Source organism: Pyrus communis, chromosome 10 (genome assembly GCF_041283825.1).
Source record: "Pyrus communis isolate YQ-2024b chromosome 10, ASM4128382v1, whole genome shotgun sequence".
Taxonomy (NCBI): Eukaryota; Viridiplantae; Streptophyta; class Magnoliopsida; order Rosales; family Rosaceae; genus Pyrus; species Pyrus communis.
The window spans coordinates 12,233,318-12,305,406 of NC_142574.1; the positions used below are offsets into that span (position 1 = coordinate 12,233,318).

The following is a 72,089-nucleotide window of genomic DNA, read 5'->3' on the forward strand; positions in this document are numbered from 1 at the left end:
GTCATAGTCACAAGTGCTTTGTCAATGCTTATAGTTTTCATTGAACGTAATGATCTTTGATTGTATCTTTATTATGATGTCATGTAAGGAACTTTTGAAGAATACTTTGGGTTGTCGTATGATGTCATCCAATTCAATAACACAAGGAAAACTTGAGAATTAACTAGTGATGTCACGGTTAATTTGGGGCATTGTCATTCATAATTCTATGAAGGAATAACTGGAAATCGAGTCATTTGCATACTTGTCATGTGTGGAGAAAGAACCCCTAACTAGTCCATCATCCATTAAAAACCCCAAAAACGTTTCAAAATCAGTTTTACTTTGCAATCTGTTTTCTCAACTTTAATTTCGTCCAAATCAAATCCCCCTTTACTTTGAAGTCTCAATTTAGTTAGAAATTGTTTTGGTTCATGTTTTTAAGTGTTTTGAGTCAAGTTTTCAACCAATTTCGTCCAAATTAGTGTAGGTGCTCAAAACTGCCCAGAAAGTGGTTTTTAGGCAGTTTTGAGTCTTCTAGTTGCTGTTTTGAGTTTTTGTTTTGTTTTAGTGTTTTAACTTTGGTTTTTCATTCTTTGAGTCCAAATTGGTGTTTTTAACTTTGTTTTGGAGTTCTTAGGTCAGTTTTCAAGAGTTTAGCAATCCCTCCTAATCCCCGGTTTTGAACGATCCCTACTTACATACTTTGCTACAATTGTCAGAAGAGGGTTTAATTTGTGTGCTTAATATATTTTGCATCAAGAGTGCATTCTAGTAAGGAATTGAGGAAATTCTCTAAGGCATATTACTGATAGGAGCATATTCATGTGACTTAAATGGCTTGTTCTCGTGCATTTACGTATGTTTCTTTAGTTATTTTAGTACTTTAAGCTATTTTCGTGTGTTTGTAGGTCCAAAGGGCTAAAGGAGCAAAAAGATGCATTTTGGAGACTTTTGGAGCACTTTTGGGCTAAGGATGGATAGCTTATGCTTGGAGCCAAAGTGTTGGACGAAATTGAAGACCTAATTGAAGACCAAAGTGTTGGAACCTTGTTCCCTTTAGTTTTAGGACATTTAAACCTTTCCCAATCCCATTCATCAACACATGCATCCACATGCATTCACCCTTTAAACCATTAAATCCACATGCTTTCCTATTCAATTAAATCAGCCACATGCATTCATCATCATAACCTAGCTGTCATTCCACTTCATTGCACATGCATCTTCAAATAAATCAGCCATTCCACATGCATATTCAACCTAGCTGTCATTGCACATGCATTCACTTCATCATTTCCAACCCACATGTCCCTTTAATCATTCAAACACACACCCATTCACCACCAGAAATCATCCTTGCCGTGAGTTCCCATCAGATTTCCATCATATTCACATGCATTCCATCCTTTAAAACATTGCACATGCACTACCTTTAATTAATTAAGCCACATGCACTCCCATCCATTTCATCATTGCAGCCAACACATGCTTTCAGATGCATTTTCAGATTGTCCCCTTGCACATGCAGCCACATATTCAGTGCACATGCAATTCCAACCCACATGCATCCTTTAATCATTCAAACATGCAGCCACATTCCCTCCTAGCTGTCATGTTCCCCCCATTTCACCTATAAATAAGCATCCATTGAATTCATTCTCATTCACTCTTCCATATTCCAGAAATTCGTCAAAACCTCTCCACACCCTTGCAGCAGCCACCAAAACACTTTTCTCCTCCATTGCAGCCACTTGATGCGGGATTTTATACGCGCACAAATTAAACCCTCTTTTTGTCAAATTGTAGTATAGGTGCAAGTAGGGATCGTTCTGGACCGGGGATTAGGAGGGATTGTTAATCGCTTGGATTTGACTTAAAAACGTAAAAACATAATATAAAACACTAAACTAGACTCAAAGAATGTAAAACTAAACTTTAAAACACTAAAACAAATCAAAAGACTCAAAATGCTTTTAAAAACACAAACTAAAATGCTATACTAAACTCGAAGAATTCAAAACTAAAAATAAGAAAGATTAAGACTAAGACTTAAACGAAATATGGGGGGATTGATTTTGGACGAATTTAAACTAAAATGGATAGATTGTAAAGAAAACAAATTGTAAATATGAAATTGACGGAAATGAATGGATGGTATGGCTAGCTAAGGGGTTCATCTCCATACATGTTACACTTGCATAATAAAATGATTTCCAATTGCACTTCAATAAACCATGAATTCTCAACACCCCGGGTTAATTAGGTCCGCTTAAATTAACCGTCAAGTTTTCCTTAAGTTAATGAATTGGATGATTGCATACGACAACCCAAAGCATTCCTCACAAGTTCCCTACATGAATTGCATAATAGAGAAACAAGCAAGAATCATTAAGCATCATGAAAACTATAAGTGTTGACGAGGCATTCGTTACTATGATTGCATGAAACTTATGCCAAGAATTCGTTTAACGCGATTGTTTATAAGCAACCTCCACTACTTGTGAATATAAGTTCATAACGATTAGGTGAAACTCACTTATATTCTAGCGTCATATTCATGCATGAAAATTAAGCGCGCATTCTTAATAAACATACATAAATAAGTTATCAATCAAACGGTTAAACAAATTGAATCCACAACTTATGAAACGCAATTAGAAGTAATCAAATCAAAATGCAAGCATAAACATATATTTCGAATCCCCCCCTAGCTAAAGGGGGGTTTAGTTCCTCATACAAAACAAAGAGAATTGAAATTAAACATTGAAATCAAAGAAACGCCTAAACATTCCAACAACTCAAACTTGAATTGTATGAACGTTTAGGCCCTCTTCTCTTCCTCTTTATTGTAGCATAAGGTCTAAGGATAGTTGGTTTGGGGGAATGGAAGTGTGGAATGAAGTGAGGAGTGATGGAAATGGAAAGATGGTTTTTGGATTCTAAGGGAGACTCAAGGCTAAGAGAGAAAGGGATGTGTTTGTGGTGAGTTGTGTATGAAAATGAGATGTTTTTGAATGAATGAATGCAAGGGTATTTATAGGAGTAGTGGAGGGAACATATGACTATGTCATTTGTAGGTGAAGTAGGTGGATGTTGTAGGTGAAGTAGGTGGATGTTGTAGGTGAAGTGGGTGGATGTTGTAGGTGAAGTGGGTGGATGTTGTAGGTGAAGTAGGTGGATGTTGTAGGTGAAGTAGGTGGATGATATGTTAAGTGATAAGTGATAAGTGATATGATATGTGGTTATGATATGATAAGTGGTTAAGTGGTGATGATAAGTGATAAGTGATTAAGTGATATGATATGTGGTGATGATAAGTGATAAGTGCATGTGGGTTAACTAATGAAGGAAATGCATGTGCAATGACAATGTGTTAGAATGGATGTGTGTTATGCATGGCATGATTGGGATTAGGAAAGGTTTAAATGTCCTAAAACTAAAGAGAACAAGGTTCCAACACTTTGGCTCCAATTAGGTCTTCAATTTCGTCCAACACTTTGGCTTCAAGCATAAGCTATCCGTCCTTAGCCCAAAAGTGCTCCAAAAGTCTCCAAAATGCATCTTTTTGCTCCTTTAGCCCTTTGGACCTACAAACACACGAAAATAGCTTAAAGTACTAAAATAACTAAAGAAACATAACGTAAATGTACGAGAACAAGCCATTTAAGTCGCATAAATATGCTCCTATCAAATACCCCCACACTTAGCTTTTGCTAGTCCTCGAGCAAAACAGAAAAACAAAACAAAAAGAACAAAACACAACCTACACCTTCCAACAATCGTATCAGGGACTTCCAATGCACATGACAAGTTAAAAATCATTATTCTCACAGATTTGAGCCATCTTTACACTTAAGTACATTCTTAATCATAGTCACCACATACTAGTTCACAATTAAGCAATTAAAACACATTTCAAATGTAGTAACATGCCTTTAGAGAATTCCCTCAATTTCTTACTAGATGTACTCTCGTTTTTCACACAGATTTTCTGACTACACACCCTACACTAGGTATATGTGAGAAGATTGATGTAAACATGTAGACGAACACTCACATATGTTATAATAAGGAAAGCATTTTCTGGAGTTAATAAGCATGTTTAGATATGATCTCATGAATGGAATGCTACTACTTAGACGCGAGAACCAGTGATACCATATGCTCATACCAAGTTCAAACTCCACAAATTGAAATACACAACACTGAAGATAGAAGTCAAGGGTTGTAACGGGGCTTGGGGTATGTGGAAGACAAAGAAGGGATATGGTAAACAAAGGTTTTTAAAGAAATAGTGAGCAAAGCATTTGAATCAACTTAGAATTCACTTTTGAATGAAAACTCAACTTTTGAACAAAAAGGGAGAATTTAGACAATTTACGCCCAGAATTGGTGTTTTGGAACCTTTCTTCAATCACTTATTCTTTCATTTTTTTTTTTTTTTTTTTTTCAAGCTCTTTTTTTTTTTTCTTTCTTTCTTTCTTTTCTCTTTTTTTTTTCTTTTCTTTTGAATCTCAAAACATCAACACTTAAACATTCTCTCCCCCACACTTATTTTCTTTCATAATGTAACTCAAAAGGAATTCAATTAAGTCATGCTCACTATCTTTTAAGAACAAGGGTGGGGATTGTCCTAAACTAGGCTAGGTGAGGAAAATGTGGGTAAACAAAGAATAAAGGCTAAACAAGGCTCAACGGGGTTAAAACTTACAACATATATGAAGTATGGGAAGTAAGGCTATTTGGCTATGGTGGTGGTCACTACACAACTTCTTCTTGAATATGTGTTATGCAAATCAATAACATGCTTTGAATGAAATGGGCATGAGTTCTAGCATTTAGTTCTATCATGATACAATTGCATTCTAAGTAGCAACCAAGCAAGGAATAATGAGATCATGCAACAACTTTAGAAAATAAAGAATCACAGAAAATAACTCTCCAAAGAAAGTAATGGCTCGAGTCTCACAGGGATGTAGCGTTTGTTTGAGTTTCTTCCTTCAAGCATGTTACAAAAACGAATTTTTTTTTCTTTTATGATTGCATGTGAAGTCATACATTATAACCATAACCAAGCATATACCAAGAGTAAATCAAACTTTTCTCTATGTTTATAACTCTTTCTAACCGTCATGCAATTATAAACCAAATCCTTATCGTTGTGTTGGAAGGTACCCTAAGACACAAACACACACACAAAAACAACTTTAAAACAACTCTTTTTGGGTTTTTCAAAACAATTTTTCAAATTTTTATGGGATTTTCGAATTATAAAACAAAACACACTAAAACACTCTAAAACAACTTAAAAACACCTTAAAATAGCAAGGAACAACATTAGAAGTTATGGTGGATAAAACCCTACGAATTTGCATCAAAACACTTTAGTTACCCCCCCACACTTAAATCAAACATTGTCCTCAATGTTTTAAGCATAGATTCACACAAAACATAAGTAAACACACAAAAAGCAACTAAACATATTAAACATGGCATAATGTAATTAACAAAGAGAAGAGTTTAGGGACGCAAATCTGGTTATGGAGTGTAAATTCCCTCTTCTCCTTGGTGATTGCATTGAGGCTTTGATCTTTGTGATTCCACAGGCTTACTCTTGAACTGGTTTCTGCCCATCGTTGATTTTCCTTTGTGCTACTTCTTGAACTGGGCAGCAGGATGGTTCTTTTGGTTTCCCCCGAAGGTCCGAGCTTCCTCCTGTTATCTGTTTCTTTGTTCAATCTTTGCAGAAGTGGTCCCTTCTCTGGAAGTGTAACAACCGTTGAAGATGACTACTCGAGAGCAACGCTAGGTAAGCAATCAGGAATAGATTCCAGGCAGTTGGCTCCAGATCGGTAGACTGACTCCAAGTGCCGGGTGATTGCTTCTTTTACTTTGCCATGCAAGTAAGAACAAGGACAAAGAAAAAGACAGGGAAAGAGCATGATATGAGATATTTTTGCTTTTGACCTTGATGATATGAGATACCTTTGCTTTGAAGAAGCGGTGAATGAATCAGCACATGCTTCAATCCGCCGTTTCCTCCTGGGTCATATGTACTCCAGGCATCTGGTATCATCTTTGGGGAAGAAGAAAGAATTGAGTATTTCGAAAGGCTTTGCTGGGAGTGCGCCCTCAGAGGTGAGAGAGAGTTGGGCATTTTCTTCAGGTTTGCCCTGCCATAAAAGACGAAGGTCGACATATATAGAGATAATATCAAGTGGTGGTACCTTTTACCCTTGTCGACAAACGTTTTGATCCCGCAAATCCGGCTTTTTGAAATAGTGGCGCCTCTTCGATCTTTGAATACGCCTCTTCGATTTCTGAGCAGGCTCCCCTTCGATTTCTGAACGACGCCCCTTCGCTTTCTGAACGACACGTGGTAGTGCAGATGCGGCTCCTTTTGACAAAGCTGCACACGTCTTCTGAAAAGCAGAGAAAGCGTCGCCGAACTTTGCGCTTTGTCGGCTAAAGATGTGTAGTTGCGATGATGGCCTCCACGTGTTTTCAGCTTTGTCAGAAATCTTTTGACAAAGTTGAACGTGTCTTCTGAAAAGCAGAGAACGCGTCGCCTAAATTACGCCGGAAATTCCGGCTTTTCGAATTGGTGGACGCGTCGCCTTGGCTTCTTATAGAGCTATCGATCACCACAACAAACACACTCTGAAGAATTCCCATTCTTGAAAATCGACTCCGGCCCTTTGAGAATTAACTCCATCCACCCCATCTCTTTGAACACTTTTGAAAAATGGCAAACCCATCGAACCTTAGCTTAGAATTGAGTCTCAGCAGCGATACGGCCGCGCCGCGTCAAGGTAACGTATGGCGCCCTTCTTTCTTATCTTCTAACGGTCCTCTCACAGGTGAAGACTCCGTGATGCAGGACGCCACAACAGCTACAATAGTAGCTAGGAACCTCCTCACTCCAAAAGATAGTAGGCTGCTGTCAGGACGGTCCGATAAGTTGGCCGTTCAAGAGTCCCTCGCACTTAGTGTTCAGTGTGCGAGTTCTGTGTCCAACATGGGCCAACGCCTGCTTGCCCGCTCCCGTCAGGTGGAATCATTGATGGCAGAGGTGGAAAGTCTTAAACAGGAGATCAAACTGCTTAAGCATGAGAATAGAAGTTTGCACGTGCTTGCCAACAACTATTCGACGGGCATGAAGAGGAAGCTTGATGAACTGCAAGAGTCTGAAGGTCGGATTCAAAGTGACCGTCAAAGGTTTTCGTCTTTCCTCCAGAGGCACCTTTTTCCTGGATCATCCAGCGTTTGGCCAAGTATTGAGGCCTCGAATGCTCTATCTTCGATGCCTCTATCTCCGATGCCTTCCGCTCCTATGTCTTCTGCCCCGATGCCTTCCGTCTCGATGCCTTCCGCTTCAAGAGTTTTGCCACGTAGTGGGTCTTTAAGTAAACAACCTTTGTGAAGCCTCGCCACTTTTATTATTATTATTATTTTTTTTTTTTTTTTTTTAACATAAATAAAATCAAACGGCATGGAATTGGTCCTTGAATGGAAGGTGATACTTGAAGTGAACCGGCATTGGTTTGAATTCTAATGTAGGTGCCTGATTCATAAAAAACAACAAGTTAGTATAAAATGTAATGGAATTTGAAAAAAATGACTTACTTGTTTTGTCTGACAAGAACTCAATGACAAACACCACTCCTTTGAAAGTTTCAGGGATATTGGACTTGGCCAGATTGCATGTGATGGTTATGACTTGTCCAATGTCATCAAATTCAACTTCTTTGGGCATTGTTGTCTCAAGTATATCCCCTTTGATGAATTCATGAAATTCCCTACTTTGCACCTTTGGAAGGTCTTCCAAGATGTCTTTTTCACTTTCTTCTTCCTTGGAATTCATGAACCTGCAAGGAATAGGGATATTAGGTGGAATGGGGTTAGAACTAATTGGAACAACCTTACTTGAATTAGATGGCGTAGGAGCAATAAGTGCTTCCGGCAAAGGTGCTTCAAATCCTCCCTTCGGATTTACAATGGCGTAGGAGCAATAAGTGTCCCCGGCAACGGCGCCAAAATTTGATGCGGGATTTTATACGCGCACAAATTAAACCCTCTTTTTGTCAAATTGTAGTATAGGTGCAAGTAGGGATCGTTCTGGACCGGGGATTAGGAGGGATTGTTAATCGCTTGGATTTGACTTAAAAACGTAAAAACATAATATAAAACACTAAACTAGACTCAAAGAATGTAAAACTAAACTTTAAAACACTAAAACAAATCAAAAGACTCAAAATGCTTTTAAAAACACAAACTAAAATGCTATACTAAACTCGAAGAATTCAAAACTAAAAATAAGAAAGATTAAGACTAAGACTTAAACGAAATATGGGGGGATTGATTTTGGACGAATTTAAACTAAAATGGATAGATTGTAAAGAAAACAAATTGTAAATATGAAATTGACGGAAATGAATGGATGGTATGGCTAGCTAAGGGGTTCATCTCCATACATGTTACACTTGCATAATAAAATGATTTCCAATTGCACTTCAATAAACCATGAATTCTCAACACCCCGGGTTAATTAGGTCCGCTTAAATTAACCGTCAAGTTTTCCTTAAGTTAATGAATTGGATGATTGCATACGACAACCCAAAGCATTCCTCACAAGTTCCCTACATGAATTGCATAATAGAGAAACAAGCAAGAATCATTAAGCATCATGAAAACTATAAGTGTTGACGAGGCATTCGTTACTATGATTGCATGAAACTTATGCCAAGAATTCGTTTAACGCGATTGTTTATAAGCAACCTCCACTACTTGTGAATATAAGTTCATAACGATTAGGTGAAACTCACTTATATTCTAGCGTCATATTCATGCATGAAAATTAAGCGCGCATTCTTAATAAACATACATAAATAAGTTATCAATCAAACGGTTAAACAAATTGAATCCACAACTTATGAAACGCAATTAGAAGTAATCAAATCAAAATGCAAGCATAAACATATATTTCGAATCCCCCCCTAGCTAAAGGGGGGTTTAGTTCCTCATACAAAACAAAGAGAATTGAAATTAAACATTGAAATCAAAGAAACGCCTAAACATTCCAACAACTCAAACTTGAATTGTATGAACGTTTAGGCCCTCTTCTCTTCCTCTTTATTGTAGCATAAGGTCTAAGGATAGTTGGTTTGGGGGAATGGAAGTGTGGAATGAAGTGAGGAGTGATGGAAATGGAAAGATGGTTTTTGGATTCTAAGGGAGACTCAAGGCTAAGAGAGAAAGGGATGTGTTTGTGGTGAGTTGTGTATGAAAATGAGATGTTTTTGAATGAATGAATGCAAGGGTATTTATAGGAGTAGTGGAGGGAACATATGACTATGTCATTTGTAGGTGAAGTAGGTGGATGTTGTAGGTGAAGTAGGTGGATGTTGTAGGTGAAGTAGGTGGATGTTGTAGGTGAAGTGGGTGGATGTTGTAGGTGAAGTGGGTGGATGTTGTAGGTGAAGTAGGTGGATGTTGTAGGTGAAGTAGGTGGATGATATGTTAAGTGATAAGTGATAAGTGATATGATATGTGGTTATGATATGATAAGTGGTTAAGTGGTGATGATAAGTGATAAGTGATTAAGTGATATGATATGTGGTGATGATAAGTGATAAGTGCATGTGGGTTAACTAATGAAGGAAATGCATGTGCAATGACAATGTGTTAGAATGGATGTGTGTTATGCATGGCATGATTGGGATTAGGAAAGGTTTAAATGTCCTAAAACTAAAGAGAACAAGGTTCCAACACTTTGGCTCCAATTAGGTCTTCAATTTCGTCCAACACTTTGGCTTCAAGCATAAGCTATCTGTCCTTAGCCCAAAAGTGCTCCAAAAGTCTCCAAAATGCATCTTTTTGCTCCTTTAGCCCTTTGGACCTACAAACACACGAAAATAGCTTAAAGTACTAAAATAACTAAAGAAACATAACGTAAATGTACGAGAACAAGCCATTTAAGTCGCATAAATATGCTCCTATCACCACTCCAACCACTCCCCAAACCATTCACACCATCAAACTATCCTTAGACCTTGTGCTACAACGAAGAGGAAGATAAGAGGGCCTAAACGTTCATACAATTCAAGTTTGAGTTGTTGGAATGTTTAGGTGTTTCTTTGATTTCAATGTTTAATTTCAATACTCTTTGTTTTGTACGAATGAGGAATGGAAGAGAAGAGGGCCTTGATAGGAGCATATTTATGCGACTTAAATGGCTTGTTCTCGTACATTTACGTTTTGTTTCTTTAGTTATTTTAGTACTTTAAGCTATTTTCGTGTGTTTGTAGGTCCAAAGGGCTAAAGGAGCAAAAAGATGCATTTTGGAGACTTTTGGAGCACTTTTGGGCTAAGGACGGATAGCTTATGCTTGAAGCCAAAGTGTTGGACGAAATTGAAGACCTAATTGGAGCCAAAGTGTTGGAACCTTGTTCTCTTTAGTTTTAGGACATTTAAACCTTTCCTAATCCCAATCATGCCATGCATAACACACATCCATTCTAACACATTGTCATTGCACATGCATTTCCTTCATTAGTTAACCCACATGCACTTATCACTTATCATCACCACATATCATATCACTTAATCACTTATCACTTATCATTACCACTTAACCACTTATCATATCATAACCACATATCATATCACTTATCACTTATCACTTAACATAACATCCACCTACTTCACCTACAACATCCACTTCACCTACAACATCCACCTACTTCACCTACAACATCCACCCACTTCACCTACAACATCCACCTACTTCACCTACAACATCCACTTCACCTACAACATCCACCTACTTCACCTACAACATCCACCTACTTCACCTACAACATCCACTTCACCTACAACATCCACCTACTTCACCTACAACATCCACCTACTTCACCTACAAATGACATAGCCATATGTTCCCTCCACTACTCCTATAAATACCCGTGCATTCATTCATTCATGGACATCTCATTTCATACACAACACACCACAAACACTTCCATTCCTTCTCTTTGCCGTGAGTTCCCTTGTAATCCAAACACCATTTTTCCATTTCCCTATTAATCCAAACACCACTCCCCAAACCATTCACACCATCAAACTATCCTTAGACCTTGTGCTACAACAACGAGGAAGAGAAGAGTGCCTAAACGTTCATACAATTCAAGTTTGAGTTGTTGGAATGTTTAGGTGTTTCTTTGATTTCAATGTTTAAATTCAATTCTCTTTGTTTGTACGTATGAGGAATGGAAGAGAAGAGTGCCTAAACGTTCATACAATTCAAGTTTGAGTTGTTGGAATGTTTAGGTATTTCTTTGATTTCAAAGTTATAATAAACTAAACCCCCTTTAGCTAGGGGGTGATTCGAAATATATGTTTATGCTTGCATTTTGATTTGATTAATTCTAATTGCGTTTCATAAGTTGTGGTTCAATTTGTTTAACCGTTTGATTGATAACTTATTTATGAATGTTTATTAAGAATGCGCGCTTAATTTTCATGCATCAATATGACGCTAGAATATAAGTGAGTTTCACCTAATAGTTACGAACTTATATTCACAAGTAGTGGAGGTTGCTTATAAACAATCGCGTTAAATAAATTCTTGGCATAAGTTTCATGCGTAGTCCATAGTAACGAATGCCTCGTCAACACTTAAAGTTTTCATGATGCTTAATGATCTTTGATTGTATCTTTATTGTGCTTTTCACGTAAAGGACTTTTGGAGAATGTTGTGAATTGCGTTGCGCTAACCCATCCAATTCATTAACTTAAGGAAAACTTGACGGTTAATTTAAGCGGACCTAATTGACCCGGGGCGTTGAGAATTAATGATTTGTTGAAATGCAATTGGAAATCGTTTTATTATGCAAGTATAACATATGTGGAGATGAACCCCGTAGCTAACTTTCCATCTATTTGTTCTTTCTTTTCTTGTTTCTGTTTTCATGTTTAATTTAACTTGTTATTCAATTATGTTAAACATGTGAAACTAATTTCTTTTTAGTTAGAGGCGAATTTGAAGCCATGGACATATGTTGGTTATGATTTGATTTACTCCAGTTATGAATTCATGAACTTTAGATGTGGGTTACTTTTCTGTTTTGATTAAGAACTTGTTTATATATGTGGGTTGAGGGTCGACACTTAATTTGCATGCCTAAGACTTGATGCTAGGATATAAGGGAATTTCACCTAATCGTTATGAACTTATATTCATGAGTAGTAAAAATCGCTAGTCACGATTGTGTTTAGTAAACCCTAGGCTGGATTAACATGCGTATTCCATAGTTATGAATGCCTAGTCAATGTTTATGATTTCCGTTGAACTTAATGATCTTTGTTGAATGTCTCTATCATGCGTATTCCATGTGAGAGACTTTGATTAGGAATAATTTGGTTGTAATGCGTATCCCATTCAATCCAATGAATCTAGGGAAATCTGAAGGTTAATTTAAGCGGACCTAATTAACTTGGAGCATTGTCATTCATCGTTTGTTGAAGTCATAACTGGGAGTCAAATTATATGCTTATGTTCATGTGTGGATAAGGAACCCTCTAACTAGTTTTTCTTCATTCTATTCCATCAATTTCGTTTGTACAATCTGTTTTGTTTCCAAGTTTCTATTTTAGTTTAATTTCGTCCAAAACCAATCCCCCATTTATTTTAAAGTGTTAGATTAGTTAGAAATACATTTATTTTGTGTTTTTACGTTTTTTTTGAGTCAAATCCAAGTGATTAACAATCCCTCCTAATCCCCGGTCCAGAACGATCCCTACTTGCACATATACTACAATTTGACAAAAAGAGGGTTTAATTTCTGTGCGTATAAATCACGCATCAAATTTTGGCGCCGTTGCCGGGGATTAGAAAATTTGCTAATCCCTTGGATTGTTTTATTTTCGTTTGTTTTTATTTTATTCCAGATTCTTATGTTATTTTGTTTCTTGTTCTAGGTACTAGTTTATGACTCGGAGTTCTCATCCGATTCGTGAACGTATCCTGGAGTGATTGGGTTCTTCGTCCGGCTACAAGACGTAAAAGAAAGCGCTACTTGGGAGGCAACCCAATGCATTTAAAAAAAAAAAAAAAAAAAAAAAAAAAAAAAAAAAAACATGGCAGAACGATGGAGGCTTTACAAAGGTTGTTTACTTAAAGACCCACTACGTGGCAAAACTCTTGAAGCGGAAGGCATCGAGACGGAAGGCATCGGGGCAGAAGACATCGGAGCGGAAGGCATCGGAACTGGAGGCATCGAAGATAGAGCATTCGAGGCCTCAATACTTGGCCAAACGCTGGATGATCCAGGAAAAAGGTGCCTCTGGAGGAAAGACGAAAACCTTTGACGGTCACTTTGAATCCGACCTTCAGACTCTTGCAGTTCATCAAGCTTCCTCTTCATGCCCGTCGAATAGTTGTTGGCAAGCACGTGCAAACTTCTATTCTCATGCTTAAGCAGTTTGATCTCCTGCTTAAGACTTTCCACCTCTGCCATCAATGATTCCACCTGACGGGAGCGGGCAAGCAGGCGTTGGCCCATGTTGGACACAGAACTCGCACACTGAACACTAAGTGCGAGGGACTCTTGAACGGCCAACTCATCGGACCGTCCTGACAGCAGCCTACTATCTTTTGGAGTGAGGAGGTTCCTAGCTACTATTGTAGCTGTTGTGGCGTCCTGCATCACGGAGTCTTCACCTGTGAGAGGACCGTTAGAAGATAAGAAAGAAGGGCGCCATACGTTACCTTGACGCGGCGCGCCCGTATCACTGCTAAGGCTCAATTCCAAGCTAAGGTTCGATGGGTTTGCCATTTTTCAAAAGTGTTCAAAGAGAGGGGCGGATGGAGTTAATTCTCAAAGGGCCGGAGTCGATTTTCAAGAATGGGAATTCTTCAGAGTGTGTTTATTGTGGTGATCGATAGCTCTATAAAAGCCAAGGCGACGCGTCCACCAATTCAAGAAGCCGGAATTTCCGGCGTAATTTAGGCGACGCGTTCTCGGCTTTTCAGAAGACGCGTTCAACTTTGTCAAAAGATTTCTGACAAAGCTGAAAACACGTGGAGGCCATCACCGCAACTACACATCTTTAGCCGACAAGCGCAAAGTTCGGCGACGCTTTCTCTGCTTTTCAGAAGACGTGTGCAGCTTTGTCAAAAGGAGCCGCATCTGCACTACCACGTGTCGTTCAGAAAGCGAAGGGACGTCGTTCAGAAATCGAAGGGGCGCCTGCTCAGAAATCGAAGAGGCGTATTCAAAGATCGAAGAGGCGCCACTATTTCAAAAAGCCGGATTTGCAGGATCAAAACGTTTGTCGACAAGGGTAAAAAATACCACCACTTGATATTATCTCTATATATGTCGACCTTCGTCTTTTATGGCAGGGCAAACCTGAAGAAAATGCCCAACTCTCCCTCACCTCTGAGGGCGCACTCCCAGCAAAGCCTTTCGAAATACTCAATTCTTTCTTCTTCCCCAAAGATGATACCAGATGCCTGGAGTACATATGACCCAGGAGAAAACGGCGGATTGAAGCATGTGCTGATTCATTCACCGCTTCTTCAAAGCAAAGGTATCTCATATCATCAAGGTCAAAAGCAAAAATATCTCATATCATGCTCTTTCCCTGTCTTTTTCTTTGTTCTTGTTCTTACTTGCATGGCAAAGTAAAAGAAGCAATCAGCCGGCACTTGGAGTCAGTCTACCGATCTGGAGCCAACTGCCTGGAATCTATTCCTGATTGCTTACCTAGCGTTGCTCTCGAGTAGTCATCTTCAACGGTTGATACACTTCCAGAGAAAGGACCACTCCTGCAAAGATTGAACAAAGAAACAGATAGCAGGAGGAAGCTCAGACCTTCGGGGGAGACACTAAAGGGAATCCTGCTGCCCAGTTCAAGAGTAGCACAAAGGAAAATCAATGATGGGCGGAAACCAGTTCAAGAGTAAGCCTGTGGAATCACCAAGATCATGCCTCAATACAATCACCAAGGAGAAGAGGGAATTTACACTCCATAACCAGATTTGCGTCCCTAAACTCTTCTCTTTGTTAATTACATTCTGCCATGTTTAGTATGTTTAGTTGCTTTTTGTGTGTTTACTTATGTTTTGTGTGAACCATATGCTTAAAACATTGAGGACAATGTTTGATTTAAGTATGGGGGGGTAACTAAGTTTATTTAATGCAAATTCGTGGGATTTTTTCACCCATAACTTCAAATGTTGTTCCTTGCTGTTTTAAGGTGTTTTTAAGTTGTTTTAGAGTGTTTTAGTGTGTTTTGTTTTATAACTCCGAAAATCACATAAAAATTTGAAAAACTTGTATTAAAAACCCTAAAAAGAGTGTTTTGAGTCGTTTTTGTGTGTTTGTGTCTTAGGGTACCTTCCAACACAATGATAAGGATTTGGTTTATAATTGCATGACGGTTAGAAAGAGTTATAAACATAGAGAAAAGTTTGATTTACTCTTGGTATATGCTTGGTTATGGTTATAATGTATGACTTCACATGCAATCATAAAAGAAAAATTCGTTTTTGTAACATGCTTGAAGGAAGGAACTCAAACAAACGCTACAACCCTGAGAGACTTGAGCCTATAACGTTCGTTGGAGAGTATAATCTGTGATTTCTTGTTTTCTAAAGTCGTTGCATGATCTCATTATTCTTTGCTTGGTTACTACTTAGAAGGCGTTTTATCATATAGTTCCAAATGCTAGAACTCATGCCCATTTCATTCAAAGCATGTTATTGATTTGCATAACACATATTCAAGAAGAAGTTGTGTAGTGACCACCACCATAGCCAAATAGCCTTACTTCCCATACTTCGTATATGTTGTAAGTTTTAACCCCGTTGAGCCTTGTTTAGCCTTTATTCTTTGTTTACCCACATTTTCCTCACCTAGCCTAGTTTAGGACAATCCCCACCCTTGTTCTTAAAAGATAGTGAGCATGACTTAATTGAATTCCTTTTGAGTTACATTATGAAAGAAAATAAGTGTGGGGGAGAGAATGTTTAAGTGTTGATGTTTTGAGATTCAAAAGAAAAGAAAAAAAAAAAAAAAAAAAAAAAAAAAAAAAAAAAAAAGAAAAGAAAAAAATGAAAGAATAAGTGATTGAAGAAAGGGTCCAAAAAGTTGAATATGGCCCTAAGTTTTGTGTGATTTTCCCTTGGGAGTTCAAAGTTGACTTCTGCGTTCTTAAGGGAATTCTAAGTGCCTAATTCAATACTTTGCTCACTATTGCTTTAAGAATGTTTGTTTATCCTTCACCTTTCATTGTTAGCCAATACCCTAGCCCCGTTACTACCCATTGACTTCTATATTGAGTGTTATGTATTTCAATTGTGGAGTTTGAACTTGGTATGAGCTTATGGTGTCACTGGTTCTCGCGTCTAAGTAGTAGCATTCCATTCATGAGATCATATCTAAACATGCTTATTAACTCCAGAAAATGCTTTCCTTATTATAACATATGTGAGTGTTCGTCTACATGTTTACATCAATCTTCTCACATATACCTAGTGTAGGGTGTGTAGTCAGAAAATCTGTGTGAAAAACGAGAGTACATCTAGTAAGAAATTGAGGGAATTCTCTAAAGGCATGTTACTACATTTGAAATGTGTTTTAATTGCTTAATTGTGAACTAGTATGTGGTGACTATGATTAAGAATGTACTTAAGTGTAAAGATGGCTCAAATCTGTGAGAATAATGATTTTTAACTTGTCATGTGCATTGGAAGTCCCTGATACGATTGTTGGAAGGTGTAGGTTGTGTTTTGTTCTTTTTGTTTTGTTTTTCTGTTTTGCTCGAGGACTAGCAAAAGCTAAGTGTGGGGGTATTTGATAGGAGCATATTTATGCGACTTAAATGGCTTGTTCTCGTACATTTACGTTTTGTTTCTTTAGTTATTTTAGTACTTTAAGCTATTTTCGTGTGTTTGTAGGTCCAAAGGGCTAAAGGAGCAAAAAGATGCATTTTGGAGACTTTTGGAGCACTTTTGGGCTAAGGACGGATAGCTTATGCTTGAAGCCAAAGTGTTGGACGAAATTGAAGACCTAATTGGAGCCAAAGTGTTGGAACCTTGTTCTCTTTAGTTTTAGGACATTTAAACCTTTCCTAATCCCAATCATGCCATGCATAACACACATCCATTCTAACACATTGTCATTGCACATGCATTTCCTTCATTAGTTAACCCACATGCACTTATCACTTATCATCACCACATATCATATCACTTAATCACTTATCACTTATCATTACCACTTAACCACTTATCATATCATAACCACATATCATATCACTTATCACTTATCACTTAACATAACATCCACCTACTTCACCTACAACATCCACTTCACCTACAACATCCACCTACTTCACCTACAACATCCACCCACTTCACCTACAACATCCACCTACTTCACCTACAACATCCACTTCACCTACAACATCCACCTACTTCACCTACAACATCCACCTACTTCACCTACAACATCCACTTCACCTACAACATCCACCTACTTCACCTACAACATCCACCTACTTCACCTACAAATGACATAGCCATATGTTCCCTCCACTACTCCTATAAATACCCTTGCATTCATTCATTCATGGACATCTCATTTCATACACAACACACCACAAACACTTCCATTCCTTCTCTTTGCCGTGAGTTCCCTTGTAATCCAAACACCATTTTTCCATTTCCCTATTAATCCAAACACCACTCCCCAAACCATTCACACCATCAAACTATCCTTAGACCTTGTGCTACAACAACGAGGAAGAGAAGAGTGCCTAAACGTTCATACAATTCAAGTTTGAGTTGTTGGAATGTTTAGGTGTTTCTTTGATTTCAATGTTTAAATTCAATTCTCTTTGTTTGTACGTATGAGGAATGGAAGAGAATAGTGCCTAAACGTTCATACAATTCAAGTTTGAGTTGTTGGAATGTTTAGGTATTTCTTTGATTTCAAAGTTATAATAAACTAAACCCCCTTTAGCTAGGGGGTGATTCGAAATATATGTTTATGCTTGCATTTTGATTTGATTAATTCTAATTGCGTTTCATAAGTTGTGGTTCAATTTGTTTAACCGTTTGATTGATAACTTATTTATGAATGTTTATTAAGAATGCGCGCTTAATTTTCATGCATCAATATGACGCTAGAATATAAGTGAGTTTCACCTAATAGTTACGAACTTATATTCACAAGTAGTGGAGGTTGCTTATAAACAATCGCGTTAAATAAATTCTTGGCATAAGTTTCATGCGTAGTCCATAGTAACGAATGCCTCGTCAACACTTAAAGTTTTCATGATGCTTAATGATCTTTGATTGTATCTTTATTGTGCTTTTCACGTAAAGGACTTTTGGAGAATGTTGTGAATTGCGTTGCGCTAACCCATCCAATTCATTAACTTAAGGAAAACTTGACGGTTAATTTAAGCGGACCTAATTGACCCGGGGCGTTGAGAATTAATGATTTGTTGAAATGCAATTGGAAATCGTTTTATTATGCAAGTATAACATATGTGGAGATGAACCCCGTAGCTAACTTTCCATCTATTTGTTCTTTCTTTTCTTGTTTCTGTTTTCATGTTTAATTTAACTTGTTATTCAATTATGTTAAACATGTGAAACTAATTTCTTTTTAGTTAGAGGCGAATTTGAAGCCATGGACATATGTTGGTTATGATTTGATTTACTCCAGTTATGAATTCATGAACTTTAGATGTGGGTTACTTTTCTGTTTTGATTAAGAACTTGTTTATATATGTGGGTTGAGGGTCGACACTTAATTTGCATGCCTAAGACTTGATGCTAGGATATAAGGGAATTTCACCTAATCGTTATGAACTTATATTCATGAGTAGTAAAAATCGCTAGTCACGATTGTGTTTAGTAAACCCTAGGCTGGATTAACATGCGTATTCCATAGTTATGAATGCCTAGTCAATGTTTATGATTTCCGTTGAACTTAATGATCTTTGTTGAATGTCTCTATCATGCGTATTCCATGTGAGAGACTTTGATTAGGAATAATTTGGTTGTAATGCGTATCCCATTCAATCCAATGAATCTAGGGAAATCTGAAGGTTAATTTAAGCGGACCTAATTAACTTGGAGCATTGTCATTCATCGTTTGTTGAAGTCATAACTGGGAGTCAAATTATATGCTTATGTTCATGTGTGGATAAGGAACCCTCTAACTAGTTTTTCTTCATTCTATTCCATCAATTTCGTTTGTACAATCTGTTTTGTTTCCAAGTTTCTATTTTAGTTTAATTTCGTCCAAAACCAATCCCCCATTTATTTTAAAGTGTTAGATTAGTTAGAAATACATTTATTTTGTGTTTTTACGTTTTTTTTGAGTCAAATCCAAGTGATTAACAATCCCTCCTAATCCCCGGTCCAGAACGATCCCTACTTGCACATATACTACAATTTGACAAAAAGAGGGTTTAATTTGTGTGCGTATAAATCACGCATCAGGCCTAAACGTTCATACAATTCAAGTTTGAGTTGTTGGAATGTTTATGTGTTTCTTTGATTCCAATGTTTAAATTCAACTAAACCCCCTTTGGCTAGGGGGGAATTCGAAATATATGTTTATGCTTGCATTTTGATTTGATTACTTCTAATTGCGTTTCATAAGTTGTGGATTCAATTCGTTTAACTGTTTGATTGATAACTTATTTATGTATGTTTATTGAGAGTGCACACTTAATTTTCATGCATGAATATGACGCTAGAATATAAGTGAGTTTCACCTAATAGTTACGAACTTATATTCACAAGTAGTGGAGGTTGCTTATAAACAATCGCGTTAAACGAATTCTTGGCATAAGTTTCATGCGTATTCCATAGTAACGAATGCCTCGTCGATGTTTATGATTTCCGTTGAACTTAATGATCTTTGTTGAATGTCTCTATCATGCGTATTCCATAGTTAGGGACTTTGATTAGGAATAATTTGGTTGTAATGCGTATTCCATTCAATCCAATGAATCTAGGGAAATCTGAAAGTTAATTTAAGCGGACCTAATTAACTTGGAGCATTGAGAATTCATGGTTTGTTGAAATGCAATTGGAAATCGTTTTATTATGCAAGTGTAACATGTATGGAGATGAACCCCTTAGCTACTCTATCATCCATTCCTTCCATTTCATCAATTTCGTTTTTACAATCTGTTTTGATTTACAATCTGTGCATTTAGTTTAATTTTGTCCAAAACCTCAATCCCCCTTTACTTTATTGTCCAAATTAGTTAGAAAGTGTCTTAGTTTGTGTTTCTAAGTGTTTTGAATCAATTTATTTCCAAAATTCGTCCAAAGTACTAAAGTGCTCAAAACTGCCCAGAAAGTGTTTTTTAGGCAGTTTTGAGTGTTTTGGGTGTTGTTTGAGTCTTTCGGTTTGTTTTAGTGTTTTAAAGTTTAGTTTTACATTCTTTGAGTCTAGTTTAGTGTTTTATATTGCGTTTTTACGTTTTTGAGTCAAATCCAAGTGATTAACAATCCCTCCTAATCCCCGGTCCAGAACGATCCCTACTTACATACTTACTACAATTGATAAAAAGAGGGTTTAATTTGTGCGCGTATATGAATGTGTATGAGAGATGATTTTCTGAATATGGAAGTGTGTGTGGATTGATGCGTGATTTATACGCACACAAATTAAACCCTCTTTTCGTCAAATTGTAGTATATGTATAAGTAGGGATCATTCTAGACCGGGGATTAGGAGGGATTGTTAACCACTTGGATTTGACTCAAAAACGTAAAATAACAATATGAAACACTATACTAGACTCAAAGAATGCAAAACTAAACTTTAAAACACTAAAACAAACGAAAAGACTCAAACATCACCCAAAACACTCAAAACTGCCTTAAAATCACTTTCTGGGCAGTTTTGAGCACTTTGGTGAATTTGGACGAATTTATGTAACAAATTTAATCAAAACACTTAGAAACATAAACTAAGACACTTTCTAACTAAATTGGACAATAAAGTAAAGGGGGATTTAGATTTATACGAAAATTGAAATAACAAAACAAGTTAATAAACTAAACAGATTGTAAAACGAATTTGATGGAATGGAATGAATGGATGATAGAATGGCTAAGGGGTTCATCTCCATACATGTTATACTTGCATAATAAACGATTTCCAATTGCTTTTCATTAACTATGATGCTCAACACCCCAAGTTAACCGTGATGCACTAATTAACTCTCAAATTTTCCTTATGTTATTGAATTGGATGATGCATGCGACAATTCAAATCATTCTCCAATGGTTCTCAACATGAATGCATAGAAGAGATACAATGAGAGATCATGATGCTCTATGAAAATTATAAGTGTTGACGAGGCAATTGTAACTATGAATGCATGATACTCTTGCCAAGAATTCAATTAACGCGGTTGTGACTAGCAACTCATGTTTATAAACTTGTGACGATTAGGTGAAACTCGTTTATAAACTAGCATCGAGTTTATGCATGAAGACTAAGTATGCATCCCTAATCAACATACAAAAACAAGTTTTTAATAAACATGATAATTGAATTACAATCACAACTTAACAAATCACAATTGGAAGAAATCAATTCATATTTCAAACATGTTCATGGCTTCAAACTTTCCCCTAACTAATTAGGGGTTTAGCCACTCATGATTACAACAAACTTAGAGAGTAATAACAAAGTAAACATTGAAATCAAGGAAAGGAAGTACACCTAAAAATTCCAACAACTCAAACTTGAATTGTATGAACGTTTAGGCCTCTTCTCCTCCTCTTTGTTGTTGCGGCACAAGGGGTTTTGGTGAGTTTTGGGGGTTATGGATGATGTAGAATGATGTGTTTAGGGTAGGGATGGATGTAGGGGAAGGCAAGGAGTGTTTTTGGGCAGAAAATATGAAGAATGGTGAAGTATGGCAGTGTTAGAGAGAGGGAATGAATTTCTAGCGTGAATGAATGTGTATATGAGATGGTTTTCTGAATATGGAAGAGTTAGTGATTTGTGGCTGCAATGGATGCTTATTTATAGGTGAAAAAGAGGGAACATGACAGCTAGGAACTTGGTGGAAAGCTGGAAATGCATGTGGAGTGGCTGAAATTGTAAGGGGAATGCATGTGGAAATGATAGAATGTGTTGATGTGCAATGATGAATTGGGATGGCTGAAAATCTGGAGTGGGAGTGCATGTGGGTGTTTGGTGGCTGAAATGATGAAGGGGGAAGTGCATGTGGCTGCAATGGTAAAGGATGGGAGTGCATGTGGCTGCAATGGTAAAGGATTGTGGTGCAATGATGAAAGAACAAGTGCATGTGGCTGAATTGGTGGTGAATGATTATGAATGATTATGAATGCATGTGGATAAAAGAGGGGATATGGCTGCAAGGTTAAAGGGCTAAGGTTTAAGTACATAGAATGGGCCTAAAATAGGGTGGTTTGCATGGCAAGGGAAGGGGAGAAGGGATAAGCCATGGCAAGGTTATCTAATTGGGCTAGGGCCATTGTTTTGTGTCCTAAAGTGCCTCAATTTCGTCCAACACCTTGGCTCCAAACATAAGCTATCCATTCCAAGCCCAATTTTGCTCCAAAATGCACCTTTTTGCTTCCTTAGCCATATGAACCTAGAAACACACGAAAATGGCATAAAGGACTAAAATAACTAAAGAAACATAACGTAAATGCACGAGAACAAGCCATTTAAGTCGCATGAATATGCTCCTATCAAATTCCCCCACACTTAGCTTTTGCTAGTCCTCGAGCAAAACAAAACGAAAGAAACTAAAAACAAACCAAAACACATTCTAAACCTTCCCACATGTATCTCAGGGATTTCAAACGAACATGACACAATATAGAACATCATTCCCACGACATTTAGCTTACTTTACACTTCAACAAACACTTAATCATAGTTACCACTTATTATTTCACATTTAATCAATTAAAACAACATTTTGAATGTAGTAACATGCCTTAGAGAATTCCCTCAATTCCTTACTAGAATGCACTCAATTTTCACACAGATTCTCTAACTCCACACCCTACACTAGGTATATGTGAGGAGATTGATGAAAATATGAATTCTAACACTCACATATGTTATATCAAAGAAAGCATTTTCTGGATTTATGACAATGACATGAATATGATCTCATGAATGAAATGCTACTACTTAGAATGAGAACCAGTGATTCCATATGCTCATACCAAATTCAAACTCCACAAATTGAACACATAACATCAAGATAGAAGTTGAGGGTTGTAACGGGGCTAAGGGTAATGGTTTAACAAAGAAAGGTAAAGCAAAACAAAGGTTCTTAAAGTAATAGGAAGCGAAGTAATGAAATTGACACTTAAACTCACTTTTAATGGCAGAAATCAACTTTTAAACACAAGGGAAGATTGATAGGAGCATATTCATTCGACTTAAATGGCTTGTTCTCGTGCATTTACGTTATGTTTCTTTAGTTATTTTAGTACTTTAAAGCTATTTTCGTGTGTTTGTAGGTCCAAAGGGCTAAAGGAGCAAAAAGATGCATTTTGGAGACTTTTGGAGCACTTTTGGGCTAAGGATGGATAGCCTATGCTTGGAGCCAAAGTGTTGGACGAAATTGAAGACCTAATTGAAGACCAAAGTGTTGGAACCTTGTTCCCTTTAGTTTTAGGACATTTAAACCTTTCCTATATCCTTAGCCGTGCATAACATTCCAACATTCCACTTCTTCATTTCAGCCACACTCCCACATATCATTACATATCATTCACCACTTATGATATCATCCACTTATCATTCACCACTTATCATATCATCCACTTATCATATCATTCACTTATCATATCATTCACTTATCATATCATACACTTATCACTTATCACAACAACAACAACCTTGCACATGCACATTCATCCACATGCACCCATAATCATTCACTCATCTTTAATCCACATGCATCTTCCATAAATCAAATCAGCCACATCCACATGCACTTATTCCACTTCATCATTACACCACATTCTCTCTCTTTAATCCACATGCATTCATCATCATTCACTCTAGTTTTAATTCCACATGCATTTCCAGCTTTGCACATGCATTCCCACATGCATTTCCACCCACATGCAACCATAATCATTCATACCTATCAGCCACATGCATTCACTCTTCATAAATCAGCCACATGCATTCAATCATTCACTCCACACTCATTGCACATGCATTCCCTTTCATTTCTGTCAAAGCACATGCATTCCCACCCTTTAATCACATGCATAAATCAGCCACATGCATCTCCCATCACCATTTCAGATTTCCACCAAGTTCCTAGCTGTCATGTTCCCTCTCTTTCTCCCTATAAATACCATACACACTTCACACAACATTCATTGATTCTCATTCACTCTTCCATATTCCAGAAATTCGTCAAAACCTCTCCACACCCTTGCAGCAGCCACCAAAACACTTTTCTCCTCCATTGCAGCCACTCCAACCACTCCCCAAACCATTCACACCATCAAACTATCCTTAGACCTTGTGCTACAACGAAGAGGAAGATAAGAGGGCCTAAACGTTCATACAATTCAAGTTTGAGTTGTTGGAATGTTTAGGTGTTTCTTTGATTTCAATGTTTAATTTCAATACTCTTTGTTTTGTACGAATGAGGAATGGAAGAGAAGAGGGCCTAAACGTTCATACAATTCAAGTTTGAGTTGTTGGAATGTTTAGGTGTTTCTTTGATTCCAATGTTTAAATTCAACTAAACCCCCCTTGGCTAGGGGGGGATTCGAAATATATGTTTATGCTTGCATTTTGATTTGATTACTTCTAATTGCGTTTCATAAGTTGTGGATTCAATTTGTTTAACTGTTTGATTGATAACTTATTTATGTATGTTTATTGAGAGTGCACGCTTAATTTTCATGCATGAATATGACGCTAGAATATAAGTGAGTTTCACCTAATAGTTACGAACTTATATTCACAAGTAGTGGAGGTTGCTTATAAACAATCGCGTTAAACAAATTCTTGGCATAAGTTTCATGCAATCATAGTAACGAATGCCTCGTCAACACTTATAATTTTCATAGAGCGTAATGATTCTTGCTTGTACCTCTTCTATGCATTCATGTTGAGGACTTGTGGGGAATGTTTTGAATTGTCGCATGCATCATCCAATTCAATAACGTTAGGAAGATTTGAAGGTTAATTAGTGCATCACGGTTAACTTGGGGTGTTGAGTATCATAGTTTATTGAAATGCAATTGGAAATCATTTTATTATGCAAGTATAACATGTATGGAGATGAACCCCTTAGCTAGGTTCCCATCCATTCAATTCCATCAAATTCATCTTTACATTTTGTCTAGTTTATTAACTTGTTTCGTTATTTCAATTCTCGTCAATTTAAAACCCCCCTTTACTTTCTTGTTCTTTAGTGTTTAGACTTTGTTTAGTTTATGTTTTAAAGTATTTTGATTCAATTTATTTCCCAAAATTCGTCCAAATTCACCAAAGTGCTCAAAACTCCCCAGAAAGTGATTTTAAGGCTGTTTTGAGTGTTTTGGGTGATGTTTGAGTCTTTTGGTTTGTTTTAGTGTTTTAAAGTTTAGTTTTGCATACTTTGAGTCTAGTATAGTGTTTTATATTGTTATTTTACGTTTGAATCAAGCCATAATCTTAAATTCGTCCAACATTGGGTTTAAGGTCAGAAACTGCCTAGTTAGTGTTTTTAGGCAGTTTTGAGTCTTTTGAACTTGTTTTGAGTCCTTTGAGTCTTTGTGAACGTTTTTAACTTTGTGTTTTTACGTTTTTGAGTCAAATCCAAGTGATTAACAATCCCTCCTAATCCCCGGTCCAGAACGATCCCTACTTATACATATACTACAATTGATAAAAAGAGGGTTTAATTTGTGTGCGTATAAATCACGCATCAAAGATTCATGCAACAACTAGGGTCAAATTCACTCTTTTGGACCCTTCCTTCAATAACCAATACTTGTGAGATCATTCTCACTTATTTTTCAACTCTTTTTCTTTCTTTTCAACACTTTTCTATTTTCTTTTTTATTTTTCCACGAATTTTTTTTTTTTTTTTTTTTTTTTCTTTATTTCATTCTTTGGCCGTGCCCTATTATCTTCCCCCACACTTATTTTCTGCAATATATTGATCAAAAGGAGTTCATTCTAAGTCATGCTTCACTATCCTTTAAGAACAAGGGTATGGAAAGTCCTAATCTAGGCTAGGTAAGGATAATGTGGCTAACAAAGAAAATAAGCTTGAAAAGGCTCAAAAAGGGGTAATCCTACAATACATGTGAAAAGGGATAGGCTTTTTGGCTTTGGCTTGACTAACAACTTCATCTTATTGTATGTTATGCAATCAATATCATGCTTTGAATGAAATGGGCATGAGTTCTAGTATTTGGAACTATAATGACATGCATTCCAAGTAGCAGCCAAGCAAAGAATAATGAGATCATGCATCGACTTAAGAAAACAAAAAATCACAGATTATACTCTCCAAAGAACGTTATAGGCTCAAGTCTCTCAAGGATGTAGCTTTAGTTTGAGTTTCTTCCTTCAAGCATGTTACAAAAACTGATTTTCTCTTTGTAATTACATGTGAATTCATAAGCTATAACCATAACCAAGCATAAACCAAAGCATAAATCAACTTCCAGCCATGTTTACAACATTCTTTAATAGTCATGACATTAAAAACCAAATCCTCATCATTGTGTTGGAAGGTGACCTAAGACACAAACAAACACACAAAAACAACTTTAAAACAACTCTTTTTGGGTTTTTCAAAACTGTTTTGTAATTGTTTTTTAAATTTTCGGGTTTTCTGAACAAAAGGCATGAAAACACTTCAAAACACTCTAAAAACACTTAAAAACACCTTAAAACAGCAAGGAACAACATTTGAAGTTATGGGTGATAAAATCCCACGAATTTGCATCAAATAAACTTAGTTACCTCCCCACACTTAAATCAAACATTGTCCTCAATGTTTCAAGCATAGACTCACACAATTAACAAACAAACAAACAAAACAACAACTAAACAACCTAACATGGCAGAAACGAAGTAGCAACAAAGAGAAGAGTTTAGGAACGCAAATCTGGAATTGGAGTGCTTTCTACGTCTTCCTTTGTTGAATGCATGGGTTGCCTCCCAAGTAGCACTTGCTTTAACGTCGTACAGCCGGACGAAGAACCCAATCACTCCAGATTGTAGCCCACGGCACCCAAGGGAAGCTCTTCCACAACATGCTCCACAAAGTTCTCATAGTATGGCTTCAATCTATGTCCGTTCACCTTGAACTCGTGGCCACTTTTTAAGCTTTGGACTTGGACTGCACCATGAGGAAAAACATTAGTAACAACAAGAGGTCCAATCCATTTAGAACGTAACTTACCAGGGAATAACCGAAGTCTTGAATCAAAAAGCAACACTTTCTGCCCCTTGGAGAACGTTTTGGTACGAAGCATCTTATCATGATAAGCCTTCGTCTTGTCCTTGTAGATGCGAGCATTCTCGTAAGCCTCGTTCCTAATCTCCTCAAGTTCATCTAATTGGAGCTTCCTATGAACTCTAGCAGCGTCTATGTCCAAATTGAAGGTTTTCACAGCCCAATGTGCCTTGTGCTCTAACTCAACGGGCAAATGACATGGCTTACCATATATAAGCCGAAAAGGTGACATGCCAAGGGGAGTTTTGTAAGCCGTACGATAGGCCCACAATGCATCGTCCAAGCGCAAACTCCAATCTCTTCTTGAGGGTCCCACGGTTTTCTCTAGGACTTGTTTGATCTCCCTATTTGAAACCTCCGCTTGCCCATTAGTTTGAGGGTGATAAGGTGTGGAAACCTTATGAGTAACGTTGTACTTCTTGAGCAAAGCTTCAATGGTGCGGTTACGAAAGTGAGAACCCCCATCACTAATTAAAACTCGTGGCATCCCAAACCTAGCAAAAATATTAGATTTCACAAAATCTGCAACAACCTTAGAATCGTTAGTACGGGTGGCTTTGGCTTCCACCCATTTGGAAACATAATCGACAGCTAGCAAGATATAAGTGAAACCAAAAGATGGAGGGAAGGGGCCCATGAAATCAATACCCCAAACATCAAAAATTTCCACAAAGGAGAGAGATTGTTGCGGCATTTGGTCCTTAGGCCCTATGTTACCTGTTCTTTGACACTTATCGCATGTTAAACAAAACATTTTAGCTTCTTTAAAGAGAGTAGGCCAATAAAATCCAGATTGTAACACCTTTAGGGCTGTCCTTTGGGTGCCAAAATGTCCCCCACATGCATAAGTATGGTAGAATGTAAGAATGGAATTAAATTCAGATTCGGGCACACATCTACGCACAATCTGATCTGGGCAGAATTTCCATAAATATGGATCATCCCAAACATAAAAACGTGCATCATGAACAAGTTTATCACGTTGGAACTTGTTTAGGGTACTAGGAACTTGCTTAGACACCAAGAAATTGACCAAATCGGCATACCAAGGGGTTCTTACCTCAATGGACAGAAGTTGCTCGTCCGGAAACGTTTCTAAAATGGGGGTGGACTCTTCCTCACACACCATTCTACTTAGGTGGTCAGTGATGCGAGATTTATACGCACACAAATTAAACCCTCTTTTCGTCAAATTGTAGTATATGTGCAAGTAGGGATCGTTCTGGACCGGGGATTAGGAGGGATTGTTAATCACTTGGATTTGACTCAAAAACATAAAAACACAATATAAAACACTAAACTAGACTCAAAGAATTCAAAAATACTTTAAAACATAAACTAAACAGATTCTAAGCATTAAAGAACAAGAAAGTAAAGGGGGGTTTAGGTTTTACGAAAATTGAAATAACGAAACAAGTTAATAAACTAGACAGAATGTAAATATGAATGTGATGGAATTGAATGGATGAATGCTAGCTAAGGGGTTCATCTCCATACATGTTATACTTGCATAATAAAACGATTTCCAATTGCATTTCAATAAATCATTAATTCTCAACACTCCAAGTTAATTAGGTCCGCTTAAATTAACCGTCAAGTTTTCCTTAAGTTAATGAATTGGATGATTGCATACGACAACCCAAAGCATTCCTCACAAGTTCCCTACATGAATTGCATAATAGAGATACAAGCAAGAATCATTAAGTTCTTTGAAAACTATAAGTGTTGCCAAGGCATTCGTTACTATGATTGCATGAAACTTATGCCAAGAATTCGTTTAACGCGATTGTTTATAAGCAACCTCCACTACTTGTGAATATAAGTTCATAACGATTAGGTGAAATTCACTTATATTCTAGCGTCAAATTCATGCATGAAAATTAAGTGTGCACTCTCAATAAACATACATAAATAGGTTATCAATAAAACAGTTAAACAAATTGAATTCACAACTTATGAAACGTAATTAGAAGTAATCAAATCAAAATGCAAGCATAAACATATATTTCGAATCACCCCCTAGCTAAAGGGGGGTTTAGTTCCTCATACAAAACAAAGAGAATTGAAATTAAACATTGAAATCAAAGAAACGCCTAAACATTCCAACAACTCAAACTTGAATTGTATGAACGTTTAGGCTCTCTTCTCTTCCTCTTTATTGTAGCATAAGGTCTAGGGATAATTGGTTTGGGGGATGGAAGTGTGGAATGGAAGAGGAATGGTGGAGAAGTGGAAGGGGAATGGAAAAATGGTGTTTGGATTATAAGGGGAGACTCACGGCTAAGAGAGAAAGGGATGTGTTTGTGGTGTGTTGTGTATGAAATGAGATGTCCATGAATGAATGAATGCAAGGGTATTTATAGGAGTAGTGGAGGGAACATATGGCTATGTCATTTGTAGGTGAAGTAGGTGGATGTTGTAGGTGAAGTGGATGATATGTTAAGTGATAAGTGATAAGTGATATGATATGTGGTTATGATATGATAAGTGGTTAAGTGGTGATGATAAGTGATAAGTGATTAAGTGATATGATATGTGGTGATGATAAGTGATAAGTGCATGTGGGTTAACTAATGAAGGAAATGCATGTGCAATGACAATGTGTTAGAATGGATGTGTGTTATGCATGGCATGATTGGGATTAGGAAAGGTTTAAATGTCCTAAAACTAAAGAGAACAAGGTTCCAACACTTTGGCTCCAATTAGGTCTTCAATTTCGTCCAACACTTTGGCTTCAAGCATAAGCTATCCGTCCTTAGCCCAAAAGTGCTCCAAAAGTCTCCAAAATGCATCTTTTTGCTCCTTTAGCCCTTTGGACCTACAAACACACGAAAATAGCTTAAAGTACTAAAATAACTAAAGAAACATAACGTAAATGTACGAGAACAAGCCATTTAAGTCGCATAAATATGCTCCTATCAAATACCCCCACACTTAGCTTTTGCTAGTCCTCGAGCAAAACAGAAAAACAAAACAAAAAGAACAAAACACAACCTACACCTTCCAACAATCGTATCAGGGACTTCCAATGCACATGACAAGTTAAAAATCATTATTCTCACAGATTTGAGCCATCTTTACACTTAAGTACATTCTTAATCATAGTCACCACATACTAGTTCACAATTAAGCAATTAAAACACATTTCAAATGTAGTAACATGCCTTTAGAGAATTCCCTCAATTTCTTACTAGATGTACTCTCGTTTTTCACACAGATTTTCTGACTACACACCCTACACTAGGTATATGTGAGAAGATTGATGTAAACATGTAGACGAACACTCACATATGTTATAATAAGGAAAGCATTTTCTGGAGTAAATAAGCATGTTTAGATATGATCTCATGAATGGAATGCTACTACTTAGACGCGAGAACCAGTGACACCATAAGCTCATACCAAGTTCAAACTCCACAATTGAAATACATAACACTCAATATAGAAGTCAAGGGTTGTAACGGGGCTTGGGGTAATTGGCTAAAAATGAAAGGTAAGGATAACAAACGTTCTTCAAGCAATAGTGAGCAAAGCATTGAATTAGGCACTTAGAATTTCCTTTAGAATGCAGAAGTCAACTTTGATCACCCAAGGGGGAATTACACAGAACTTAGGGCCATATTCATTTTTTTTGGACCCTTTCTTCAACCATCAACGCTCGTGAGTTCATTTTCACTTATTTTCATTTTTTTTTAAGCTCTTTTTTCTTTCTTTCTTTCTTTTTTCTTTTTTTTTTTTTTTTTTTCTTTTCTTTTTCTTTTCTTTTGAATCTCAAAACATAAACACTTAAACATTCTCTCCCCCACACTTATTTTCTTTCATAATGTAACTCAAAAGGAATTCAATTAAGTCATGCTCACTATCTTTTAAGAACAAGGGTGGGGATTGTCCTAAACTAGGCTAGGTGAGGAAAATGTGGGTAAATAAAGAATAAAGGCTAAACAAGGCTCAACGGGGTTAAAACTTACAACATATACGAAGTATGGGAAGTAAGGCTATTTGGCTATGGTGGTGGTCACTACACAACTTCTTCTTGAATATGTGTTATGCAAATCAATAACATGCTTTGAATGAAATGGGCATGAGTTCTAGCATTTAGTTCTATCATGATACAATTGCATTCTAAGTAGCAACTGATGCGAGATTTATACGCACACAAATTAAACCCTCTTTTTATCAATTGTAGTATATGTATAAGTAGGGATCGTTCTGGACCGGGGATTATGAGGGATTGTTAATCACTTGGATTTGACTAAAAAACGTAAAATAAAGTTTAAAACACTATACTAGACTCAAAAAATGCAAAACTAAACTTTAAATCACTAAGACAAACCAAAGACTCAAAATGCTTTAAAACATAAACTAAATTGAACAATAAGGAAAAAGGGGGGAAGAGTTTTGATTTGACGAAAATTGAAATAACAAAACAAGTTAATAAACTAAGCAGAATGTAAATGTGAATATGGATGATGGAATAAATGGAATGAAGGCTAGCTAAGGGGTTCTTCTCCACACATGTTATACTTGCATACAAGATTGATTCTCAGTTGGTCTTTCGATAAATTATGAAACTCAATGCTCCAAGTTAATTAGGTCCGCTTAAATTAACTTTCAGATTTCCCTAAATTCATTGGATTGAATGGAATACGCATTACAACCAAATTATTCTTAATCAAAGTCCCTAACTATGGAATACGCATGATAGAGACATTCAACAAAGATCATTAAGTTCAATGAAAATTAGAAGTGTTGACGAGACATTCGTTACTATGGAATACGCATGAAACTTATGCCAAGAATTCGTTTAACGCGATTGTTTATAAGCAACCTCCACTACTTGTGAATATAAGTTCATAACGATTAGGTGAAACTCACTTATATTCTAGCGTCATATTCATGCATGAAAATTAAGCTTGCAATCTCAATGAACATACATAAATAAGTTATCAATCAAACAGTTAAACGAATTGAATCCACAACTTATGAAATTCCAACCAAAAGTAATCAATTCATATTGCAAATATAAACATAGTTTCGAATCACCCCCTAGCTAAAGGGGGATTAGTTCCTCATTACTTTGAAATCAAAGAAACACCTAAACATTCCAACAACTCAAACTTGAATTGTATGAACGTTTAGGCATTCTTCTCTTCCATTCCTCATACGTACAAAACAAAGAGAATTGAATTTAAACTTTGAAATCAAAGAAACACCTAAACATTCCAACAACTCAAACTTGAATTGTATGAACGTTTAGGCCCTCTTATCTTCCTCGTTGTTGTAGCACAAGGTCTAAGGTGAGGTTTGGGGAATTATGGAAATGGATGAGGAATGGTGGAAGGGGGACTCACGGTTAGGGAATAATGGAAGTGTTTGAGGGGTGTTGTGTTGTGAAATGGAATGAGATCTCCATGAATGAATGAATGCAAGGGTATTTATAGGAGTAGTGGAGGGAACATATGGCTATGTCATTTGTAGGTGAAGTAGGTGGATGTTGTAGGTGAAGTTGGTGGATGTTGTAGGTGAAGTAGGTGGATGTTGTAGGTGAAGTGGGTGGATGTTGTAGGTGAAGTAGGTGGATGTTGTAGGTGAAGTAGGTGGATGTTATGTTAAGTGATAAGTGATGAGTGATATGATATGTGGTTATGATATGATAAGTGGTTAAGTGGTGATGATAAGTGATAAGTGATTAAGTGATATGATATGTGGTGATGATAAGTGATAAGTGCATGTGGGTTAACTAATGAAGGAAATGCATGTGCAATGACAATGTGTTAGAATGGATGTGTGTTATGCATGGCATGATTGGGATTAGGAAAGGTTTAAATGTCCTAAAACTAAAGAGAACAAGGTTCCAACACTTTGGCTCCAATTAGGTCTTCAATTTCGTCCAACACTTTGGCTTCAAGCATAAGCTATCCGTCCTTAGCCCAAAAGTGCTCCAAAAGTCTCCAAAATGCATCTTTTTGCTCCTTTAGCCCTTTGGACCTACAAACACACGAAAATAGCTTAAAGTACTAAAATAACTAAAGAAACATAACGTAAATGTACGAGAACAAGCCATTTAAGTCGCATAAATATGCTCCTATCAAATACCCCCACACTTAGCTTTTGCTAGTCCTCGAGCAAAACAGAAAAACAAAACAAAAAGAACAAAACACAACCTACACCTTCCAACAATCGTATCAGGGACTTCCAATGCACATGACAAGTTAAAAATCATTATTCTCACAGATTTGAGCCATCTTTACACTTAAGTACATTCTTAATCATAGTCACCACATACTAGTTCACAATTAAGCAATTAAAACACATTTCAAATGTAGTAACATGCCTTTAGAGAATTCCCTCAATTTCTTACTAGATGTACTCTCGTTTTTCACACAGATTTTCTGACTACACACCCTACACTAGGTATATGTGAGAAGATTGATGTAAACATGTAGACGAACACTCACATATGTTATAATAAGGAAAGCATTTTCTGGAGTTAATAAGCATGTTTAGATATGATCTCATGAATGGAATGCTACTACTTAGACGCAAGAACCAGTGACACCATAAGCTCATACCAAGTTCAAACTCCACAATTGAAATACATAACACTCAATATAGAAGTCAAAGGGTAGTAACGGGGCTAGGGTATTGGCTAACAATGAAAGGTGAAGGATAAACAAACATTCTTAAAGCAATAGTGAGCAAAGTATTGAATTAGGCACTTAGAATTCCCTTAAGAACGCAGAAGTCAACTTTGAACACCCAAGGGAAAATCACACAAAACTTAGGGCCATATTCAACTTTTTGGACCCTTTCTTCAACCATCAACGCTCGTGAGTTCATTCTTACTTATTTTCACTCCTTTTTTTTTTTTTTTTTTTTTTTTTTTTTTTTTTTTTTCTTTTCTTCTTTTTCTTTTGAATCTCAAAACATACATATAAACGTAAGAACAAACTTTTACTCCCCCACACTCATTTTCTTGCATAATGTAACTCAAAAGGAATTCATTTAAGTCATGCTCACTAAACTTTAAGAACAAGGGTATAGGAAAGTCCTACTCTAAGTGACACACCCCGTCCCGAAGGAGGGCATGCTGGCCGTCACGTGAGAGTGACGTAACCATTTGCACAGTTCGGAAGCTTTAAAATATACAACTTCTAAGATGAAACACCCGAAGGTGAGTCCTCATTTTTGGCCATTCTGTCAGAACACCGTTGAATTTCCTCGTAGTCACCACACCTTTTCAATTCTTGAACCTGGAGGGGCGCAAAACAAAGTTGAGTGGGTCAGCAAAACGTACGTATTCAAAACCTTCTTTTCTCTTTGAATATACTAACCCCTCGCCGTAAAACAAATATAGTTTCCCAGAAAATAAACATATATACGTATGTATAGATATGTCAATCATGCTCCATGATATACCATTCATGCTCACGATATGCCATTCATGCTCACAATATGCCATTCATGCTTGAGAATATGCCACAACAGAATCTCATAATCAAATATAAATGCTCAAGCGTAATTCACATCAATAACATATAATCTAGTAGCCGGGAGTCACCTAACGTGACCTGTACGGCTGCATCTAGAGCTCCAATCTCAACTCAATATCTGAATCTGCACACGAGTCGGAACCACCTAATGTGGTCTGTACGACAGGACTGGGTGTAATATATACGCTCTAGTGCTACGATCACGTGAAGACTGTGCGAATAATCGCGGGTCACCTACGAGTCGGAACCACCTAATGTGGTCTGTACGACAAGGCTTGCACCTAACTTGGATCCAAGGCGAGCGTGTGGTGCTGGTGAACATCACGTGAAGGACTGTGCCCTGGCCCTGGGCGGGAGCACTAACACCGGGGTGCAGATTATGAGCTCTCTAAACATCTCAACTACTACTATTGCATACAAACATGAATACCACTTACCTGGCACTTACCTGGGCCTCCTCAGCACCATGCAACAGTATGCATAATTATGGTAATGCACATATTAAAATATGATGCATATATGACAGGATATATAATTCGTATTTCTTTTAAAATACGTTTTCTGGGAAATACGTCAAGCATACGTATATATATATATACTGAAAAATAACTGCCCACTCACATATCACATCGACGTCTCGTAGGTCCCTGAGCCTCCCCTAGATTGGTTACATTCTTCCTCTGTATAATTTTCACCTATACAAAAAGTAACCAAATTGACGTTATTTAACGCGCATACACCAAACATTCGTCCATAACTTTCTCATACGTTACTCAATTTGGGTGTATGAATATACCACGGTGATCTACACGACGTCACGAACGCGTGACAATTTTCAGAACTCAATTTGGAGCTCTCACGCGCCCCCACGCGCACTGTTCACGCGCTGCCCACGCGCGCGTCTTCTTCCTCGCGTCGCCGGACTGGTTTCGCCGGAGATGGTGTTTTGCCGGAATTTCTGGGTAAATTTCAAAGTGTCATAACTTCTTCATTTCTTAACCATTTTCGACGTACTATATATCAAAATGAAGGTATTGACGAGACGAACACATCCATACCTTTCTTGACCCCTAACTCGCCGTGGTTTCGCCGGAAAAAGCCCCGACAGCTCCGGCCAACTTTGAACACGACGATCCCGACGTCCAAACTTCTCCAACGAAGTACTCCGAGGCTCCTTGGGACCTCACTAACACATCTACAAGCTTCAAAATTCCAAAAACTAACTAGATTAATCTTTCATGAACAGTACTCGAAATCGGAATACCTCGAATCGACACGAAAACGAAGGATTTCTCACCTGAAAATGGTATGGTTGCACTCGTACGAGCTTCACGAGTTCGATGGTGTCCTTAGTTTCTTCGATCCATCAAGGTTTGGGTGATTTGTGTGTTGTCCGTACGTTTTTGAAGAAAGAAGAAGGAAGAACGGAGCTTGGGAGAGAGAGAGAGAGAGAAGAGACAGAAAAGAGACAGAGGGAGAGGAAAACACGGGAGAGTGAAACGGGGTGTATGAGTGTGTGTGTGGTCCTACAACACCACACAACACAAAACTACACGTAAAATAACGAACTAGGGGTAAAATTTGTAATTTCAAATGTACGTTTCAATATTTCCGGGACGGGATGTCACAACCTACCCTCCTTAATAGAATTTCGTCCCGAAATTCAAAACAACCAATCAACAACCCCTAGTGGTCAAAGAACAATCTAGAATACAAATTCCTCGTCTGATCTTCTGTCTCCCATGTAGCTTCCTCGACTGACTGATTTCTCCACAAATTCTTTACCAATTACACTGTCTTAATTCTCAATACATTCTTTTTTCCAATCCAAAGTCGTCCTTGGTTCCTCAACCAGTCTAATCCGGATTAATTTTCAATAGTTGCATCGGAACTCCATGTGACGAATCTGCCACCTAGTGACAACGCATCGAAATATAATACATTATGCACCTTAGCCAATTCTGAAGACATCACCACTTGTATGCAACTTCATCGATTCCTTTAGTGGTCAAAAACGGTCTGATGTGTTTAAGACTTATTTTGTCTCCTTTCCAAATCTCACTATTTCTTTTCGTGATGAAATTTCTAAAAATGTTGAATCATGAAACACATCATGCTCTTACAATAACTCTGGAAGTAATTCAAGCAACTTCACCTACTCTTCGATGATCACATAAAGTCCGAGGTACTTAGGACTTAATTTGCTTTCCTTTCCAAGCCGTATCATACTTTTCTAAAGTGAAAACTTCAAAATTATAAGATCATCTACGTTAAACACTCGATTAGTGACATGTTCAACTATTAATCTCTTTTGCCAGTCCTGGCTACTCTCAGGTTAAACTTAATCACCTGAATACTTTGAGAAGACTCATCCATAGTTTCAGGGCCTACCAAAACTCTTTCATGATCGAATCTTCTCTATCCAGAAGTATTTCTTCCACAATTCAACAAAAATCGACACATTTCATGGTCCTTATGGCGTTACTTTGGAAACTGTGCAACCAACATACTTAAGAAATTCAGCAGTTCCGTAACCCAAATCTCTTCTCCATAAAACATATAAGTACTGTTGTACTGTGGTTGTTACTCAACACTGGAGTAAATGTACTAACTTGGTACATTGATCAACTATCACTTCAAGTTCAATCATAACCATCATATTCTCGAACTCAGCAATCTTTCTTTTTCCCTTCTTTCTTTGCCTTGGTTAATTCTTAATTTTCTTCGTTAACCATTTAAGTCTTGAGTACGACCTTACTAAAAAGACTTAACTTGAAAATTAGCAATTACAACTTCTTCTCAAACTTCCATTCTCAACTTTACTTCAGTTGATTTCTAATCCACAAGAAGACAATCTTGGCAAGCGTGCCAGACATCAACTCTTACCACCGTCTTTTCACCAAGTGCATCAGCTAGAACAATTTTACGATCACCCTGGTCGTACAATCATGTTCATTAAACAATTCAATCCACCTTCGCTGCCTCATAACAAAATCCTTCCAAGTAATGGATATTGGAGACTTTTTGGATTCGTAAAAATCTTGCATTCTTACCAAATATAATGTCTTCATAACTTCACAGCAAGAATGGTAATCATGACTTCCAAATCACCAGTAGGGTAATTCATTTCATGAGGTTCCTTTCGTCGTGAAACGTATGTAATCACCCTAACATTTGCATCAACATGCATCCAATACCATTCAAGAAACATCACTAAAATTTTATGATTACCACTATTCTCTGGGAATACTAAATTACGTGCATGAGTGAGGAAATGCTTCAGTTGTTGAATCCTTTGCTCACAATTTCCTTCCCACTCATACATAACCTCTTTTCTCAACAATCTCGTCAATGACAAAGCAATGACTGAAAAATCTTTCACGAACCGTCCATGATAGCTTGTTAAGCTAGGATAACTCCGAATCCCAATCACGATTCGTGATTATTCTAAATTTTCAATTTCTGCTAAACTTAGCATACAATCGACCTTCCCTCGATCTTTGCAATACCGATTTAAGATGTTTAGCATACTTTGCTCTAGTCTTATCAATCCTTTCAATAGCAACAATAACAAATCGGTCTAGATATCATTGGAATACTTCATTCATCAAATTCATAAAGTAGTAGATGCATTCGTCACTCCGAATGGCATCACCAAAACTTGAAATGACCTTAACGAATCCTGAAAGTTATCATAAGGGCATCCTCACCGATAATCTTCAACTAATAATATCCAGACCTTAAGTCCTTCTTAGAAAATATACAACCACCTCAAAGCTGATCAAATAACCATCAATGTGAGGTTACGAATAACGGTTTTCAATTGTTACTCGATTCAACTGCTTATAATCAAAGCACAGCCTTAACGTCCATTTTCTTTCTCACCAATAAACTGGTGTTCCCCCAACGTAATGTACTAGGTTGAATAAAAACCTTTATCAACCAATTTCCAATTCTCTTAGTTCAAAAGGCAACATTCTATAATATATGGTTTGTACCTGGAGACAAATCCATAGTGAACTCTACATCTTTAACTGACAACAATCCAGGTAAATTCTCAGGGAAAACGTCAGGTAAATGTTTGACTACTCCCACTTCTTCCACGCTACTAGAAGTGACATCTTTTAGCACCACGTGAGATAAGTATCCTTGGCAGCCTTTTAATAATAATCTCTTTGCTCTCACAACATAAATAACGGCCTGCCTCACTCCACTTTGCATACTTACAAAAGTAATCTCTAGTCATCCAGACCGATGGAAAATAACATATAATCAATTCAACATTCGGCTATAAACATAGCTCATACTCTTTCATTCTAATCAACTCAGCCCTCGGCGGCATATATAACTCATAATCAACTCATCATATCATGTATATCTTGCACACATTCAGTACCACCTCGCGTGGTCTGCAACTCGTCACTGTATATAACATAATATGCTCTAGAATAACATCGAAATCTACAATCTAATAGAACAAAAGTAGCTAGCAACAATACTCTACTAATACTGAGCACTCTGAATAAGTACGATACTAACATAGGATAACCTACCGGTTTACTTGCTTAACGAATCCACGAATAAATTATTAATATTACGGTCTGCAGCCCGCAATACTGATAAATCATCGTTGTCTCGATAAGTAAGCAACAACTCTCGAGGGTGTAATATTACTATTTTGCCACTCATTAGAAAATACATACACACGTCTCAACCGCGTTTAAATACTACTTTCTAGGCAATAACAATAATAACGTAAAATTTCTACATTAACAACAAATAGACTTTAGCTAAGTCATTAAGAATAATTATCGTACTCCTAATCAAATCCGAATAATTCTGAGTATCTTGCAGTGATGTGTGGTTAACACATCCCTGGGCTTGTTGTTGTCTCCCACAACCTCTATTAGTGTAAATACTTCGCTCGTGTACACCACGGCCTAACTGACCATAATTAATATATCCAGGAACTTGCTGGATCGGCGCCAGTTGTGGCAAAGAAGACTGCTAGGGCTTCTGTTGGCTTTGGACATAATTTGCAGTTCTATGTCCCATCTATCCACTTGTAAAGCGTCCAATGCTTTCTCACCTACATTCTCAAAGGTGTCCATTATTGTACCTACAGCCCAAAGGTACATTTCTTTTACCAAAATCACCTTGTCTTTGAGATCTGGGATTACCAATACATCTATCACTTTGACTTTGACCAATGGCATTAAAACCTTTGCCAAAAGAATTAGAATCAGCTTCACTTCTTTTGAAGTTCCGAATCTTTCTATATTCTTGACATGACGAATCATTAACTTTATCGTCCTCTTTTGATTCCCATTCTTTTATCATTCTTCTTTACTCTCGCTGAACATGTTCTCAGAGTCCTCAAGGCTCAACAACATCTTGTATACTCCTGGTAAGAATTACAATGGATAGTGGTCACCCAAAGTACCACTGCCTTATGCCACCCAGCCTAAAACAATATAACACTTCAATCAAAATAGCAGCAATATTCGAATGGGACGAGGCAAGTCTGAGAACTTTCTATAATACTCATTGATCGTCAGCTTTCCTTGTCTCACATTTGCAAACTCTTGCTTTCTACCATCGTAAGATGCCAAAGGAAATAATTCTTTTCTTTAAACAAGTCCTTAAACAATTCTCAATCGGCTGTTTCCTTCGGTGACAACGAATTATACTCCTGTTTCCACCAGGATACAAGTTCATAACTCAAACCAGGTAGTCGTCTCAACCCTTCTGTCAAAAGGAAGATTCCTTTGACTTGCATAATCTAAAACATCTTTTCCAAAAGATTAAGCCATCGCTTTGCTCCCTTAGGTCCATCATTTTTCCATAAGGTGATTCAAATTCCACTCATAACCCATCTTAAAATGTCCCTTTTTGATAATATACTGAATCACCAAAATAATAATTTCCCCCAACAGCTAAATCAGGGAGACTAAGTTCCTCTAACTACGTGGTTTGCTACGAGGCGGTGTAGTTCTGACAGAATTCACTAGAACTTCTCAAGATGTCCAAGATTGAAACTAGGCTCTGATACCAACTTGACACACCCCGTCCCGAAGGAGGGCATGCTGGCCGTCACGTGAGAGTGACGTAACCATTTGCACAGTTCGGAAGCTTTAAAATATACAACTTCTAAGATGAAACACCCGAAGGTGAGTCCTCATTTTTGGCCATTCTGTCAGAACACCGTTGAATTTCCTCGTAGTCACCACACCTTTTCAATTCTTGAACCTGGAGGGGCGCAAAACAAAGTTGAGTGGGTCAGCAAAACGTACGTATTCAAAACCTTCTTTTCTCTTTGAATATACTAACCCCTCGCCGTAAAACAAATATAGTTTCCCAGAAAATAAACATATATACGTATGTATAGATATGTCAATCATGCTCCATGATATACCATTCATGCTCACGATATGCCATTCATGCTCACAATATGCCATTCATGCTTGAGAATATGCCACAACAGAATCTCATAATCAAATATAAATGCTCAAGCGTAATTCACATCAATAACATATAATCTAGTAGCCGGGAGTCACCTAACGTGACCTGTACGGCTGCATCTAGAGCTCCAATCTCAACTCAATATCTGAATCTGCACACGAGTCGGAACCACCTAATGTGGTCTGTACGACAGGACTGGGTGTAATATATACGCTCTAGTGCTACGATCACGTGAAGACTGTGCGAATAATCGCGGGTCACCTACGAGTCGGAACCACCTAATGTGGTCTGTACGACAAGGCTTGCACCTAACTTGGATCCAAGGCGAGCGTGTGGTGCTGGTGAACATCACGTGAAGGACTGTGCCCTGGCCCTGGGCGGGAGCACTAACACCGGGGTGCAGATTATGAGCTCTCTAAACATCTCAACTACTACTATTGCATACAAACATGAATACCACTTACCTGGCACTTACCTGGGCCTCCTCAGCACCATGCAACAGTATGCATAATTATGGTAATGCACATATTAAAATATGATGCATATATGACAGGATATATAATTCGTATTTCTTTTAAAATACGTTTTCTGGGAAATACGTCAAGCATACGTATATATATATATACTGAAAAATAACTGCCCACTCACATATCACATCGACGTCTCGTAGGTCCCTGAGCCTCCCCTAGATTGGTTACATTCTTCCTCTGTATAATTTTCACCTATACAAAAAGTAACCAAATTGACGTTATTTAACGCGCATACACCAAACATTCGTCCATAACTTTCTCATACGTTACTCAATTTGGGTGTATGAATATACCACGGTGATCTACACGACGTCACGAACGCGTGACAATTTTCAGAACTCAATTTGGAGCTCTCACGCGCCCCCACGCGCACTGTTCACGCGCTGCCCACGCGCGCGTCTTCTTCCTCGCGTCGCCGGACTGGTTTCGCCGGAGATGGTGTTTTGCCGGAATTTCTGGGTAAATTTCAAAGTGTCATAACTTCTTCATTTCTTAACCATTTTCGACGTACTATATATCAAAATGAAGGTATTGACGAGACGAACACATCCATACCTTTCTTGACCCCTAACTCGCCGTGGTTTCGCCGGAAAAAGCCCCGACAGCTCCGGCCAACTTTGAACACGACGATCCCGACGTCCAAACTTCTCCAACGAAGTACTCCGAGGCTCCTTGGGACCTCACTAACACATCTACAAGCTTCAAAAGTCCAAAAACTAACTAGATTAATCTTTCATGAACAGTACTCGAAATCGGAATACCTCGAATCGACACGAAAACGAAGGATTTCTCACCTGAAAATGGTATGGTTGCACTCGTACGAGCTTCACGAGTTCGATGGTGTCCTTAGTTTCTTCGATCCATCAAGGTTTGGGTGATTTGTGTGTTGTCCGTACGTTTTTGAAGAAAGAAGAAGGAAGAACGGAGCTTGGGAGAGAGAGAGAGAGAGAAGAGACAGAAAAGAGACAGAGGGAGAGGAAAACACGGGAGAGTGAAACGGGGTGTATGAGTGTGTGTGTGGTCCTACAACACCACACAACACAAAACTACACGTAAAATAACGAACTAGGGGTAAAATTTGTAATTTCAAATGTACGTTTCAATATTTCCGGGACGGGATGTCACACTAAGCTAGGTAAGGGGTGATGTGGGTAAACAAGGAATAAAGGCAAAACGAGGCTCAACGGGGTTAAAACTTACAACATATACGAAGTATGGGAAGTAAGGCTATTTGGCTATGGTGGTGGTCACTACACAACTTCTTCTTGAATATGTGTTATGCAAATCAATAACATGCTTTGAATGAAATGGGCATGAGTTCTAGCATTTGGAACTATATGATGAAACGCCTTCTAAGTAGTAACCAAGCAAAGAATAATGAGATCATGCAACGACTTTAGAAAACAAGAAATCACAGATTATACTCTCCAAAGAACGTTATAGGCTCAAGTCTCTCAGGGTTGTAGCGTTTGTTTGAGTTCCTTCCTTCAAGCATGTTACAAAAACGAATTTTTTTCTTTTATGATTGCATGTGAAGTCATACATTATAACCATAACCAAGCATATACCAAGAGTAAATCAAACTTTTCTCTATGTTTATAACTCTTTCTAACCGTCATGCAATTATAAACCAAATCCTTATCATTGTGTTGGAAGGTACCCTAAGACACAAACACACAAAAACGACTCTTAAAACAACTCTTTTTGGGTTTTTCAAAACAATTTTTCAAATTTTTATAGGATTTTCAAATTATAAAACAAAACACACTAAAACACTCTAAAACAACTTAAAAACACCTTAAAACAGCAAGGAACAACATTTGAAGTTATGGGTGATAAAATCCCACGAATTTAAATTAACAACATTAGTTACCCCTCCACACTTAAATCAAACATTGTCCTCAATGTTTTAAGCATAGATTCACACAAAACATAAGTAAACACACAAAAAACATTTAAACATACTAAACATGGCAGAATGTAATTAAAAAGAGAAGAGTTTAGGGACGCAAATCTGGTTATGGAGTGTAAATTCCCTCTTCTCCTTGGTGATTGCATTGAGGCTTTGATCTTTGTGATTCCACAGGCTTACTCTTGAACTGGTTTCTGCCCATCGTTGATTTTCCTTTGTGCTACTTCTTGAACTGGGCAGCAGGATGGTTCTTTTGGTTTCCCCCGAAGGTCTGAGCTTCCTCCTGTTATCTGTTTCTTTGTTCAATCTTTGCAGGAGTGGTCCCTTCTCTGGAAGTGTATCAACCGTTGAAGATGACTACTCGAGAGCAACGCTAGGTAAGCAATCAGGAATAGATTCCAGGCAGTTGGCTCCATATCGGAAGACTGACTCCAAGTGCCGGCTGATTGCTTCTTTTACTTTGCCATGCAAGTAAGAACAAGGACAAAGAAAAAGATAGGGAAAGAGCATGATATGAGATACTTTTGCTTTTGACCTTGATGATATGAGATACCTTTGCTTTGAAGAAGCGGTGAATGAATCAGCACATGCTTCAATCCGCCGTTTCCTCCTGGGTCATATGTACTCCAGGCATCTGGTATCATCTTTGGGGAAGAAGAAAGAATTGAGTATTTTGGATGGCTTTGCTGGGAGTGCACCCTCAGAGGTGAGGGAGAGTTGGGCATTTTCTTCAGGTTTGCCCTGCCATAAAAGACGAAGGTCGACATATATAGAGATAATATCAAGTGGTGGTACTTTTTACCCTTGTCGACAAACGTTTTGATCCCGCAAATCCGGCTCTTTGAAATAGTGGCGCCTCTTCGATCTTTGAATACGCCTCTTCGATTTCTGAGCAGGCACCCCTTCGATTTCTGAACGACGCCCCTTTGCTTTCTGAACGACACGTGGTAGTGCAGATGCGGCTCCTTTTGACAAAGCTGCACGCGTCTTCTGAAAAGCAGAGAAAGCGTCACCGAACTTTGCGCTTGTCGGCTAAAGATGTGTAGATGCGATGATGGCCTCCACGTGTTTTCAGCTTTGTCAGAAATCTTTTGACAAAGTTGAACGCGTTTTCTGAAAAGCCGAGGGAGCGTCGCCTAAATTACGCCGGAAAATCCGGCTCTTTGAATCGGTGGACGCGTCGTCTTGGCTTTTTATAGAGCTATCAATCACCCCAACACACACACTCTGAAGATTTCCCATTCCTGAAACTCGACTCCGGCCCTTTGTGAAATTTTAACTCCATCCACCCCTTCTCTTTGAACACTTTTGAAAAAAATGGCAAACTCATCGAACCTTAGCTTAGATTTGAGTCTCAGCAGCGATCCGGTTGCGCCCCGTCAAGGTAATGTATGGCGCCCTTCTTTTTTATCTTCTAACGGTCCTCTTTCAGGTGAAGACTCTGTGATGCAGGACGCCACAACAGCTACAATAGTAGCTAAAAACCTCCTTACTCCAAAAGATAGTAGGCTGCTGTCAGGACGGTCCGATGAGTTGGCCGTTCAAGAGTCCCTCGCACTTAGTGTTCAGTGTGCGAGTTCTGTGTCCAACATGGGCCAACGCCTGCTTGCTCGGTCCCGCCAAGTGGAATCGTTGATGGCAGAGGTGGAAAGACTTAAGCAAGAGATCCAGCAGCTTAAGTACGAGAATAGAAGTTTGCATGTGCTTGCAAATAACTATTCGTCGGGGATGAAGAGGAAGCTTGATGAGCTGCAAGAATCTGAGGGTCGAATTCACAGTGACCGTCAAAGGCTTGCGTCTTATCTCCAGAGGCACCTTTTTCCTGGGTCATCCAGCGCTTGGCCAAGTATTGAGGCCTGGAATGCTCTAGCTCCGATGCCTCCCGCTCCGATGGCTTCCGCTCCGATGCCTCCCGCTTCTATGCCTCCCGCTTCTATGCCTTCCGCTTCTGCGCCTCGTAGTGGGGCTTCACGCAAACAACCTTTGTGAAGCTCCACCTTTCTCCATGTTTAGTATCTTTCTTTCTCTTTTTTTTATTTTTTTTTATTTTTTTTTTATTTTTTTTTATTAACATAAATAAAATCAAACGGCATGGAATTGGTCCTTGAATGGAAGGTGATACTTGAAGTGAACCGGCATTGGTTTGAATTCTAATGTAGGTGCCTGATTCATAAAAAACAACAAGTTAGTATAAAATGTAATGGAATTTGAAAAAAATGACTTACTTGTTTTGTCTGACAAGAACTCAATGACAAACACCACTCCTTTGAAAGTTTCAGGGATATTGGACTTGGCCAGATTGCATGTGATGGTTATGACTTGTCCAATGTCATCAAATTCAACTTCTTTGGGCATTGTTGTCTCAAGTATATCCCCTTTGATGAATTCATGAAATTCCCTACTTTGCACCTTTGGAAGGTCTTCCAAGATGTCTTTTTCACTTTCTTCTTCCTTGGAATTCATGAACCTGCAAGGAATAGGGATATTAGGTGGAATGAAGATAGAACTAATTGGAACAACCTTACTTGAATTAGATGGCGTAGGAGCAATAAGTGCTTCCGGCAAAGGTGCTTCAAATCCTCCCTTCGGATTTACAATGGTTGAACTAGGGAGTTTGCCTTGGTCGCAAAATTGTCCTACGAACTCCGCTATCTGCCCAATTTGCTTTTCCAAGTGATCCAACCTTTTGTCTTCTTGTCGAGCCTCATTGTCTTGATTTTGTGAGCCCTGCACCAAACAAATTAATTCGTTAAGCTTTTGATTATAATCTATTGACGAACTTAAATTTGGTTGGGCATATTGAATATGAGGTTGTGGTGGCTGCCAATATCCTCCTTGTTGAGCATTTTGAGGTTCCTGATAGAAGCATATTTAGGCGACTTACTTAGCATGTTTTCGTGCATTTATATTGTTAATTCATAGTTGTTTTAGTCGTTTAAGCCATTTTCGTGTGTTTTTAGGTTCATATGGCTAAGGAAGCAAAAAGATGCATTTTGGAGCATTTTGGAGCAAAATTGGACTTGGAATGGATAGCTTATGTTTGGAGCAAAAGGAATGGACGAAATTGAAGGATTCCTAATCCATTGCAGCCACATGCATTCACATGCATAAATCAGCCACATGCATCTCCCATCACCATATCAGATTTCCATCATATTCACATGCATTCCATCCTTTAAAACATTGCACATGCACTCCCTTTAATTAATTAAGCCACATGCACTCCCATCCATTTCATCATTGCAGCCAACACATGCTTTCACATGCATTTTCAGATTGTCCCCTTGCACATGCAGCCACATATTCATTGCACATGCAATTCCAACCCACATGCATCCTTTAATCATTCAAACATGCAGCCACATTCCCTCCTAGCTGTCATGTTCCCCCCATTTCACCTATAAATACACACTCATTCATACACATTTCATTCATTCACTCTTCCATATTCCAGAAATTCGTCAAAACCTCTCCACACCCTTGCAGCAGCCACCAAAACACTTTTCTCCTCCATTGCAGCCACTCCAACCACTCCCCAAACCATTCACACCATCAAACTATCCTTAGACCTTGTGCTACAACGAAGAGGAAGATAAGAGGGCCTAAACGTTCATACAATTCAAGTTTGAGTTGTTGGAATGTTTAGGTGTTTCTTTGATTTCAATGTTTAATTTCAATACTCTTTGTTTTGTACGAATGAGGAATGGAAGAGAAGAGGGCCTAAACGTTCATACAATTCAAGTTTGAGTTGTTGGAATGTTTAGGTGTTTCTTTGATTCCAATGTTTAAATTCAACTAAACCCCCCTTGGCTAGGGGGGGGATTCGAAATATATGTTTATGCTTGCATTTTGATTTGATTACTTCTAATTGCGTTTCATAAGTTGTGGATTCAATTTGTTTAACCGTTTGATTGATAACTTATTTATGTATGTTTATTGAGAATGCGCGCTTAATTTTCATGCATGAATATGACGCTAGAATATAAGTGAGTTTCACCTAATCGTTATGAGCTTATATTCACAAGTAGTGGAGGTTGCTTATAAACAATTGCGTTAAACGAATTCTTGGCATAAGTTTCATGCAATCCATAGTAACGAATGCCTCGTCAACACTTATAATTTTCATAGAGCGTAATGATTCTTGCTTGTATCTCTTCTATGCATTCATGTTGAGGACTTGTGGGGAATGTTTTGAATTGTTGTATGCGCTAACCCATCCAATTCAATAACGTTAGGAAGATTTGAAGGTTAATTAGTGCATCACGATTAACCCGGGGTGTTGAGTTTCATGGTTTATTGAAATGCAATTGGAAATCATTTTATTATGCAAGTATAACATGTATGGAGATGAACCCCTTAGCCATTCTATCATCCATTCATTCCATTCCATCAAATTCGTTTTACAATCTGTTTAGTTTATTAACTTGTTTTGTTATTTCAATTTTCGTATAAATCTAAATCCCCCTTTACTTTAATGTCCAATTTAGTTAGAAATCAATTTAGTTTGTGCTTTTAAGTGTTTTGATTCATTTTATTTCCCAATTTCGTCCAGATTCACCAAAGTGCTCAAAACTGCCCAGAAAGTGATTTTAAGGCAGTTTTGAGTGTTTTGGGTGATGTTTGAGTCTTTTGGTTTGTTTTAATGTTTTAAGTGTTTAGTTTTACATTCTTTGAGTTAGTTTAGTGTTTTATATTGTGTTTTTACGTTCTTGAGTCAAGTTATTACTTAATTTCGTTCAAATTTGTGTTTGTGCTCAAATCTGCCCAGAAAGTGGTTTTTAGGCAGATTTGAGTGTGTTTGTGTTGTTTTGAGTCTTTTGGTTTGTCTTAGTGTTTTAAAGTTTAGCTTTGCATTCTTTGAGTCTAGTACAGTGTTTCATATTGTTATTTTACGTTTTTGAGTCAAATCCAAGTGGTTAACAATCCCTCCTAATCCCCGGTCTAGAACGATCCCTACTTATACATATACTACAATTTGACGAAAAGAGGGTTTAATTTGTGTGCGTATAAATTCACGCATCAAATTTTGGCGCCGTTGCCGGGGATTAGCAAATTTGCTAATCTCTTGGATTGTTTGTTTCTGTTATGTATTTTAGTTTTAGTTTTTGATTTTTGTTTTGTTTGTTGAATTCAAATACTAGAGAAGAACAACATGGCACTTGATAATGCTTCTCTTTTGTCACAGCTCATGGAAAGGTCTCAAATGCAAAGTGTTGATATATTTGATCTTCAGTCAAGGAATAACGTGTTTTCCAATACTTACAGTTCAGATTGGAGTGATCATTCAAACTCTATGTGGTGGGAACCTCAACATGTTCAAGAAGAAGGATATTGGCAGCCATATGAGGAGTTCTATTCAAGACCTATACACCCACCACAACCTCATATTCAATATGCCCAACCAAATTTAAGTTCGTCAATAGATTATAATCAAAAGCTTAACGAATTAATTTGTTTGGTGCAGGGCTCACAAAATCAAGACAATGAGGCTCGACAAGAAGACAAAAGGTTGGACCACTTGGAAAAGCAAATTGGGCAGATAGCGGAGTTCGTAGGACAATTTTGCGACCAAGGCAAACTCCCTAGTTCAACCATTGTAAATCCGAAGGGAGGATTTGAAGCACCTTTGTCAGAAGCACTTATTGCTCCTACGCCACCTAATTCAAGTAAGGTTGTTCCAATTAGTTCTAACCCCATTCCAACAAATATCCCTATTCCTTGCAGGTTCATGAATTCCAAGGAAGAAGAAAGTGAAAAAGACATCTTGGAAGCCCTTCCAAAGGTGCAAAGTAGGGAATGTCATGAATTCATCAAAGAGGACGTTCTTGAAACCACAAAATCCAAAGAAGTTAAATTTGATGACATGGGACAAGTCATAACCATCACTTGCAATCTGGCCAAGTCCAATATCCCTGAAACTTTGAAAGGAGTGGTGTTTGTCATTGAGTTCTTATCGGACAAAACAAGTAAGTTTTTTTTTCCAAATTCCATTACATTTTATACTAACTTGCTGTTTTTTATGAATCAGGCACCTACACTAGAATTCAAACCAATGCCGGTTCACTTCAAGTATCACCTTCCATTCAAGGACCAATTCCATGCCATTTGATTTTATTTATGTTAAAAAAAAAAAAAAAAAAAGAAAAAAAAAAAAAAAAAAAAAAGAAGATACTAAACATGGAGAAAGATGGAGCTTCACAAAGGTTGTTTACGTGAAGCCCCACTACGAGGCTTTGAAGCAGAAGGCATCGGAGCGGAAGGCATTGGAGCGGAAGGCATCGGAGCGGAAGACACTGGAGCGGAAGGCATCGGAGCGGGAGGCATCGGAGCTAGAGCATTCCAGGCCTCAATACTTGGCCAAACGCTGGATGATCCAGGAAAAAGGTGCCTCTGGAGGAAAGACGAAAACCTTTGACGGTCACTGTGAATCCGACCTTCAGACTCTTGCAGCTCATCAAGCTTCCTCTTCATGCCCGTCGAATAGTTGTTTGCAAGCACGTGCAAACTTCTATTCTCGTACTTAAGCTGCTGGATCTCCTGCTTGAGACTTTCCACCTCTGCCATTAATGATTCCACCTGACGGGAGCGGGCAAGCAGGCGTTGGCCCATGTTGGACACAGAACTCGCACACTGAACACTAAGTGCGAGGGACTCTTGAACGGCCAACTCATCGGACCGTCCTGACAGCAGCCTACTATCTATTGGAGTGAGGAGGTTCCTAGCTACTATTGTAGCTGTTGTGGCGTCCTGCATCACGGAGTCTTCACCTGTAAGAAGACTGTTAGAAGATAAGAAAGAAGGGCGCCATACGTTACCTTGACGCGGCGCGCCCGTATCACTGCTAAGGCTCAATTCCAAGCTAAGGTTCGATGAGTTTGCCATTTGTTTTTCAAAAGTGTTCAAAGAGAAGGGGTGGAATTAAATTTCAAAGGGCCGGAGTCGATTTTCAAGAATGGGAAGTTTTCAGAGTGTGTTTGTTGTGGTGATCGATAGCTCTATAAAAAGCCAAGGCGACGCGTCCACCGATTCAAAAAGCCGGAATTTCCGGCGTAAGTTAGGCGACGTTTTCTCGGCTTTTCAGAAGACGTGTTCAACTTTGTCAAAAGATTTCTTCTTTTCAGACAACACGTGGAGGCCATCATCGCAACTACACATCTTTAGCCGACAAGCGCAAAGTTCGGCGACGCTTTCTCTGCTTTTCAGAAAACGCGTGCAGCTTTGTCAAAAGGAGCCGCATCTGCACTACCACGTGTCGTTCAGAAAGAGAAGGGGCGTCGTTTAGAAATCGAAGGGGCGCCTGCTCAGAAATCGAAGAGGCGTCGTTCTGATATCGAAGAGACATTTGTCGACAAGGGTAAAAGAACAGTACCACCACTTGATATTATCTCTATATATGTCGACCTTCTTCTTTTATGGCAAGGCAAACCCGAAGAAAAATGCCCAACTCTCCCTCACCTCTGAGGGCGCACTCCCAGCAAAGCCTTTCGAAAGACTCAATTCTTTCTTCTTCCCCAAAGATGATACCAGATGCCTGGAGTACATATGACCCAGGAGGAAACAGCACAACAAATTCATGTGCTGATTCATTCACCGCTTCTTCAAAAGCAAAGGTATCTCATATCATCAAGGTCAAAAGCAAAAGTATCTCATATCATGCTTTTTCCCTGTCTTTTTCTTTGTCCTTGTTCTTACTCGCATGGCAAAGTAAAAGAAGCAATTAGCCGGCACTTGGAGTCAATCTTCCGATCTGGAGCCAACTGCCTGGAATCTATTCCTGATTGCTTACCTAGCGTTGCTCTCGAGTAGTCATCTTCAACGGTTGATACACTTCCGGAGAAGGGACCACTTCTGCAAAGGGGAGCGAGTAAGGCAAGTGAAAATGATACATTGAAGCATGTGGAGACAAACATAGGCTGAGTTATCCTCCAACCCTTTTCAATACGAATTGGAAAGATTGAACAAAGAAACAGACCAAAGGGGTAAGCTCAGACCTTCGGGGAAGACCAAAAGAATCCTCCAGCCCAGTAGCACAAAGGAAAATCAACGATGGGCGGAAACCAGTTCAAGAGTAAGCCTGTGGAATCACAAAGATCAAAGCCTCAATGCAATCACCAAGGAGAAGATGGAATTTACACTCCATAACCAGATTTGCGTCCCTAAACTCTTCTCTTTGTTAATTACATTCTGCCATGTTTAGTATGTTTAAATGCTTTTTGTGTGTTAACTTATGTTTTGTGTGAATCTATGCTTAAAACATTGAGGACAATGTTTGATTTAAGTGTGGGGGGGTAACTAATGTTGTTAATGCAAATTCGTGGGATTTTATCACCCATAACTTCAAATGTTGTTCCTTGCTGTTTTAAGGTGTTTTTAAGTTGTTTTAGAGTGTTTTTAGTGTGTTTTGTTTTATAACTCCGAAAATCACATAAAAATTTAAAAAACATGTTTTGAAAAGCCTAAAAAGAGTGTTTTGAGTCGTTTTTGTGTGTTTGTGTCTTAGGGTACCTTCCAACACAATGATAAGGATTTGGTTTGTAATTGCATGACTGTTAAAAAGAGTTATAAACATGGAGAAAAGTTTGATTTACTCTTGGTATATGCTTGGTTATGGTTATAATATATGACTTCACATGCAATCATAAAAGAAAAATTCGTTTTTGTAACATGCTTGAAGGAAGAAACTCATAATAACGCTACATCCCTGTGAGACTCGAGCCATTACTTTCTTTGGAGAGTTATTTTCTGTGATTCTTTGTTTTCTAAAGTTGCATGATCTCATTATTCCTTGCTTGGTTGCTACTTAGAATGCAATTGTATCATGATAGAACTAAATGCTAGAACTTATATCCGTTTCATTCAAAGCATGACATTGAATTGCATAACATATATCAAGATGAAGTTGTGTAGTTGCCACCATAGCCAAATAGCCTTACTTCCCATTTTTCGTATTTGTTGTAAGTTTTAACCCCGTTGAGCTTTGTTTAGCCTTTATTCATTGTTAACCCACATTATCCTAACCTAGCCTAGTTTAGGACTGTCCACACCCTTGTTCTTAAAAGATAGTGAGCATGACTTAAATGAATTCCTTTTGAGTACATTATGAAAGAAAATGAGTGTGGGGGAGAGAATGTTTTGTTCTTAAGCGTTTATGTATGTTTTGAGAGTCAAAAGAAAAGAAAAAATTCTGAAAAACATATGAAAAAGAAAAAAAAACAGAAAAGAAAAGAAAGAAAGAAAGAAAAAAAAAAGGAGCTTGTTCCCCCTTGTTGTTCAAAAGTTGAGTTTTCATTCAAAAGTGAATTCTAAGTTAATTCAAATGCTTTGCTCGCTATTTCTTTAAGAACCTTTGTTTTCCATATCCCTTCTTTGTTAGCCAAACACCTTTAGCCCCGTCTCAACCCTTATGCTTCTATCTTGATCGTTATGTGTTCAATAATGTGGAGTTTGGAATTGATATGAGCTTATGGAATCACTGGTTCTCATCCTAAGTAGTAGCATTCCATTCATGAGATCATAATCATGTGATTATCATAAATCCAGAAAATGCTTTCCTTGTTATAACATATGTGAGTGTTCGTCTACATGTTTACATCAATCTTCTCACATATACCTAGTGTAGGGAGTGTAGTCAGAAAATCTGTGTGAAAAACGAGAGTACATCTAGTGAGGAATTGAGGGAATTCTCTAAAGGCATGTTACTACATTCAAATCATGGTTTTAAATGCTTAATTGTGAACTAGTATGTGGTGACTATGAGTAAGAATGTACTTAAGTGTAAAGATGGCTAAAATCTGTGGGAATAATGATTTTTTTAACTTGTCATGTGCATTGGAAATCCCTGAGATGATTGTTGGAAGGTATAGGTTGTGTTTTGTTCGTTTTGTTTTGTTTTTGGTTTCTTTTGTTTTGTTTTGCTCGAGGACTAGCAAAAGATAAGTGTGGGGGAATTTGATAGAAGCATATTTAGGCGACTTACTTAGCATGTTTTCGTGCATTTATATTGTTAATTCATAGTTGTTTTAGTCGTTTAAGCAATTTTCGTGTGTTTTTAGGTTCATATGGCTAAGGAAGCAAAAAGATGCATTTTGGAGCATTTTGGAGCAAAATTGGACTTGGAATGGATAGCTTATGTTTGGAGCAAAAGGAATGGACGAAATTGAAGGATTCCTAATCCATTGCAGCCACATGCATTCACATGCATAAATCAGCCACATGCATCTCCCATCACCATATCAGATTTCCATCATATTCACATGCATTCCATCCTTTAAAACATTGCACATGCACTCCCTTTAATTAATTAAGCCACATGCACTCCCATCCATTTCATCATTGCAGCCAACACATGCTTTCACATGCATTTTCAGATTGTCCCCTTGCACATGCAGCCACATATTCATTGCACATGCAATTCCAACCCACATGCATCCTTTAATCATTCAAACATGCAGCCACATTCCCTCCTAGCTGTCATGTTCCCCCCATTTCACCTATAAATACACACTCATTCATACACATTTCATTCATTCACTCTTCCATATTCCAGAAATTCGTCAAAACCTCTCCACACCCTTGCAGCAGCCACCAAAACACTTTTCTCCTCCATTGCAGCCACTCCAACCACTCCCCAAACCATTCACACCATCAAACTATCCTTAGACCTTGTGCTACAACGAAGAGGAAGATAAGAGGGCCTAAACGTTCATACAATTCAAGTTTGAGTTGTTGGAATGTTTAGGTGTTTCTTTGATTTCAATGTTTAATTTCAATACTCTTTGTTTTGTACGAATGAGGAATGGAAGAGAAGAGGGCCTAAACGTTCATACAATTCAAGTTTGAGTTGTTGGAATGTTTAGGTGTTTCTTTGATTCCAATGTTTAAATTCAACTAAACCCCCCTTGGCTAGGGGGGGGATTCGAAATATATGTTTATGCTTGCATTTTGATTTGATTACTTCTAATTGCGTTTCATAAGTTGTGGATTCAATTTGTTTAACCGTTTGATTGATAACTTATTTATGTATGTTTATTGAGAATGCGCGCTTAATTTTCATGCATGAATATGACGCTAGAATATAAGTGAGTTTCACCTAATCGTTATGAGCTTATATTCACAAGTAGTGGAGGTTGCTTATAAACAATCGCGTTAAACGAATTCTTGGCATAAGTTTCATGCAATCCATAGTAACGAATGCCTCGTCAACACTTATAATTTTCATAGAGCGTAATGATTCTTGCTTGTATCTCTTCTATGCATTCATGTTGAGGACTTGTGGGGAATGTTTTGAATTGTTGTATGCGCTAACCCATCCAATTCAATAACGTTAGGAAGATTTGAAGGTTAATTAGTGCATCACGATTAACCCGGGGTGTTGAGTTTCATGGTTTATTGAAATGCAATTGGAAATCATTTTATTATGCAAGTATAACATGTATGGAGATGAACCCCTTAGCCATTCTATCATCCATTCATTCCATTCCATCAAATTCGTTTTACAATCTGTTTAGTTTATTAACTTGTTTTGTTATTTCAATTTTCGTATAAATCTAAATCCCCCTTTACTTTAATGTCCAATTTAGTTAGAAATCAATTTAGTTTGTGCTTTTAAGTGTTTTGATTCATTTTATTTCCCAATTTCGTCCAGATTCACCAAAGTGCTCAAAACTGCCCAGAAAGTGATTTTAAGGCAGTTTTGAGTGTTTTGGGTGATGTTTGAGTCTTTTGGTTTGTTTTAATGTTTTAAGTGTTTAGTTTTACATTCTTTGAGTTAGTTTAGTGTTTTATATTGTGTTTTTACGTTCTTGAGTCAAGTTATTACTTAATTTCGTCCAAATTTGTGTTTGTGCTCAAATCTGCCCAGAAAGTGGTTTTTAGGCAGATTTGAGTGTGTTTGTGTTGTTTTGAGTCTTTTGGTTTGTCTTAGTGTTTTAAAGTTTAGCTTTGCATTCTTTGAGTCTAGTACAGTGTTTCATATTGTTATTTTACGTTTTTGAGTCAAATCCAAGTGGTTAACAATCCCTCCTAATCCCCGGTCTAGAACGATCCCTACTTATACATATACTACAATTTGACGAAAAGAGGGTTTAATTTGTGTGCGTATAAATTCACGCATCAGTTCCCACCACATAGAGTTTGAATGATCACTCCAATCCGAATTGTAAGTATTGGAAAACACGTTATTCCTTGATTGAAGATTAAATATATCAACTCTTTGCATTTGGGACCTTTCCATGAGCTGTGACAAAAGAGAAGCGTTATCAAGTGCCATGTTGTTCTTAACAAACAAAACACAAATAAAAAAAACTAAATCTAAAAGACAATACAGAAACAAATAATCCAAGGGATTAGCAAATTTTCTAATCCCCGGCAACGGCGCCAAAATTTGATGCGAGAATTATACGCACACAAATTAAACCCTCTTTTTGACAATTGTAGTAATGATATAAGTAGGGATCGTTCTGGACCGGGGATTAGGAGGGATTGTTAATCACTTGGATTTGACTAAAAAACGTAAAATAAAGTTTAAAACACTATACTAGACTCAAAAAATGCAAAACTAAACTTTAAATCACTAAGACAAACCAAAGACTCAAAATGCTTTAAAACATAAACTAAATTGAACAATAAGGAAAAAGGGGGGAAGAGTTTTGATTTGACGAAAATTGAAATAACAAAACAAGTTAATAAACTAAGCAGAATGTAAATGTGAATATGGATGATGGAATAAATGGAATGAAGGCTAGCTAAGGGGTTCTTCTCCACACATGTTATACTTGCATACAAGATTGATTCTCAGTTGGTCTTTCGATAAATTATGAAACTCAATGCTCCAAGTTAATTAGGTCCGCTTAAATTAACTTTCAGATTTCCCTAAATTCATTGGATTGAATGGAATACGCATTACAACCAAATTATTCTTAATCAAAGTCCCTAACTATGGAATACGCATGATAGAGACATTCAACAAAGATCATTAAGTTCAATGAAAATTAGAAGTGTTGACGAGGCATTCGTTACTATGGAATACGCATGAAACTTATGCCAAGAATTCGTTTAACGCGATTGTTTATAAGCAACCTCCACTACTTGTGAATATAAGTTCATAACGATTAGGTGAAACTCACTTATATTCTAGCGTCATATTCATGCATGAAAATTAAGCTTGCAATCTCAATGAACATACATAAATAAGTTATCAATCAAACAGTTAAACGAATTGAATCCACAACTTATGAAATTCCAACCAAAAGTAATCAATTCATATTGCAAATATAAACATAGTTTCGAATCACCCCCTAGCTAAAGGGGGATTAGTTCCTCATTACTTTGAAATCAAAGAAACACCTAAACATTCCAACAACTCAAACTTGAATTGTATGAACGTTTAGGCATTCTTCTCTTCCATTCCTCATACGTACAAAACAAAGAGAATTGAATTTAAACTTTGAAATCAAAGAAACACCTAAACATTCCAACAACTCAAACTTGAATTGTATGAACGTTTAGGCCCTCTTATCTTCCTCGTTGTTGTAGCACAAGGTCTAAGGTGAGGTTTGGGGAATTATGGAAATGGATGAGGAATGGTGGAAGGGGGACTCACGGTTAGGGAATAATGGAAGTGTTTGAGGGGTGTTGTGTTGTGAAATGGAATGAGATCTCCATGAATGAATGAATGCAAGGGTATTTATAGGAGTAGTGGAGGGAACATATGGCTATGTCATTTGTAGGTGAAGTAGGTGGATGTTGTAGGTGAAGTTGGTGGATGTTGTAGGTGAAGTAGGTGGATGTTGTAGGTGAAGTGGGTGGATGTTGTAGGTGAAGTAGGTGGATGTTGTAGGTGAAGTAGGTGGATGTTATGTTAAGTGATAAGTGATGAGTGATATGATATGTGGTTATGATATGATAAGTGGTTAAGTGGTGATGATAAGTGATAAGTGATATGATATGTGGTGATGATAAGTGATAAGTGCATGTGGGTTAACTAATGAAGGAAATGCATGTGCAATGACAATGTGTTAGAATGGATGTGTGTTATGCATGGCATGATTGGGATTAGGAAAGGTTTAAATGTCCTAAAACTAAAGAGAACAAGGTTCCAACACTTTGGCTCCAATTAGGTCTTCAATTTCGTCCAACACTTTGGCTTCAAGCATAAGCTATCCGTCCTTAGCCCAAAAGTGCTCCAAAAGTCTCCAAAATGCATCTTTTTGCTCCTTTAGCCCTTTGGACCTACAAACACACGAAAATAGCTTAAAGTACTAAAATAACTAAAGAAACATAACGTAAATGTACGAGAACAAGCCATTTAAGTCGCATAAATATGCTCCTATCAGCAACCAAGCAAGGAATAATGAGATCATGCAACAACTTTAGAAAATAAAGAATCACAGAAAATAACTCTCCAAAGAAAGTAATGGCTCGAGTCTCACAGGGATGTAGCGTTTGTTTGAGTTTCTTCCTTCAAGCATGTTACAAAAACGAATTTTTCTTTTATGATTGCATGTGAAGTCATACATTATAACCATAACCAAGCATATACCAAGAGTAAATCAAACTTTTCTCTATGTTTATAACTCTTTCTAACCGTCATGCAATTATAAACCAAATCCTTATCATTGTGTTGGAAGGTACCCTAAGACACAAACACACAAAAACGACTTTTAAAACAACTCTTTTTGGGTTTTTCAAAACAATTTTTCAAATTTTTATGGGATTTTCGAATTATAAAACAAAACACACTAAAACACTCTAAAACAACTTAAAAACACCTTAAAACAGCAAGGAACAACATTAGAAGTTATGGTGGATAAAACCCTACGAATTTGCATCAAAACACTTTAGTTACCCCCCCCCCCCACACTTAAATCAAACATTGTCCTCAATGTTTTAAGCATAGATTCACACAAAACATAAGTAAACACACAAAAAGCAACTAAACATTTTAAACATGGCATAATGTAATTAACAAAAAGAAGAGTTTAGGGACGCAAATCTGGTTATGGAGTGTAAATTCCCTCTTCTCCTTGGTGATTGCATTGAGGCTTTGATCTTTGTGATTCCACAGGCTTACTCTTGAACTGGTTTCTGCCCATCGTTGATTTTCCTTTGTGCTACTTCTTGAACTGGGCAGCAGGATGGTTCTTTTGGTTTCCCCCGAAGGTCTGAGCTTCCTCCTGTTATCTGTTTCTTTGTTCAATCTTTGCAGGAGTGGTCCCTTCTCTGGAAGTGTATCAACCGTTGAAGATGACTACTCGAGAGCAACGCTAGGTAAGCAATCAGGAATAGATTCCAGGCAGTTGGCTCCAGATCGGAAGACTGACTCCAAGTGCTAGCTGATTGCTTCTTTTACTTTGCCATGCAAGTAAGAACAAGGACAAAGAAAAAGACAGGGAAAGAGCATGATATGAGATACTTTTGCTTTTGACCTTGATGATATGAGATACCTTTGCTTTGAAGAAGCGGTGAATGAATCAGCACATGCTTCAATCCGCCGTTTCCTCCTGGGTCATATGTACTCCAGGCATCTGGTATCATCTTTGGGGAAGAAGAAAGAATTGAGTATTTTGAAAGGCTTTGCTGGGAGTGCGCCCTCAGAGGTGAGGGAGAGTTGGGCATTTTCTTCAGGTTTGCCCTGCCATAAAAGACGAAGGTCGACATATATAGAGATAATATCAAGTGGTGGTACTTTTTACCCTTGTCGACAAACGTTTTGATCCCGCAAATCCGGTTCTTTGAAATAGTGGTGCCTCTTCGATCTTTGAATACGCCTCTTCGATTTCTGAGCAGGCGCCCCTTCGATTTCTGAACGACGCCCCTTCGCTTTCTGAACGACACGTGGTAGTGCAGATGCGGCTCCTTTTGACAAAGCTGCACGCGTCTTCTGAAAAGCAGAGAAAGCGTCGCCGAACTTTGCGCTTGTCGGCTAAAGATGTGTAGATGCGATGATGGCCTCCACGTGTTTTCAGCTTTGTCAGAAATCTTTTGACAAAGTTGAACGCGTTTTCTTGAAAAGCCGAGGGGGCGTCGCCTAAATTACGCCGGAAAATCCGGCTCTTTGAATCGGTGGACGCGTCGTCTTGGCTTTTTATAGAGCTATCAATCACCCCAACACACACACTCTGAAGATTTCCCATTCCTGAAACTCGACTCCGGCCCTTTGTGAAATTTTAACTCCATCCACCCCTTCTCTTTGAACATCGTTGAAAAAAAATGGCGAACTCATTGAACCTTAGCTTAGATTTGAGTCTCAGCAGCGATCCGGTTGCGCCCCGTCAAGGTAATGTATGGCGCCCTTCTTTTTTATCTTCTAACGGTCCTCTTTCAGGTGAAGACTCTGTGATGCAGGACACCACAACAGCTACAATAGTAGCTAAAAACCTCCTCACTCCAAAAGATAGTAGGCTGCTGTCAGGACGGTCCGATGAGTTGGCCGTTCAAGAGTCCCTCGCACTTAGTGTTCAGTGTGCGAGTTCTGTGTCCAACATGGGCCAACGCCTGCTTGCTCGGTCTCGCCAAGTGGAATCGTTGATGGCAGAGGTGGAAAGACTTAAGCAAGAGATCCAGCAGCTTAAGTACGAGAATAGAAGTTTGCATGTGCTTGCAAATAACTATTCGTCGGGGATGAAGAGGAAGCTTGATGAGCTGCAAGAATCTGAGGGTCGAATTCACAGTGACCGTCAAAGGCTTGCGTCTTATCTCCAGAGGCACCTTTTTCCTGGGTCATCCAGCGCTTGGCCAAGTATTGAGGCCTGGAATGCTCTAGCTCCGATGGCTTCCGCTCCGATGCCTCCCGCTTCTATGCCTCCCGCTTCTATGCCTTCCGCTTCTGCGCCTCGTATTGGGGCTTCACGCAAACAACCTTTGTGAAGCTCCACCTTTCTCCACGTTTAGTATCTTTCTTTTTTTTTTTTTTCTTTTTTTTTTTTTATTTTTTATTTTTTATTTTTTATTAACATAAATAAAATCAAACGGCATGTAATTGGTCCTTGAATGGAAGGTGATACTTGAAGTGAACCGGCAATGGTTTGAATTCTAGTGTAGGTGCCTGATTAAAAAAAAATAGCAAGTTAGTATAAAATGTAAAGGAATTTGAAAAAAACTTACTTGTTTTGTCCGACAAGAACTCAATGACAAACACCACTCCTTTGAAAGTTTCAGGGATATTGGATTTGGCCAGATTGCAAGTGATGGTTATGACTTGTCCAATGTCATCAAATTTAACTTCTTTGGATTTTGTGGTTTCAAGAACGTCCTCTTTGATGAATTCATGACATTCCTTACTTGTCACCTTTGGAAGGGCTTCCAAGATGTCTTTTTCACCTTCTTCTTCCTTGGAAGTCATGAATCTTGGAACAGGGTTAAAAATAATGAAATTTGGAACAACCATACCTGTATTAGATGGCATAGGAGCAATAGGTGCCTCCGGTAAAGGTGTTTCCACCCTTTCCGTGGGTTGGGTGTATTCCTCTTCCTTGTGATTTGATTTTGATGGTTGAGGGTCCGTTCCAACCTCCTTGTCACTTCTCAACATGATTTCCTTGGCAGTTTCAAATTCTCCCTTCGGATTTGCAATGGTTGAACTAGGGAGTTCGCCTTGGTCTCGAAACTGTCCTACGAACTCCACGATCTGCCCAATTTGCTTGTCCAAGTGGTCCAACCTTTGTGGTGGCTGCATAGGCGTTGAATAGAACTCCTCATATGGCTGCCAATATCCTTCTTGTTGAGCCTCATTGTCTTGATTTTGTGAGCCCTGCACCAAACAAATTAATTCATTAAGCTTTTGATTATAATCTATTGACGAACTTGAGTTTGGTTGGGCATATTGAATATGAGGTTGTGGTGGCTGCCAATATCCTCCTTGTTAAGCATTTTGAGGTTCCCACCACATAGAGTTTGAATGATCACTCCAATCCGAATTGTAAGTATTGGAAAACACGTTATTCCTTGATTGAAGATTAGATATATCAACTCTTTGCATTTGGGACCTTTCCATGAGCTGTGACAAAAGAGAAGCGTTATCAAGTGCCATGTTGTTCTTAACAAACAAAACACAAATAAAAACTAAATCTAAAAGACAATACAGAAACAAACAATCCAAGGGATTAGCAAATTTTCTAATCCCCGGCAACGGCGCCAAAATTTGATGCGATGATTTATACGCACACAAATTAAACCCTCTTTTTATCAATTGTAGTAAGTATATAAGTAGGGATCGTTCTGGACCGGGGATTAGGAGGGATTGTTAATCACTTGGATTTGACTCAAAAACATAAAAACACAATATAAAACACTAAACTAGACTCAAAGAATTCAAAAATACTTTAAAACATAAACTAAACAGATTCTAAGCATTAAAGAACAAGAAAGTAAAGGGGGGTTTAGGTTTTACGAAAATTGAAATAACGAAACAAGTTAATAAACTAGACAGAATGTAAATATGAATGTGATGGAATTGAATGGATGAATGCTAGCTAAGGGGTTCATCTCCATACATGTTATACTTGCATAATAAAACGATTTCCAATTGCATTTCAATAAATCATTAATTCTCAACACTCCAAGTTAATTAGGTCCGCTTAAATTAACCGTCAAGTTTTCCTTAAGTTAATGAATTGGATGATTGCATACGACAACCCAAAGCATTCCTCACAAGTTCCCTACATGAATTGCATAATAGAGATACAAGCAAGAATCATTAAGTTCTTTGAAAACTATAAGTGTTGCCAAGGCATTCGTTACTATGATTGCATGAAACTTATGCCAAGAATTCGTTTAACGCGATTGTTTATAAGCAACCTCCACTACTTGTGAATATAAGTTCATAACGATTAGGTGAAATTCACTTATATTCTAGCGTCAAATTCATGCATGAAAATTAAGTGTGCACTCTCAATAAACATACATAAATAGGTTATCAATAAAACAGTTAAACAAATTGAATTCACAACTTATGAAACGTAATTAGAAGTAATCAAATCAAAATGCAAGCATAAACATATATTTCGAATCACCCCCTAGCTAAAGGGGGGTTTAGTTCCTCATACAAAACAAAGAGAATTGAAATTAAACATTGAAATCAAAGAAACGCCTAAACATTCCAACAACTCAAACTTGAATTGTATGAACGTTTAGGCTCTCTTCTCTTCCTCTTTATTGTAGCATAAGGTCTAGGGATAATTGGTTTGGGGGATGGAAGTGTGGAATGGAAGAGGAATGGTGGAGAAGTGGAAGGGGAATGGAAAAATGGTGTTTGGATTATAAGGGGAGACTCACGGCTAAGAGAGAAAGGGATGTGTTTGTGGTGTGTTGTGTATGAAATGAGATGTCCATGAATGAATGAATGCAAGGGTATTTATAGGAGTAGTGGAGGGAACATATGGCTATGTCATTTGTAGGTGAAGTAGGTGGATGTTGTAGGTGAAGTGGATGATATGTTAAGTGATAAGTGATAAGTGATATGATATGTGGTTATGATATGATAAGTGGTTAAGTGGTGATGATAAGTGATAAGTGATTAAGTGATATGATATGTGGTGATGATAAGTGATAAGTGCATGTGGGTTAACTAATGAAGGAAATGCATGTGCAATGACAATGTGTTAGAATGGATGTGTGTTATGCATGGCATGATTGGGATTAGGAAAGGTTTAAATGTCCTAAAACTAAAGAGAACAAGGTTCCAACACTTTGGCTCCAATTAGGTCTTCAATTTCGTCCAACACTTTGGCTTCAAGCATAAGCTATCCGTCCTTAGCCCAAAAGTGCTCCAAAAGTCTCCAAAATGCATCTTTTTGCTCCTTTAGCCCTTTGGACCTACAAACACACGAAAATAGCTTAAAGTACTAAAATAACTAAAGAAACATAACGTAAATGTACGAGAACAAGCCATTTAAGTCGCATAAATATGCTCCTATCAGTCAGCCACCACGTTTTCACACCCTTTCTTGTCTCGGATTTCAAGATCGAACTCTTGAAGTAGGAGCATCCAACGAATGAGTCTTGGCTTAGCCTCCTTTTTGGTGAGAAGATACTTCAAGGCTGCATGGTCAGTGAAAACAATTACTTTAGTACCAAGAAGATATGATCTAAACTTATCTAATGCAAATACAATAGCCAAGAGTTCTTTTTCGGTTGTGGAATAATTAAGTTGAGCATCATTCAACGCCCGTGAGGCGTAGTAGATGACATGCGGCCTCTTGTCCTTTCTTTGTCCTACAACTGCTCCTAAAGCATAGTCGGACGCATCACACATAAGCTCGAACGGGAGGCTCCAATCCGGGGGAACAATAATGGGTGCCGTGGTCAACAACTCCTTGAGTTGGTTGAATGATGCCGTGCACTCCTTAGTGAATTCAAACGCCACTTCTTTTTGTAGGAGACGGCATAGTGGTTGTGCAATTTTAGAAAAATCCTTGATAAATCGTCTATAGAATCCTGCATGGCCAAGAAAAGAACGGACCTCTCTAACCGAAGTAGGAGAGGGTAAGTGACGTATAAGATCTATTTTAGACTTATCAACTTCAATTCCTTTTTCAGAGATGATATGACCCAAAACTATACCTTGTTTAACCATAAAATGACATTTTTCCCAATTCAAAACAAGGTTAGTTTCCATGCATCTTTTCAAGATTAAAGTGAGATTATGCAAACAAGCATCAAATGAGTCTCCAAACACACTAAAATCGTCCATAAATACTTCAATTATCTTTTCAACATAATCAGAGAAGATACTTACCATGCATCGTTGGAAAGTGGCCGGTGCATTGCATAAACCAAATGGCATACGACGATATGCAAAAGTACCAAATGGACAAGTAAAGGTGGTCTTTTCTTGATCATCCGGCGCTATGACAATTTGATTGTAACCCGAATAACCATCAAGAAAGCAATAAAAAGAATGACCGGCTAACCTTTCAAGCATTTGATCAATGAATGGTAAAGGGAAGTGATCTTTCCTTGTTGCGGCATTTAGCTTCCTATAGTCAATGCACACCCTCCAACCGGTTTGAATGCGTGTAGGCACAAGTTCATCTTCTTCATTCTTCACCACAGTGACTCCGGACTTTTTGGGAACCACTTGGACCGGTGAAACCCAACAACTATCCGAGATGGGATAGATGACGCCACAATCTAGTAACTTGATGATTTCCTTCTTCACTACTTCCATCATTGGTGGGTTGAGTCGACGTTGGGCTTCCCTTGATGGTTTGGCGCCTTCTTCCATGAGAATTCGATGCATGCACGTGGTAGGGCTTATACCCTTGATATCGGCCAAAGTCCACCCAATGGCTGTTTTGTGCTCTTTGAGAACCCTCACCAACTTCTCCTCCTCTTGTTCCGTGAGTGATGAAGCTATAATGACGGGCAATGTGTCTTGCTCTTGATAGGAGCATATTCATGCGACTTAAATGGCTTGTTCTCGTGCATTTACGTTATGTTTCTTTAGTTATTTTAGTCCTTTAAGCTATTTTCGTGTGTTTGTAGGTCCAAAGGGCTAAAGGAGCAAAAAGATGCATTTTGGAGACTTTTGGAGCACTTTTGGGCTAAGGATGGATAGCTTATGCTTGGCGCCAAAGTGTTGGACGAAATTGAAGACCTAATTGAAGACCAAAGTGTTGGAACCTTGTTCCCTTTAGTTTTAGGACATTTAAACCTTTCCAATTTCCTTAGCCGTGCATAACATTCCAACATTCCACTCCTTCATTTCAGCCACACTCCCACATATCATTACTTATCATCACCACTTATTACTTATCATCACCACTTATCACTTATCATAACCACATATCATATCACTTATCACTTATCATCATCACTTATCATATCACTTATCATAATCACTTATCACTTAACATGCACCCATCACCTAACACAAAACCTTGCAGCCACATGCATTCCCCTTTTGCACATGCTTTCCCATTTCATTATTCATTCACCTTAATCATTCCCTCACATGTTTTCCCAACCCATTGCAGCACATGCACATTCACCCTTCATTATTTCCATCCACATGCATTTATCATCATTCACCCTAGCTTTAATTCACATGCAAACACATTCAAATCAGCCACATGCATCTCCCATCTCATTTCCAGATTGTCCCCTTGCACATGCAGCCACTTATTCAAAGCACATGCATTTCCATCCTTTAATCACATGCATAAATCAGCCACATGCATCTCCCATCACCATTCCAGATTTCCACCACCCTCCTAGCTGTCATGTTCCCCCCATTTCACCTATAAATAACCCTTCATTGCAGCCACAAGGAGGGAGATCGATTCACCACAGAAATAAGGCCTTTGTGCCAGAAATTCATCCATTCCAAACACTCTTCCATAAACTCATCCATTGCAGAAATATAGACATCAAACCACCCTTGTGCCGTGCCTTCCCTATTAATCCAAACACCACTCCCCAAACCATTCACACCATCAAACTCACCTTAGACCTTGTGCCACAACGAAGAGGAAGAGAAGAGTGCCTAAACGTTCATACAATTCAAGTTTGAGTTGTTGGAATGTTTAGGTGTTTCTTTGATTTCAATGTTTAATTTCAATGCTCTTTGTTTTGTACGAATGAGGAATGGATGATAAGAGGGCCTAAACGTTCATACAATTCAAGTTTGAGTTGTTGGAATGTTTAGGTGTTTCTTTGATTCTCTTTGTTTTGTACCATGAGGAACTAAAACCCCCTTGGTTAGGGGGTGATTCAAATATATGTTTATGCTTGCATTTTGATTTGAATACTTCTAATTGCGTTTCATAAGTTGTGGATTCAATTCGTTTAACTGTTTGATTGATAACTTATTTATGTATGTTCATTGAGAGTGCACACTTAATTTTCATGCATGAATATGACGCTAGAATATAAGTGAGTTTCACCTAATCGTTATGAACTTATATTCACAAGTAGTGGAGGTTGCTTATAAACAATCGCGTTAAATGAATTCTTGGCATAAGTTTCATGCAATCCATAGTAACGAATGCCTCGTCAACACTTATAATTTTCATAGAGCGTAATGATTCTTGCTTGTACCTCTTCTATGCATTCATGTTGAGGACTTGTGGGGAATGTTTTGAATTGTCGCATGCATCATCCAATTCAATAACGTTAGGAAGATTTGAAGGTTAATTAGTGCATCACGGTTAACTTGGGGTGTTGAGTATCATAGTTTATTGAAATGCAATTGGAAATCATTTTATTATGCAAGTATAACATGTATGGAGATGAACCCCTTAGCCATTCTATCATCCATTCATTCCATTCCATCAAATTCGTTTTACAATCTGTTTAGTTTATTAACTTGTTTTGTTATTTCAATTTTCGTATAAATCTAAATCCCCCTTTACTTTAATGTCCAATTTAGTTAGAAATCAATTTAGTTTGTGCTTTTAAGTGTTTTGATTCATTTTATTTCCCAATTTCGTCCAAATTCACCAAAGTGCTCAAAACTGCCCAGAAAGTGATTTTAAGGCAGTTTTGAGTGTTTTGGGTGATGTTTGAGTCTTTTGGTTTGTTTTAGTGTTTCAAGCATTTAGTTTTACATTCTTTGAGTTAGTTTAGTGTTTTATATTGTGTTTTTACGTTCTTGAGTCAAGTTAATACTTAATTTCGTCCAAATTTGTGTTTGTGCTCAAATCTGCCCAGAAAGTGGTTTTTAGGCAGATTTGAGTGTGTTTGTGTTGTTTTGAGTCTTTTGGTTTGTTTTAGTGTTTTAAAGTTTAGTTTTGCATTCTTTGAGTTTAGTATAGTGTTTCATATTGTTATTTTACGTTTTTGAGTCAAATCCAAGTGGTTAACAATCCCTCCTAATCCCCGGTCTAGAACGATCCCTACTTATACATATACTACAATTTGACGAAAAGAGGGTATAATTTGTGTGCGTCTAAATCCCGCATCAGCTCTCCCAAAAACACATACTTCAAGTGATTTGGCAACGGTTTGAGCTCAAGGGTAGGTGGTTGTTCTATAGAAGGAAGCAACTTATTAGTTGAAATTGGAATGGAAATTGGACTAGGGGACTTACCTTGGAGCCGTGGCAATGACTCTAGGGCTGCCACGGTCTCTATTACATCTTCATCAAAGGCCACGGCATAATTGTTCATTTGTATGCCGTGGGTTGCTATGGTGCCATTCATAAAGCCAATCCTTAGCCTTTTCCACAAGAGAGAATGGAAAAGCTTTCATCATTAGAATGTTCCCATCGACATTTATGGGTGTCATGCTCGAACAAACAACCTCGAACTCCTTGAGATGCTTGTTGGGATCTTCCATGGAAAGCCCATGGTATTTCGGAATGTGGTGCAACAAGCTTGACTTCAACTCGAATTCATCGGTCTTGCCTTGGGCAGCCGCGGGGTATTGAAAGCATAATGGTGTGGCATTGGTCAACCCCGAGGCCGAAAGCTCTTTAATGGTTCGATTGTCCGCTGCCATAACTTCTTCTTCCACACTTTCAAACTCAGATTCGGCCTCTGAACTTGAACTAGGTTCACTAGGTTCGGGATGCCTCCTCTTTCTTCTCAAATCACGTTCAAAATCGTCGTTAAAGTCCAAGATATGTGCATGCACAGTTTGAGAACTCCGCGTCATGCACTAGTACCTAAACCAAGAAAACAAAACAAAATAAGAAAACTAGGTAAATTACACTAAAAACATACGGCAAAAACACAAGGGATTAGCAAATTTGGTTATGGAGTGTAAATTCCCTCTTCTCCTTGGTGATTGCATTGAGGCATTGATCTTGGTGATTCCACAGGCATACTCTTGAACTGGGCTGCATGATTCTTTTGGTCTCCTCCACTTGTTGATTTTCCTTTGTGCTACTGGGCTGGAGGATTCTTTTGGTCTTCCCCGAAGGTCTGAGCTTACCCCTTTGGTCTGTTTCTTTGTTCAATCTTTCCAATTCGTATTGAAAAGGGTTGGAGGATAACTCAGCCTATGTTTGTCTCCACATGCTTCAATGTATCATTTTCACTTGCCTTACTCGCTCCCCTTTGCAGAAGTGGTCCCTTCTCCGGAAGTGTATCAACCGTTGAAGATGACTACTCGAGAGCAACGCTAGGTAAGCAATCAGGAATAGATTCCAGGCAGTTGGCTCCAGATCGGAAGATTGACTCCAAGTGCCGGCTGATTGCTTCTTTTACTTTGCTATGCGAGTAAGAACAAGGACAAAGAAAAAGACAGGGAAAGAGCATGATATGAGATACTTTTGCTTTTGACCTTGATGATATGAGATACCTTTGCTTTTGAAGAAGCGGTGAATGAATCAGCACATGTATTTGTTGTGCTGCTTCCTTCTGGGTCATATGTACTCCAGGCATCTGGTATCATCTTTGGGGAAGAAGAAAGAATTGAGTCTTTCGAAAGGCTTTGCTGGGAGTGCGCCCTCAGAGGTGAGGGAGAGTTGGGCATTTTTCTTCAGGTTTGCCTTGCCATAAAAGACGAAGGTCGACATATATAGAGATAATATCAAGTGGTGGTACTGTTCTTTTACCCTTGTCGACAAATGTCTCTTCGATATCAGAACGACGCCTCTTCGATTTCTGAGCAGGCGCCCCTTCGATTTCTGAACGACGCCCCTTCTCTTTCTGAACGACACGTGGTAGTGCAGATGCGTCTCCTTTTGACAAAGCTGCACGGGTTTTCTGAAAAGCAGAGAAATCGTCGCCGAACTTTGCGCTTGTCGGCTAAAGACGTGTAGTTGCGATGATGGCCTCCACGTGTTTTCAGCTTTGTCAGAAATCTTTTGACAAAGTTGAACGCGTTTTCTGAAAAGCCGAGAAAGCGTCGCCTAACTTACGCCGGAAATTCCGGCTCTTTGAATCGGTGGACGCGTTGATGCGAGAATTATACGCGCATAAATTAACCCTCTTTTCGTCAAATTGTAGTATATGTATAAGTAGGGATCGTTCTGGACCGGGGATTAGGAGGGATTGTTAATCACTTGGATTTGACTCAAAAACATAAAAACAAAGTTAAAAACGTTCACAAAGACTCAAAGGACTCAAAACAAGTTCAAAAGACTCAAAACTGCCTAAAAACACTAACTAGGCAGTTTCTGACCTTAAACCCAATGCTGGACGAATTTAAGATTATGGCTTGATTCAAACGTAAAATAACAATATAAAACACTATACTAGACTCAAAGAATGCAAAACTAAACTTTAAAACACTAAAACAAACCAAAAGACTCAAAACAACACAAACACACTCAAATCTGCCTAAAAACCACTTTCTGGGCAGATTTGAGCACAAACACAAATTTGGACGAATTTGTGTAACAAAATGACTCAAAACTCTTATAAACACAAACTAAGACACTTTCTAACTAAATTGGACATTAAAGTAAAGGGGGATTGAGGTTTATACGAAATTAAATTAAATGAACAAATTAAACTTAAAACAGAATGTAACTATGAAATTGATGAAATGGAATGAATGGATGATAGAATAGCTAAGGGGTTCATCTCCACATATGTTATACTTGCATAATAAAATGATTTCCAATTGCATTTCAATAAATCATTAATTCTCAACACCCCAAGTTAACCGTGATGCACTAATTAACCTTCAAATCTTCCTAACGTTATTGAATTGGATGATTGCATACGACAACCCAAAACATTCCCCACAAGTCCCCTACATGATTGCATAATAGAGATACAAGCAAGAATCATTACGCTCTATGAAAATTATAAGTGTTGACGGGGCATTCGTTACTATGATTGCATGAAACTTATGCCAAGAATTCGTTTAACGCGATTGTTTATAAGCAACCTCCACTACTTGTGAATATAAGTTTGTAACTATTAGGTGAAACTCACTTATATTCTAGCGTCAAATTCATGCATGAAAATTAAGTGTGCACTCTCAATAAACATACATAAATAAGTTATCAATCAAATAGTTAAACAAATTGAATCCACAACTTATGAAACGCAATTAGAAGTAATCAAATCAAAATGCAAGCATAAACATTTATTTCGAATCCCCCCTAGCCAAGGGTGGTTTAGTTCCTCATAACTTTGAAATCAAAGAAACACCTAAACATTCCAACAACTCAAACTTGAATTGTATGAACGTTTAGGCACTCTTCTCTTCCATTCCTCATACGTACAAAACAAAGAGAATTGAATTTAAACATTGAAATCAAAGAAACACCTAAACATTCCAACAACTCAAACTTGAATTGTATGAACGTTTAGGCACTCTTCTCTTCCTCGTTGTTGTATCACAAGGTCTAAGGTGAGTTTTGGGATAGTGTGAAGTGTTTTGGAGGGATGGGGAGTGGTTGGAGTGGTGTTTGGATTAGTAGGGAAACTCACGGATGATTTCTGGTGGTGTTTTGGATGATTTTCTGAATATGGACGAATTGAATGAGAATGAATGCAATGGATGCTTATTTATAGGTGAAATGGGGGGAACATGACAGCTAGGAGGGAATGTGGCTGCATGTTTGAATGATTAAAGGATGCATGTGGGTTGGAATTGCATGTGCAATGAATATGTGGCTGCATGTGCAAGGGGACAATCTGAAAATGCATGTGAAAGCATGTGTTGGCTGCAATGATGAAATGGATGGGAGTGCATGTGGCTTAATTAATTAAAGGGAGTGCATGTGCAATGTTTTAAAGGATGGAATGCATGTGAATATGATGGAAATCTGATATGGTGATGGGAGATGCATGTGGCTGATTTATGCATGTGATTAAATGATAGGAGCATATTCATGCGACTTAAATGGCTTGTTCTCGTGCATTTACGTTATGTTTCTTTAGTTATTTTAGTCCTTTAAGCTATTTTCGTGTGTTTGTAGGTCCAAAGGGTTAAAGGAGCAAAAAGATGCATTTTGAAGACTTTTGGAGCACTTTTGGGCTAAGGATGGATAGCTTATGCTTGGCGCCAAAATGTTGGACGAAATTGAAGACCAAAGTGTTGGAACTTTGTTCCCTTTAGTTTTAGGACATTTAAACCTTTCCAATTCCCTTATGCCGTGCATCTCCACCTTTCTCCCAAAACCATACACATGCTCCCATTACTTATCATAATCACATATCATATCACTTATCATTCATCACTTATCATTCACCACTTATCACTTATCATATCATTCACCACTTATCATTCATCAAACACATGCATTCACATGTTTTCACAATCTGCCATCATTCCAACCAAAACCATG

At 38.1% G+C, this 72,089-nt stretch overlaps 2 long non-coding RNA genes across 2 annotated transcripts; both read right to left on the bottom strand.

Annotated features, from left to right (window-relative positions):
• Positions 1-34,566: 34,566 nt before the first annotated feature.
• LOC148693532 (uncharacterized) lies at positions 34,567-37,402 on the bottom strand. Its single transcript, XR_015951933.1, has 5 exons — positions 36,294-37,402; positions 36,055-36,198; positions 35,793-35,954; positions 35,618-35,691; positions 34,567-34,756 (listed from the first exon to the last, which is right to left on the bottom strand). It is a non-coding gene; the product is annotated as an uncharacterized LOC148693532 (long non-coding RNA).
• A 278-nt stretch (positions 37,403-37,680) lies between these two features.
• Positions 37,681-43,074, bottom strand: LOC148693533 (uncharacterized). Its single transcript, XR_015951934.1, has 5 exons — positions 42,783-43,074; positions 42,544-42,687; positions 42,282-42,443; positions 42,107-42,180; positions 37,681-41,245 (listed from the first exon to the last, which is right to left on the bottom strand). It is a non-coding gene; the product is annotated as an uncharacterized LOC148693533 (long non-coding RNA).
• Between the last annotated feature and the right edge of the window lie 29,015 nt (positions 43,075-72,089).